Below are 72,089 nucleotides of genomic sequence, written 5' to 3' on the forward strand. Positions count from 1 at the left end.
CTGTATTATTGTGGGGTTACATTTATATACTGTCATGCAGTCCACGCATTATGAGTAGTAGGGATTCTATCTGGAGGAAAGGTGAAGGGGCAGATCTGGCATAGAAGACTCTGGAACATTCTCTAAAGTTCCTAGTGGGGCGTGGCCAGAGGCGGGGCTTAGCCTCGGAGACGAGAATATAAGCCGGGAGTACAGCAACGTTAGGGGTCGATGTTTGAAGATCAAAAAGAGGCTCCGCCTCGCTGCTGCCCCGCCATCTCCACCTGCCACGTGGCGGTTCGACCTCCAGCCGCTCAGCTGCTCCATAGCGCGCCGCCAGCAGCGGCGCGCTAGCGAGCGGGGTGAGCGCCACGTGGTGCGGGGCAGCGCAGCCACGAAAGCGGGTAGGAATCTGCGAGAACGAGAGGAGTGACTGTACTGGAAACTTAATAAATATACCGAAGTTACTTACCATGTCGGAACCACTTATTACACATGTATCTTGAAAATCTGTTTTTTTTCAATCTCTAGAAAGAACGTTATGTTTTTCTGTCTCTCTGTATACGTCATGTCAAGGTATATAAATATGATTGTGTAAGCTATTGCACATGTGCACGGTTTGAAAAAAAATGCTCCATTAGCTCACATCTAAGACACAATAGATCAAGACACCTCATATTAAGCGTGGACAGGGGGGATGTTTTCAAACTTTTCTGGGGCAGGGTTACGAGTGGAGGAGGAGTGTTTTTTTTTCCAATTGCTCTACTTCTTGAAAGACTTTTAGTTTAGCAACGGTCTTGTGCGCAGGGCTTAAGTTCGGTTTAAATTTGCAAGCAAATGACACCGCCGGCTATAACGGAAAATGTTCAACAACGTACCACTTTTCAAGTACAGTCGTTGTCCGAATTACAAGAATCTTTCTAACCCAGAAGCCGTAATTCCGCTGTAAGTGCATGGTGAAATATTTAACAGTTTGTTCACGGTGCCAAATAATTGTGGTTTTGAGACAAAATGACTCATAACGCATGCAATTCTTAAAGCCGAGTGCTGTGTGTTGTACACGTCTGCTCTTGTGTTGTTTGAAACTGATGGTTTTGCGGCCTGCACTATGTCTCTGCTGTGATGGTTTTTTTCTCATCATGTACAGATTTGATGAAATCACACAGTGGGTGCCGGTATACGGCGGTATGTCACACACCGGCACCTCCCAAGCACGCCCAACACGTGTCCTGTATTTCCCAGAACATCTCAGAACGGTTCCTAACCCTATACGACGATGCACCTATAGATAACGGCGCACACATGGTCGCGTTTCGGACCACCCCCAAAGACAAAGCTCTCCCGTATAGCTTTAACAGACTTTTTGGGCATGTGATGGGAGCGAGCATGTATGAAGGCGGGCACGTCACACGAGGTGGTGGGTGGCCTCGGCACCTCCTCGCCCGGCCACCTTTGTCCCCCTTCGCGGCGATATTTACACAACGCACCAGGTACTCCTTTGAGGTCGAGTCGACCTAGGAGATGTCCAGGGAACGGGTCAGATTAATCAACGCTGGTGTTTGGTGGCCGTGAGCGAGAGCCGAACTCGGGTCGCCGGGTTCGTAAGCGCAGCGCGCTAAACCGCTGCGCCACCGCTCGCTCTCCTTTGCCGTCACGCACTCTTCACACTCGGGGCGCACGGCGGCGGAGGAGTGTCGTCATAACGCCCACGTGTGCGGGGCGTCCAGACCGCGGCGGAGCAAAGCGAATGGAAGTTATGGAGCAGCTGTCTCGTCTCCCACATTTTCCACCCAGGCATCACCTCCCTGCCTGGCAGTGAGCAGTGCAGGGGAACACAGGGAGCCGGATGGAGAAACAGTGGAGAGATGGGGGAAGGGGCAGACGTGGGGAGGGGGAACATTACGAGACTATGACAACAAGAATGCAATTTCAACACTTTCCGTAAATGATGAGAAACCCATGAAAACTGAAAAGTGCATTGCATGCTTTGAATAACGCAGGGTTATGAATCACATCTACTGCTCCATACATGGCGGACCTTGGACAAACCACACTTTGTGGGCCCCCCGATTCCGAGTATTACATCTAACGTCGAAGTGCGCCCCCCCCAAAGCGCGGGGCACGGGGCGGTCACCCCGATTTTCCGTACCCTATGAACAGCTATGGCTCCATCTGTCGCACGGGTGGACGACGACGCGGAATCCAGTGGCGTTAGTGATCACGAGTGGATCGCGTGTGCCGGCGCCCATGGGCCAAGTTTTGAAATTAAGAATATCAAAATTACCCACACATTTCTCACGTGGGAAACCAAAGTGAGACATCGCCCCCGCCCCCCGAACTGCGAACCTAGTGGCAGGGTGTCTTTGAAACGTAGCGCCTTCGCGGAAGTCTTGCTCTATCGGAATAGGCAGAGTAGCAAATGTATTAGGTAGCGATGATTTGAAGTAGGAACGCCTGCATATAACCACCTGGCCACTGATTTATGGACAGCAAATGCGAATCTATGGCCACAGTCGCGCTTTCTGCCATTCAGAAATCACTCTGTGCGTCTAATGAGTAAAAGTCTGTGACATCTGAGCGAGGCTCTTTCCTCATCGGGATTCTAGCAATTCATCCTCACCCCCGTCCCACACCGAATTATCAATAAACTAGCAGAAGTACCCGGCGTTGCCCAGGTGAAAAATATATTTCTTAATAACCTTACATATATACACAGATGGGCCCCCCCTCCAGCCACGATCTCCTCAGCCGCTGTGCAGTAATATGTACGGCCTATAGTGTGGTGGGGTGTCGAGGCCTAGTAGCGTGCAGAGCCTCCGGCCTCGCCTAAATTGCCCACCCGGCTGAGGCTGGGTACCGGGGCCGTTACCCCCCCCCCCCCGCGCTACAACAATACTGTGTAATCGCTATAATTTTATTATCTACCGACCCTATAATAGTAATTGCACACATTGGGGTGGCGGGGGAGTGAAGAGGACGTGAAACTTTGATGAATTTACCTCAGAGTCGCGTGGTGGGTGTCGAGGCCTAGTACCGTGCAGAGCCTCCGGCCTCGCCTAAATTGCCCACCCGGCTGAGGCTGGGTACGGGTGCCGTTCTCCCCCCCCCCCGCGCTACAATAATACTGTCTAATCGCTATAATTTTATAATCTACCTACCCTATAATAGTAATTGCACACATTGTGGTGGGGGGGAGTGAAGAGGACGTGAAACTTTGATGAATTTACCTCAGAGTCGCGTGTTAATGCATGCGCCTATTTTTAACGGGAATTAAAAATGGCGTCCACCCCGCGGCGAATGCGTCGCTACCCGTTGCCAGGGGCAACCGCCGTCCAATGAAACTGCATATGGTCCAGCGACACACAGACAGACAGATTTTGCGATTTTATATATATAGATGATGTTCACGTTTTACCCTCTCGTTTGTATTGTCTCCCATCGTATTTCTCTTTAGTTTGCGTAGTTAGTTGGACATATCGCTCATCGGTTTTCTCCAGGATAAATATTCGGATTCTGAGGGTTTTTTTCTCCTCAGTCCATTTTGCTGAATGTAACATTAGCGCACCGTTCGCATGCACAATAGTTGTGCAAACATCCTCCCGGGCCCTGCAATCGTTCTCTGCAATTTTGACATTCTCGTTTTGTTGTGGCTGTCACCTATCTCTCTTGTAGAAGAACCGGGCATCTAGTTAAACGGAATCATCATCATCATCATCACTATCATCCGTGTAGTAAATCAAAATAAACGTTACATTAACCCGCGATGTGTTGCATGCATGCATCACGTGCTTTTGGAAAAAAGATCACAATAGTTATTCGAACAAAAAATTCGACACTAAAATGTAAAAAGGCGCGATCATCGCATAACGAATCCTCCTGTTCCACACCACATCCGAATAGCCTGAACAGACTGTTGGGGCAAGTGCTGTTAGCGAGCACCTATGAAGGCCAGCACGGCACACGACGGGGTGGGTGGCCAGCACTACGCCCGGCAGCCTTTGTATCCCCAGTGGCGATGTTTACACACTGCACCAGGTACTCATTTGAGGCTGAGTCGACCTAGGGGAGGCCCAGGAATGGTTAAAACAATCGTCACTGGTGATGGTCGTGAGCGGAAATTAAACCCGGGTCGTTAGGTTCGTAGCGCAGCGCGCTAACCGCTACACCACCGCTCCCCATCCATATCCCCACACACTCACACACACGCAACCACTCCATCCCCACCGCGCCCCCCCGCCTCCTGCTATAGGAGAAAGTCTCGGCTAGAAGCAATGCGTGTAAGTGGCACTTTCCCTACTCGAGGATCTAATTTCCTCTTTTCAGACTAAAAGCATTAGACAAGCTGCACTCATTACCGCCCCGCTGAGTACCCCCCCCCATCTCACCCCCTCCCCTCCATCTCCCACTCGCTTGCGCCCACCTGCAGGCCACGCTTCAGGATGCCAGCTGTGCACCGTGCTGGGTTTGCAGGGGGGGGGGGGGGGAACGTGCTCTCTGTGTGCCCTGACCCGAAATGCACGTGCGCGCACGTAAACTTTATTTATAACCAGGCGAAGAAGGCCCGTGAGACGAAAGTAAAGTACCCCGCAAAATAGTAGCGTAGAGAAAGTATGAATATATTTAAAATCTATCAAGATGACAAAATAACAAAGCAGAGCAACCAAGATAAAAAAGAAATTCAATAAAATGTGAATATGTACATAGCGACACATTCACCGTAAACAAATATTATACATCAATCTCCTGTCAGACGTAGCTGACTATGGGGCTGGATGGAATACTTCCTCTCCTTCCTTCCTCTGGTCACAGCGATCGCCTCCCGAAGGCCAACATTTCTCTCTTTAAAGTTTCTCCGTTACGCCGTCAATCCGCTACTTGCGCCTGCCCGGCCACCACTAGAACTTCCCGTTACATCCACGTGGCAGTGCTCAAGGCCACCACGGACGGTCATTTTGTTGGCGTCCCATTCTATTGGCAAGTCCAAACCGAAGACTTCTCTGTGTGCGCGCGCGTGTTGCGTTGCATCTCTTGGACCAACGTGTCCTGCTGGCCCCAGGGTTTTTTTGTTCTATCTTCTCAGTATCAAGACTCACAGGATTACTTACGAAGGGCCATCTCGGATTTGAATTCGCAAAACTTTAGATTAATCACCGCTACCCGGCGACACAGGGCGTCGGTGTATCGAGGGTGGACGACGACTATGTATGCATGTGCAAGTATACCCTCGTTATTCGCGAGGGATACATTTCGGAGATGCTCGTGAATAGAACATTTCGCGGATAATGTTATTGGCCTACGAAAACCGATCTTGTTAATGAATGACCATAAATAGTTAACCAAGCTAATACATTAAAATCACGTATCCCTCTCATCTCTTTAATCTCATCGCTTTCTCGATGCAGTTGTGTCGCGCTCAAGATGCGATTCGCGGATTGCTAAAATTGCGGACAGCAAGTTCGCGAATAACGAGGGAAATGCTTTCACAGCCCGTGGTTATTGTAGAGCCCCTTTGTCACAGCGCAGTTCCTGTGCAGCCCGGTGTCCCTCCTCACCACGATCCTGTCTGGTCCACTCAATCGGTTAGCCCCAAAATATTTGCAGGAACCGGTACATTTTTACGCTCCAACGAGGTCCCTGAGATGTTCGGATTGCCTTCTTCTAAGTACTCCCAAGGTGAAGGCTCTGTTCTTGGGGTGATCGGGCTTTTGGCGGTGCAGCTGCCAGGCTTTCCAATGATTTACATTTGCTAACAAGGCAATCAAGTTCTGGCCATTTACCCTGGTTCTGTTAATTTCCTGCTTTCCATTTAAGGTGGGGCATTGAGATCTAAGGACGAAAAAAACCACCCTAACGAATGTAAATTAGGATTATGTCCAAACTATTGTATCGTTTCCACCCGCTGATTTATCTTCCAGTATTATTTCTCTCCGCTGCTCGATCTTTGGAAAATCGATACACTCAGGATTCTACTCGGCCAGCTCAAAACTTCTACGGTAACCGTCTTCCTCCTCTCGTCAGCCTCTCTCGTGGTCCAACACCCTCTGACCGGACAGCACCACTGGCACGACCCTCTCAACATGAAATGAGTGAAAGGGCCATACAGTAATTTGCCAATTGAGAGAGGGTGGGGGCACCGGCACGGTGAATGTTAAACCTCTAAAATAACGTTCAACGCTCAACAGAACGAGTATGGATGTGACCTGCTTGTGTTTAACATGAATTGTGTGCGAGCTCGAACCTCACATTTTAGAGTTTACAGAATTAAGTTTTAGAAGGGGGGGGGGCGAGTCTTCAGCAGGGGAGGGGGCTCAACCCACCCTCCATGTTCAGGTGTGACGCACAACAGCAAACCAAACACGAGTCCTGCCATAACCAACCAGCACCACAGCGTCAACCTTAACCCTAACTCACCAACCAGCACCTAGCGTTAGCCCTAACCCCAGCCTCGCCTCTATATACTTAATTTTGCCCTTTTTGGAATAAGATATTTGCTTTAAAATGTTGGCATTGACGATATTTTTGAGTCTAGATACATAATATTCTACAGAAACATGGTGCAATGTTTATTTTGGAATACCGGGCGGAATATTTTATGTGTACAACACAAATTTGACATTTCTAACAAAGCGGAAAATTTTTATGTTTTTGTTTCAGGTCCCAGGTTATTTTCGAGCCAATCTAGACATCCCAAACCCATTCAATGACCTTTTTACGACGTTACACGGACCTCAAGTTACGGACCACCCCGACTTCGCTGCACCCGTCCACAGACTCCGCCGTAAAATACCTCTCTGTGAACGCTCTGGCTGGAGAGTTCAGTAGCCTCCTTCACCGAATACAGCTGCAAGTTGCCTCGTTACAATGCAACACGATGGCCAACATTCAACCTATACCGCGCTGAGATAAAAGCTCCCCGCAACTCTCAAATCAAGTGATGACATCGTTATGAAATCGGCTGAAGGGGCTCAACAGTGCTCTGGTGGAACCGATCTACATCGGGAGGAAGAATTCCAATAACCGAGTGACACTTCCTCTTACCCCCCAAAATCGACCATGACTTTGCAGCGAGCCACCCGCAAGCACTCAAGACACTTTGTTACTGGACATATTTGAAAAAAGAGCTTCACAGCTCAACAGATTCCTCCAGCCTAAATAAAGATTCTGATTCACTTGTGAGTCAAGGTGCCCTATCCGAGACTGCCAATAACCTCATCATTCAAATTCCTTGGACATCAACCATCTATTTTATACCGAAAGTAAACAAAGCAAAGAACCCAGGCCGCTCGACTGTATCAGCATGAAGTTGTCCTGCTGGGCTAATATCTAGCTATTTGGACAATTATTCCGTTTGTACGTACATTACAACCTACGTTAAAGAAACCAACCATGAAACCTACAGCTCTTCAAGCAACCTTAGATTCACAGGTCCTCAACGTTTGGTTTTCACAATGGACTTAAGTTCGCTGTACACCGTCATTCCAAATCATGACGGCTTAAAGGCAACGTACACAATCCTTCAACACCTGGGCTGAACAGACCCCGGGTCAACGACACCACTGTTGCGGTTGGCCAAACTCGTGCTCACACAATCATTTCACCGCCAGTGGCCGACACTACACCCACGTTGTGGCCACGGGCACACGCATGGGCCCTAGCTATTCAAACCAGTTGTGGGGCATTTGGAACAATACATCTGTAGGGGTTATTACGGGAGAAACGGCGGACAACAAACACAGGACTGTCGGCACTCACATACACGGGTGGTCACACCGACGTCCGCATCAGTTATTGCCCACGCCCCCAGCCCTCGGAGGCGATCCCTATAAAAGGTGGAGACCCAAAGAGCTCGAGTTCAGTTCGACACGAAGCTGACCAGTGAAGATCCAAGACTCGGAGATTAGGCCCTGGGACTCCCCGGTCTCGCCGTCCTTATAAGGGCCGAGCCGGGTAAGCCAGTGGCGCGGCCCAAGAGCTTCCAGACCGCTGCCCTTATCAGGGCAAGGCTGGTTAGCTGGTGCCGAGATCTGTGCTTGCCAGGGCCAGATCAGTCAGCCTCCCGTAGCCCAGTAGAGGAGGACTGGGGGACAGGACAGAGGGCTTAGGACTAGGGTGGGTTTCCCATAGTACGGGTGAAGGGGCCGATACCCCTTCAACTATTGTGCCTGTCCCGGAGTTAATAAACAGAGTGTGCCTCAACTTCGACATCGTCTCCTCGAACTTACTACACATCTTTCAATAGTATAAGGCACGGACGCCGACTTCTTCGTAAGAAACATCGATGACGTGCGCGGGCGTTGCCTCTTGCTCCAAAGAGGAACGGCATGCCTTCATTTCAACTCGTTCACAATTGTCACCCAACGATAACATTGACTTTGGTTAATAACAAAAGACAGCCTCTCCTTTCTGAACATCAGACTGCCTATTCCTGAGGACAAACTAACCACAAATGTGTCATGCAAACCAACACTCACAAACCTGTGTGGAGGAACGCACACTCCGAGATGTACGTAAATCGAGCTGAGCAACACCAATTAAAACGAGTCGACTTTCCAAAGTACATGCGCACCGAGCCATTCATACTTCGACGAGAAATTTGCAATACGCCAACTTGTTTCGGCGTTCAGTGCAGCAGCAGGACCTCGAGTGGCGGACAAAACAAAACCTTTATTGAGGTGTCATGCAAACGATGCAAAAACAAGGATTCAAGTGAGAAACGTACAGTAGGAACAGACGTCCACGCGGCGTGCAACATGGCTCCAATTCAGCGCGAGGCGCTCACCGTTGCAAGTTGGCCAAGTTAACCAGCGGTGCCTTTGCACGCAAGTCGCTTTTGCACGCGTGCGCGTCAGTAGTGTATATGCAACGACTCTGAATCAACACCCACTGATAGCAATGTACCTCCTACGCCAGTCAAGCCATGTTGACAGCCAGATTTTGTTGTCAAGTCACGGGCCGTTTTGTATTCCTGAGTGCCCACTTCATCACAGACGGCTCCCAGTTTCTTTTTCACCCCCGAGCGCAAATCCACTGCGCTTCCGTATGGCAGAGGCAAGACGCGGTCATTCACATGCATTCCCCACCGACGTGGATGTTCCGCATCATTGGACACATTTTATGCACAAGTGTGAACGATTTTCTAGCTGCCCGTACCCCACCTCCACAAACCCTCGCTTTAATCTCGTGCAGAGTATGCATAATAGGCATATAACCATTGACACCAACCACTCAAAACCACCCCCATGTTTCCCTCGTGATTGATCGTCATAATTCGATTCAAGGATAAATGTCCCCTTGTACAATTTGTACCATCTCGTTTGCATTGTTTTGGTGTCTCGCTTGTGCATTCGTTTAAAACAAAGCAGCCGGAGTAAGCGATTGGCTATACATGTATTATTCATAATTTGCATAAATCGCTATAAGCGAACGATGTTTGTATTCGTGTCGTTACACACGTGCCACGTGTCAACTGATACCCTGGACACACTTGCAAATGAGATGTTCCATATAAAATATGTTATCCAGGTGATTTTATATATTGATAAAACATCGATTCTTGCATGAGCATATGGTGAGCGTGGAAATCGACGCTAAACGACTAATCGAAGCATCGCCACATGCCTAATACACAATGCACCAAATTGAACCCTGTTAAGTGTCATTAAAAAAAAACCTCAACACACAACTCTACCATTTACCAACAGAGGACATATCAAGGCGTACCATTCAAAGTCGGGTCTATTGGCATATACAACAATTTTAAGTAGTGCATCATCATAGTAGTAGTAGTAATACCATGATGATATAAAATAGACGGAAACAGTACCACATATGCCTTGGTGCTCAACCGTCCGGCACATTGTGAAACTCTCAGTGCTGAGCTTTGAGCAATGGAGCCAACGGCAGTCTGACACACACAGAGTGGAGGGTGGGGGGGGGCACTTGCGGCCGTTGAAAGCCAACTTTTGAAAACATTGGACAATGCCAAACGAAAGTCAGTCGCTGTAAATCTCTCTCTGCGGTGGAAGACAGAGATTTACAGTAGTGGAAGGGGCGCTGGAAGCCGGGGGGGGGGGGGGGGGGGCTAGCTACTCCTGCTTGGATCGGTGTTGGTGCATTGCGGAGATGCCGAAGAAGATCTGCCAGATGGGGAGATAACGTCGCTGGAGGAATTGTGAAACGGGGAGAGATGGCGACCCTGCTTGACTTTCAAAGTGAACGATTACGTCAGTGACTGTGACTTTCCACCGTATATATATAAAGATAGAATTACTTGCTGTTCAGCCCCAAGGTAATGTAGTGTACCAGTGTGCACAGCTATTTAAAAATGTATAGTAGTCACTAAATTGAATATTCTTTTCAAATGTAAAAAACTTTCACTTAGTGCCCAGTCTGTGGTAAAATGGTGTAAAACGTCAGCAGAGGGCTTTCCTGGAACTTGACAACCCCCATTTATATTGTTACGACTGTAAAATACATTCCTCATATTCTTGGTTCTTTCGGTAAGTCACGTAGAAGGGAAATAATAAAATAATACAAATATAAAACAATAAAAATATTTTTTGTTTAATATTTGTAAAAAAAAAAAAAATTCCCTTCTACGTGACTTTACCGAAAGAACCAAGACTATGAATCCCTGCAGTCACGAAAGCTTTAAATCAAAACATTCCTCATAGTTGCTATTGCCATTAACCACTTGTTTCCGTCCACTTAATCTTACTTTCGTGACAATGAGTTGTTGTGCGTTATCAAGTTTTTTTCTCAGATGCCCCTCAAACACTTGGTTATTCTCAATGAAGTCACTTCAGTGAACGTGACTTAACCACAATGCAACAACAAAAAAACCCCAACTCACTAAGCACATGGTCCCCATGGTGAAATAGTTTAATACTGCCGATGGCCTTGAGAATCCTCAACTGTGAACAAGCAGGAAGGCATTCCGCTGCACACCAATCCATGGGCCAAAAAAATAAAATAATTTAAAGACTCATGGAGATGATGTTGAGGTGTTTGGCGGTGGAGGTGCAAAGGGGCTGGGAAGCTATCGCAGGGACGCAGGTGTGTTAGGCATGCAGCAATTAACCACTTAAAACATGATCGTCACGCTCACAACACGCAAAACCGACCGTGTTGTTGTTTCCCATTTGTGCGCGTCGCATGTTGTGAACGTTTCACGTAAATCCTGCGACCGCTAGAGACGCTAAAAGTCCCTACAATACAAATGCAGTTAATGTGATTCTCGAATCGAATCGTCGTCGGAAGTCAATGTTATGATGTCGGGTGGCTAAGGGGGGCCATGAAGCATATCTATGTCGGGGGGGTGGGGGGGACAGAGCATGTGGCAACCCTCATCAAAAGTTTATGGGGGGCAGCTTTCCCCTAGACTGGCTCCCGAGTTCCCATTCCCATGATACTAAGCACAGACACTGATTGGTTTTGCATTTACTCATTGAAGGAATAACATGGATTTACATTTATAGGGCATTTAAATTCCTCAAAAATGTGCCTTGCCTCACTGGTCATCTCGACCAGTCCATTTCACAAAAAGGCTGTCTAACCAGCCTAGGGAATACCCAGTGGCAAGTGTCCCTTCCTGGCACAAGGTGTTCGCAGCACCGGCTTGCAAGTATCATTTGTGAAACAGTGGGATGCTAATGTTTTTATTCTGTCCGTGACTCCTGTGGTCTTGCAGTCTTTGCTCCAGTGTCCCGCGTTCCCGCAGTGTCCTGACCCCGCTGTCCCCGCGCAAGCGACGGTCTCTCTCTCCGCTCCTCACACCACCAGGACCTGTCCGGCGAGGGCTGCACTCCGATCCCTCAGTAGAGACATCACGATGTCGGCACCTTGGCGTGCCGCACTTGACGGATCAGAACCATCCTGCTGGCGAGCACACAACAGCACGGAGTGTACACAACGCACCGCAGCGTGTACATTGTACACCACAACACACAGCACGGAGCGCGCAGTACGCACCGCAGGACAAATACCACACACTACAGCACACACAATCGAGAATGTACACAATACAGCACATGGCATATACCGCACAGCACACGATACAGACTATAGACCAGAGGATGTATACCACACACGATAGAACATTCGGTAGACAACACAGAAAATATACCGCACAGTGCAGGACATATACAACACAGTTCAAGATGTACCACACACCGCAACACATAAATACCACTCGCGAGAGCGCATACGGCGCAGCACATAACACACAACACACAAACCACGTACAAAGTTGCACTACTTAAGTTTCCATTCAACACAGTACATACACACCCATATGGTATATATGCATAACCTTATGTAGGACCTAACACAAACAACACATACACACCACGTGAACACCACTTCCATTGACACGCTCATGTCCACCAGTTACATGTCACACAACACACTGCGGACACATCTCCCACACCACTTACTCGATGAAACGCCGCAAGGCACTGCCAATGCCAAGCCAATAAAATTACACAAAAAAAGTTACAATGCCTTAGTTTGGTTCGGCGAGCGATAGGCCGAGGTTCACAAACTCACATCATTACGGTTCAATTTTTTTTTACCAACCTCCTATTCACAAGGCATGCAACTCCTCTAACTGAAACACTCGTTTAATGGCGTAAACAATATATCTAGTGATGATGCTGTGACTGCTGCTTTGGCAGTGGTGCACAGGCACAATTAACGACAAACTCAACACATTCGCCAATAGCACTGTGGCCTTAAAAAGAAAAAGTATATCAAAGGTGACATTTCTGTCACTGGCCTTTCTTTACAGCACAGGAAAGGCCATGGTGCTGTGAATAAGTGATATCACCCCAAATGTCAATGTTTCACTTTGTTCTATTTAAGGCAAAGTTACGTGTTTGCTCAAGGGAGGATAGGTTGGGGTGGATGCAGAAACTGGAGTCGTGAGATTAACTGCGGTGCTCAATGTGAGAAACCCAGGAAGTTACCACAAACACCCCTTCGTCTTCTTCTTTCATACGGCTTATGTAGATGCAGAGCAACAACTACAATTTCACATTCAGGTGGTCAAGCCGGATGACCGGGTCAAGAGCAGCGTAGTGTATGGCCGTGATGTGTCTCCTTCGTAATTGTGGATCGGGAATTGCGTCGTTATATGCTGTACAGTCTGTTCTGGATGACCACAGTCGCACACTGGAGAGTTTTTCATTGATTGTGCATCAGGTATCCGCATCCACTGCCATGGTTTAGTGCGGTTTTGGGTGGACCACGAGCACCAACTCTACTGCAGCACCACAAGTAAGTCAACACCGCCATCTGCTGGGAGAAGGTCTACACATTACATCTGCTACTAAAACTATTGGAGAGAAAACCGGTGGCACCCAGAGCTCGCTGGACCAAGGGGAAGTCCCAAAGTCACGTGATGTTGGTGCTGGTGGTGATGATGGGTGATCTTGTGAGTGGACCTTGGACTTTAGGGGTCGAGTGTCAACATCAACGACATTTATCAGAAGTACCAATGGTATTACGCGGTGGTATCGAGTGACATTGTCTTAGCCTCTTCTTTGTTTTACTTGACCTTGATTGTCAATTAAATTTTCACTGAAATTATCTCCGTTCAAGTACAAATTAAGTGGTTGCAAACTTCACACGCCTGATGATTGCCAAGCACGTCCTAGGTGATGTGGTGAATTTTAATCGGCCTGGCCATGTTACGTGGGGACGGACACACACACAGAGGCCCACAGACTCACATAGATGAACATAGACTCACATATATGGACATACACTCGCAAAGAGGACAAAAGACTTACACAGAGGATCGCTGATTCATGGAGGGCAATCGATTCACATAGAGGGCCATAGACTCACATAGAGGACCATAGACTCACATAGAGACCCATAGACTCACATAGAGACCCATAGACTCACATAGAGACCCATAGACTCACATAGAGACCCATAGACTCACATAGAGACCCATAGACTCACATAGAGACCCATAGACTCACATAGAGACCCATAGACTCACATAGAGACCCATAGACTCACATAGAGAACCATAGACTCACGTAGAAGACCATAAACTCACGTCGAAGACCATAGACTCACATACAGGACCATAGACTCACATAGAGGATCATAGACTCATACAAAGGGCCATAGACTCACAAAGTGTTCGACTGCTTGTTGCGGTTTGTCGCAATCACATTTGGGCGATTCGTTTAGTTTCCATATTTCTCATCCGTGATGGCACCTGCCTTAGCTAGTTTTGATACTCATGGCTGGAAGGTGGGAAGCTCGACGAGGTGCTGATTTGGGACAATGTTTGCGTTCTCCCAATTGTGCCCCCACCAGCAGGGGTGGTGGTGGTGATGGGCACGGTTGTGGTGGTGATGGGCACGGTTGTGGTGGTGGTTGTGGTGAAGGGCACGGTTGTGGTGGTGGTGATGATGGGCACGGTTGTTGTGGTGGTGGTGATAGGCACAGTTGTGCTGGAGGTGAAGGGAACGGTTGTGGTGGTGGTGGTGATGGGCACGGTTGTTGTGGTGGTGGTGATAGGCACAGTTGTGCTGGAGGTGAAGGGAACGGTTGTGGTGGTTGTGGTGAAGGGCACGGTTGTGGTGGTGGTGGTGATGATGGGCCCGGTTGTGGTGGTGGTGATGATAGGCACGGTTGTTGTGATGGTGGTGATAGGCACAGTTGTGCTGGAGGTGAAGGGAACGGTTGTTGTGGTGGTGGGCACGGTTGTGATGGGGGTGACGGGCACGGTTGTTGTAGTGGTGGTGGTGATAGGCACAGTTGTGCTGGAGGTGAAGGGAACGGTTGTTGTGGTGATGGGCACGGTTGTGATGGGGGTGACGGGCATGGTTGTTGTGGTGATGGGCACGGTTGTGATGGGGGTGACGGGCACGGTTGTTGTGGTGATGGGCACGGTTGTGATGAGGGTGGAGGTGAATGCTCTACCAGCAGGGGTCACTGAAGGCTCGTGATAGAGTGGAGTCACCAGTCATGATGAGTTTGAGCTCCTTAGATTTGCTACACAGACGATCCCGTTAAGCCAGCTGCCCCGCTAAAAGAAAAAAATCGCTTAGTTTAGTCAGTTTAACACGTAAGCTTTCGCGATCAATATCATCCATAATATAGTTTTTTTTGGGTTAGATCGCGTAAATATATACAAGTGTCTCGATTTAAAGCTTTCGTGACTGCAGGGATTCATCGTCTTGGTTCTTTCGATGAAGTCACGTAGAATGGAAATAATAAAATAATAAAAAGAAAACATAATACAATAATAAAAATAAAACATAATATGCTTTATTTTTATTATTTTATTATTTCCATTCTACGTGACTTTACCGAAAGAACCAAGAAGATATAAAAGTGTCGTTAAACCCGCCAACACCCGACACAGCCAATTAATAGGGATTACCAACGTTAATCAATAGGGATCACCGTTGGTACGGCTATTTTTAGCACACCATCGAGAGGAGGTAAAAGAATAATGGGCTTACATAACGCGCGTGCATAATGTTGGTCGATTACCATATAAATAACCCAAACGGCAATGGATACCCATAGTCATTCATATGCATTCATTAATCCCCCCCCCCCCACACGAGTGACGTCATCACACCTCTCCCTCTATTTAAGGATTTATCCACAAATCTGGCTGTTGCCTGATGAAGCTAGTTGTAATTACTGGTGAAACGTCGTACTCAGATTGTAAATGGCGTGGCTTTGCTCTCCAACACACTGCTGTACTAGTAATGGATTTACGCACGTTCTGTTTACGTGATAAACCTTAATAATTGGCTGTGTCGGGTAGTGGCGGGTTTAACGACACTCTTCTATATTTACGCGATCTAACCCCAACAAACCTGTATTGTGGAGTTTAGTTTAGCTCCGCCGTCAGTCTCAACCATGGCCATCATCCCCGTTTAGCGGCGAGTCCTGTCCAAGACCACTTCACTCGGTGGATATATCGTCCCAACTTGTGCCTCTCCCGTGATCTGTGTGCGTTTCTCAGTCTGTCTCTCTCAAACGAAACGTTCTGATTGCTATGCCCTCCCCCATAACTCACAGCATGTTCAAGTGATGCGTACAACGCACATTTGTCGGGCCACCTGATGGTTTTGTTGAATTGCATCCCATAACTTAGGTTCATACTCCTTTTCCTGATGACGACCGCTTGTGTTGCGATCGAAACGTCGTAGTTTTTGTTATTTTCTTTGAACCTATCTACGTGACTTTACCGAAAGAACCAAAGAATCCAATATTCATGGTCCTCATTAATGGCTTGTTTTGAACGCGCGAGCGTCATGACCAGATTCGTGTAACGTTTATGTCCAAGTTGTTGTAGCAAGTACGGCACAGGTCCTTTAGCTCTCTTTGGTGCTGTTTACATAATTTTTACGAGTTACTACAAACTCCATAAATTTAGCCGGGGGTGTATTTATTATTTTCTTGCGACACTCCCAGGGCAATTTCCCATCAAAGGTTCGTTTTTACGCAAATGTCGCTTTTGACGCAATACGCTGCCCAACCCCATCTGCCAATTACAAAAAGGAAAATTGGTGCTCGACCCTAAATAAACATAGTTATGGTCACTTGCAAACCATACGGCCTTGAGAGAAGGAGTCACTCTCCAAACGAGCGGAGAAAACTCCGGTCAAGTTGCGTTCGTGTCTCTTTTACCACGGCCGGGCACGCTGTTCATCAGGCAGTGCTGTTTCAAGCTCTTCGCTTCGCTCTCGGCTTTGCTCGCCATTATATTTGGCGTCTTGGGAGCTTGTAAAGGCTGTCGCCTGATGAAGCTAGTTGTCCATAATCAACGTTTTTGGGTTTAGATCGCGTTATTTATAAATGTGTCGTAACCCTCTACCACCCGACATGGCCAATCAATAAAAAAGTGTCACGTTGACAAAAGACAAATAGTTCACTGCTTTAGCCCACCGGTGTTGATGGGCCGTGTCGGGTGGTGGAGGGTTACGAAACATTTATAAATAACGCGATCTAAACCCAAAAACGTTGATTATGAATAATATTGGTCGCGAAAGCCTACGTGTTAAACGAAGCTAGTTGTGATTACTGGCGAAATGTCATACTCAGATTTTAAATGTTGTGACTTGGCTCTCCAACACACCAGTGTGCTGTACGAATTGGCCACGTTCTGTTTACGTGAAAACCCTTACTAGTTGGCTGTGTAGGGTGGTGGTGGGTTTAATGACGCATTTATATATTTACACGATCTAACCCAAAAGACCTCTATTATGAACCTAAACAATTGATTTGTTTTTTTCTCAGCATGTCAAACAACACGCAGAAACACCCAAAAATGAATCGGACCGAGCGCTTGCACCGAACCAACTGTGAAAATCTACGCGGTACAAGTGCTGTGTTACGACGATGTGAACTCACAATGGAGCAATCTACAATCAGCACTGTGTGATCTGGCATTGGCAGCTGGAAGGGTTCGTAGTGCGGTGGGCTAACCACTGTGCTACCACCCCACCCAGGGTAAAAAAGGATGCAAGCCATGTACAAACAGAATTGTGAGGTGGCCAGGTGGCACAGGAAACAACTAGTAAAATGTCACAAAAATATATACCACTGAGGCCCTGGGTTCGAATCCGGATTTCAGTCACCCGTGATGAAAACCGCGGTCTGAAGTGTAAATGGTGAGACCAACTCGGCCTGCACACACAAAAACAGAAATCTTGCTTTTCACTTAATTTGGATACATTCCAGCTCGGTATTTAAACACATCAGTTTGGCTACCATATGACGAGCAATAACCGTCACGGGATCGTGAGGGAAATGGCAACGTCCCTGTTATATGGATGAAAGTGGTCACTGGAAGGGATCTCTAAGAGATAGCTCTGTGATTTGGATTGTTCACGAACGTGGGGTGTTGCACTGCTCTGAGAGAGTTCCGCTTGGATATTTAATCTCATGACATGTTGTCGACAACACAGGAGAATACACTGGGAGAATAAAATATCCGTGGCAATCGTTTATACTTTGGAACAATTCCTTGTCGTGGACCGTTCCATGTGTGTGTATTTTCTACATGCACTCTGGTTTCCTTCTATGTGCAAAGACAAAGTTCACCCGTGTAGCCTTACCAGACTGTTGGGGTGGATAGCCAGCACTACACCCGGCCAACTTTGTTTCCCCGGTGGCGATGTTTTTACGCACCGCACCAGGTACTAATTTCAGGCTCAGTCGACCTAGGGGAGACCCAGAACCGGTTCAAATGATCGTCACCGGTGTTGGTCGTGAACGGGAATCGAACTTGGGTCGCCGGGTTCGCAGCGCAGCACGCTAAACGTTACGCTACCGCTCCAACTTTCCACACACGACCAGCAGTACCCTCCTGAAAACGGGTCTTGAGTCTCACAGCGTCTTTCCTGGATAATGGACTACAGTTATAATTGATTATGGCGGGATACATTCCACATGTGCGGGTTGTGGTAGAGGAAGAAAGATCATGCACACGCGTGGATTCTCTAACGCTTTCCAACATGCACTTGTCCTCAGAAGTATCTAATCAGTGACAACTAGCAACATCTTCTCGGTTCTTTCGGTAAAGTCACGTAGAAGGGAAGTAATAAAATAATAAAAATAAAACATAATAAAATAATTCTCACGACGTTTCGGCCACAACACAAGCAGCCGTCCTCAGGTGAAAACCAGGTCTGTCGAGGCGACAGCGTCTGACATGCACATTCTTTGGACACGACCGTCTGTCCCTCCCTCCCTCCCACCGCCCATCCAGCCGGCCAAACTTTTTTTTATAATGATAATGGTAGCGCTTGCAACAGGAGCGGATGGAAGCAGTATGCCCATAGGCAGCGATGACAAAGTGGGGCTTGGATAGTAGCTCTGCTGGGGACGGCGCGCCGTGGCCTGTAGGTCCAGGACACCGAGGCGAGACCTCTTAGCGCGAGTTTGTGTCTTCAGGTTTTGGGCATAGCTCTTACCGCTTTGGCCGGCTTACTTTATAGCAAGTCTCTAATAGCATCGCAATTCTGTACTAACGTTTTGTTCAAATTGAATCATCTTAACAATAATTATTCTGCGCCCTGTTTTGGGCAGACAGACAGGAGGACAGAACAACAGACGCACAGAGGGCATGGGCCGAACTAGTGGACAAATGCTTACAACCTTAGCTGGCAGGCGTTAATAGTAAAACACCCAACATGTTATGTCGCGCGGTTTCAAGATTCACAATGAAAACGGCACCAGACTCGAAAACGGTGTTTGCTTTAGTGGCTGCCTCCGCCCTCCTTGCACCCCCATGCCTGTGTTTACGCAATTATGCTTTATGGGCCTCACTGCTTAGCGAACAGTCGCCGAGAGTCTGGGTGTCTGCTCTGGTTACAATCAGACACGTTTACAAACAGTGCACCGGGCCATTTAGTACCGCCGACACCGACCATCAGACCTGCGCTGTGTCCGGAGCGTGCCGACGGCCCCAGCGAAACAAGAGGCCGGCCGTCTCACGGCGGCGGCGCCGTGATGGGCGGGCCCTGCTGCTCAGAATCTGAATATTTATTTATGCTGGAGGAATCCGATGAGCTATAAAGCTCTTTTTCATATATGTCCAGTAGTTTCACAGGCGCTCGTCGGCACATGGGGCAGATCTCGATGCTTTCGCTGCCCGCCCCCTCCCCGCGAATCCCCGCACTGGCGCTATGATTTGTGGCGGATATTATATTATCGGGGGACGATTCCCCGGGCCCTGATAAATTCCCAGCAAGCCTCGTGCCGGGAAATTCAGCCGTATAACGGAAGACGCCTGATTCATCGTCCGAAAAAAATACGAGAGCATTTAGGACCACCGAGACAAGCGTCATCAGCACCAATGATTTCCAGAAGTGTTTGTTTAAAGAGGGTGGTGGTGGTGGGGTAGTGGGGGGTCGCGGAGGGGCTGTGGGTTACGGAATGCACTATGAAACTCGCAGAGCTGAGTTTGATTCCCGAACACAGCTAACATCAGTGGCGAGTGATATCTGAACCAATCCTGCACCCCCCCCCCCCATAACCCCTGCTCCCCCGTCCCCTTACCAACTCACACTGACCAGCATGGTACAATATGGTCAAACAGTCTCCATAACTGACATGGCGTGGGAAGGCCTTCAGTTAGCGGTGGGTTGAACAAGGGCTGTAACTATAACAATATTACTGTTTAGGCAAGACAGGGCCTAGACTGGATTTGACTTCTCTGAATTTCATCAGCAACAGTGGACACAGTAAACAGGGAGGAACCAACGGAGGGGAGGGGGGGCACTGCCAAATACAGGTGGGAAAGACGTCCACACCCTCCTCCGTGTAAACCTCCACAAGTTGAGAGCAGATCATGATGATCGGGCATCACCTGGGCCACTGCTGTCAGATCTGGCACAAGGAAGGTAAGCAAACGAGGTGTGGTGGTGACATTAACAGTGCCAGTGCCGGCCAAGACGACCTTTTAAACTTGACCTCAAGGGCTTCCAGTCAGCCCGAGGGAGCTGCCTCCGATTGGGTGGTGGTGATGATGAGGCGGGGGGGGGGGGACACACATAATGAACTGCTGTTCATTAAGGGGGAACACATGCCCCCCCTTAAATTATCCTACAGAAAGAAAAAACCCCAACACTGAACGGTGTCCCGCTAAACAAATACTGCTGGGTGGTCTGGGGTTAAGGCAAGAGAAATCCACGGACCACATGAGGCTGCAGGTCACGCTCTCAAAGGCCGGTAAAACATTGTCCAGCATCGTTGTGCACCGTGCCCACACAGTGCGGATAGTGAATGAGTAAAACCGGGAATGTGATTGAATAACACGACGATTAAAGGCGCTGAGTGACGGGGCCGCCCGGATTGAGTGAGCGCACGTGAATTTCCCGTGTTTACTGTCAATATGAATTCAGATCGGTCCTCAAATCTTGTTTTTTGGAAATTAAGTTTCAGGTTTGTACTCTGACCTACAAGACCATCCCATGAAAGCTGACTCTTACGGGCGCTTTTACAGGGTCTTTAACAGGGTCCTTAATGTCCACAGAAAACGGCACACTATTACCGACACCCTGCACACAAAATACTCTCTTGGAGCGTGAGTGGAACTGTCGACAACTTGCAATGTGGCCAAGCGTTGGGGACGTCCAAGACTCGCCTACACTGACGCTATAGTACTGTTGACCCTTAAATGACGAATAAAAAAAAAAATCTTATTGCAATAATTGTACAGCTAATAAAATAAATGTTCCAGGGGTTTGAGCATGAAAATTTTAAATGAGACTAATGTTCACGCTTTGGTTGGAGCGTCAATGCAGTGGCTTGCACATTGCGCTACGAATCCGGCCATCCAAGTTAGAATTCCGGCCACGGCAAACGTCGGTGGCGAGTGATATCTGAAGCTGTCCTTGGCCTCCCAGCACCTCCTTCACCGATTCCGCTGCGGTGAAGTATGGTCAAAAACAACCATGACCAACACAATATAGGGAGGTGGGGGGGGAACTCATAAACCCAATGCTATTGGCTGAAAATGCCAAATTACGTAGATGTTCACCCTTCACCCGTGCAATGACTTTGCGTGGATTCATTTATGGTGTGCTGGAACATTTATCCTTGAATAGCAGGAGGGAACATGATCGCTAGCGTCCCTTCCGACGGATGGCGCGCACGGAAGATGCTGCGTCTGCCCGCAGGGACGGGAAACGTGACTGCAACGGTTACAACTCGGCAGCCCTTCAACAACAGCGGCGAGCGCTCTGCCCTGCTCACTGACCCGAACCGGCCAATTCGTTATCACACTACTAGCGCGAGACATCGATTCGTTGATTAAAGCTGAAGAGTCATCTCTTCAGTCTGACACAAATCCCTGTTGGTTGATCTATCTGTCAGCTTGACACCACTATATTTGCTGGTTGGTTTATGGGGCCTGTTTATTTGCACGGGGGAGTGAGCTGATGATCTGTTTTTTTTTAAGTTGAACTTATGTGTACAACTTTCATTGCGTTGCGTCATTTAAATGTTGATTAATGTTATGTTACATACATTTTAATGTGTCCATCTTTGAAGCTGCTCTGTGACAACTTTATTGTGAAGGGGACTATACTGAAAATAAAGTTTGAGATCTTGCACTCACTGATACGTGCTCACGAGTCAACCAACCCTTTACAATCGGTGCGAATGTTAACAACACCAAAAAAGAAAAAAACTGAGAAAAAGAATGCTCAAAACTGAGAAAAAGAACGCTCAAAACAAGACCAAATAATACCAAGAGATGCTTAAACCGATTACACAATCGCACAGTGAGTGAACCCATCGATTCACTGGGGAGGGCAAATCGTTACACGCCTACGATCTTGCTTTCAGTAGATTACTAAGAGGCGCTTTGTGGAGGTGTGGAATGACCGACGTGGGTTTCTGGAATCTTAACCGTGTGGCCCAGAATCAGGACAATTCAAGGCATTGCACTCATTACACACAAAGTGCTTCCCACAAATAAACCACAATACCTTGCTGATCTCGTCAAGGAGCACAAACCAATCACGCGATCTTGGGTCATTCTCGCAGCAGCTTTTGGCTAAGCCATCAAACAAAGACGGTCACTGCAATGCGCGCTTTCAAAGGCGCTTCTACAGCTGTCTGGAACGCTCTTAATTCCAATATTAGGAAGCCACTGGAGCTATGCCCTTTGAAATTTAGATTGAAATCCCATTTCTTTAGAACTGCTTTCTGTGTTAAGTTTGCTGTCCTTCCCCTGCACCTCCAATAAGCATGGTTGGCTACGTACGGCACGAAAGAAGTTCAACGCACGCACATCACTGGGGGCGCGCGACTCGTTACAACGCCTATGCACGAACCACGAACACACGGCCACTCGAGTTCTTTTTTACATCCGATAGTCGCACGCAGACGCTGCCCGCTTGCCTGCCTCCATCTCCCCTACGAGACGTTCTCGCCCGTCGGCTGCGGCATTGCTCACTGCCGCTTTACCAGTTCGGCGCCCGAGACCGGGGGGCCCCAGCCCATGCCGCGGCCCTGCAGAGCTCGTAAACGCCTCCTCCGCCAAGCATGGAGCCATAACAAGCAGCGGGCCCGGCAGGAAGTCTGGGCTCGTCGCGGCGCGACACGCGAAATGGGAGAATCCCAGCGCGGGATGGGTGGTGGTGGTGTGCAGCGGGGGCTCCCACGTACCCTTTACGCCCCCTCGTTTCCAGAACCCCCCCCCCCCCGGAGTCCCAGACCCCTCATTAAAGCCGCGCCGTATGCGCCACAGGGGGCAGGTGGGGGCGTGCGGCTGTGAGCTCGCGATGACAGACTTCTCTCGTCTGGGGCGGGGGGAATGAAGGGGAAAAAATGCTTCAATCTCGCATCCGTATTTTGGAAAGCAATCCCATGAAATTGTGGAAATTCAACATTCCTATGGAGGGGGCCAGTATCTCCATAAGACGGCCAACTATTGGCTTTGACGTGCAAAATTCCGGACAAATGATGGTTGGGAATGGGACCTGACCATGTAGGGTTTTCACGGTTGTGCCACTCCGACACCTTTGCAGGTTGTACCGCGATGTCCGACGTTTCACTCCGCATGTTTCTTCCTCAATTCAATATCCAATTCACTTTCCAATACACACAACGCGGAGCAAAACGAAAACGTCGGGACGAAATCGCATTGGAAGGGATTCATCTTCTTGGTTCTTTCGGTAAAGTCACGTAGAAGGGAAATAATAAAAAAATATAAATAAAACATAATAAAATACAATTCTCACGACGTTTCGGCCACAACGCAAGCAGCCGTCCTCAGGTGAAGAAACAGAGCTGTCACCGCCAAGCTTGGCAGCGTATATTTAAGCTGTGTCGGAGGACGGCTGCTTGTGTTGTGGCCGAAACGTCGTGAGAACTTTTGATTTTATTATGATTTATTTTTATTATTTTATTATTTCCCTTCTACGTGACTTTACTGAAAGAACCAAGAAAATGAATCCCTGCAGTCACGAAAGCTTGAAACGCTTGTAATTGATTATTGCATTGGAAGGGAATCGTAAGGACGCGTTCGCGAGCGCTGGCGTCCTCGTGTGCAGCTTAGCGAGGAGGTAAACATAGGACGGTGGCGTGGTTAGCGTTTTCACTGCGCGAGAAACGCGGCACGGCGTACCTCCGGACAGTTTACCAGCAGCCCGTAAATCAAAACATTTCTCTGCCGGCTCTCAGAGACGATCCTTCGCAGCTCCAGGAATTCATCGTCCGCGGTCCCGGGAGGAGAGAGCACCTCGCCGTCCCTGAAGCTCACCTGGGCCAGGGAACATGGCGGCGAAAAAGCGCAGGCGTCGTTCAGCGCGCACTCACACACCCAACCCGCGGAACAAGGTCACGCGCGGCTCACTTGTGAGGTGGCCGTCGAGGTCAATGCATATGCTGGATGTCAGTTTAAATCTCCCTGCTGCATTGTAAATGATGCGGATTGGCTATTTTGTTAAAATTTTCAACAACAAAAGGAAACTCCTTTGAAGCGCTGCGCTACAAGTTGGCCATGAACGCGATGTTATCAAGACGAACTGTAATAATACACCACCGCCACCAAAGGCAGTCGCAAAGTCAGCTAAATAATAAATAAAAACATTGAAAAAAGATCAGACCTGGTCCATTCCCCCCTGTCAAACATGAAAAAAAAATAGAACCACCATAACATGGCGATACCTCGCCAAAGGTTCCTGTGCAAATTTGTCGAAAGAGGGACAAAAGGGTTTGTCGTAAGTTTTCGAAAGTGGTGATCTCATGACATCCGCTGCCCCTACCCTGCCCTCCTCCCCCCCTCCCCCACCCCGTCGGCTCTTATTCTCCATCGCTCGTCAGGCCTTGAGCCCGTGCTGAAAGGCGGGCGTGAGGCCCTCAGTAAACACGGCCAAGGGACAATCATCGCGGCCCGGTGCGGAGACTGACGTGTTGTGATGAGCCCCTCAGAGTTGAACATTTACGGCTGATGAACTTGGGACAGCCTCATTGAGCAGCTGCCGGACATGGCCCGCGCGCCGCCTGTTAACGGCTCTTCTTTTAAAGCGTTATTTTTTTTGTAGGTCGTTTGTTAGTGTCGCAGGGCCTCATCTCCCGGAGCCTCTTCATGCGGCACGCAAAAAAAAGCACGCTCGCTGCCGTTTTTGGCGAAAGCGAGAAAAATGACAAAACTTGTTTTCTGTTCATGCGCCGTGTTTTGACTCCTCGCTAAACGGTCACTGATTGCACGAGTCGGAGCCAGCACTTCTCAAAAGGGAAGAAACTACAAAACAAAAATGAGCCAAAAAAAAAACCCAACCTTTAGCATTTCTTAAATAAGTAGATTAATAATTACGTGAACATAAAAAAGACGACAATAGACCAAAAGCATGCGTGAGCGATAGCGAGACATACTCGCGCTAGGGAGACACACTGGCGCTACCAAGACAAACTCAGCGCAAGCGAGATAAACTAGCACGAGCAAGACACACTGGCGCTAGCGAGGTGGACTCGCACTAGCGGTGAGGTGGGCGAGGGCCAGCCAGACGGTCCTCGCCGTGCGTCTCACCGCGACGATCGCCACGGGCTCTCGGAGGCGCATGCTCCGCGCCTCCACTTCCTGCAGCAGGCGGCGCAGCAGAACTGGCCAGCGAGGCGCTCCCTGGGCACTGACAGCAGAAAACAAAACCAGCGGGCACCAAACGCCCACCGTAACGACGCAAGGCAAGTATTGATTTTAATGAACAAAACATTCGTACAAAATTCCCGACGTGAAAATCTATCCCATTCACACCATCTCACGCAATACAAAAACAATCCCACCCGTATAGCCTTCACAGCCTGTTGGGGCAAGTGCTGTTAGCGAGTAGCACCTATGAAGGCCGGAACAGCACACGAAGGGGGTGGGTGGCCAGCATCACAGTCGGCCGCCTTTGTCTCCCCAGCGGCGATGTTTACACACCGCACCAGGTACTCATTTGAGGCTGAGTCGACATAAGGTGGAGGCCTAGGAACAGGTTCAGATAATCGTCACCGATATTGGCCGAGAGCGGGAATCGAACTCGGGTCGCCAGGTTTGTAGTGCAGCGGCACTAACCCCTGCACCACCGCTTACAGCGCACACCCATACAGGCGCATGCACCCACACACGCACGCTCAGAGCAGTGCATAGTTTCAGCTTAACGATTTACCAAAAAAATCGAGCTACAGACAAATCGGCTGGAGACAGCCCCCGCACTAGCCCCCACGTTAGCCCGTCCGGCCATCCGTTGTGGGACGTTGATGAAGACGACAACGACGATGATGATGAGAGGAAAGCGGTTCTCCGGGGGGTGATGTGTTCTCGCTTGCTGGCTCTCAAAGTATCCGATGGCGGCGCGCGCTCGGAGGAGGAGAGAAGTGGCGCCCCTCTGTGCAGGTGCCTGGGCCTCGTGTGCCTCCAATCAGCGCTCGCACATTCCTGCAATTACCTCACTCCCGGGGCCACTCCTAAACACCCGGGCTCATCGCCCTCCAGCTTGCCCGTCTTGCCGGCGGTGCAAATTGCCTGCAGCCAAATGCACTGCTTGTATTTGCCCGGCGGCCGTATTATTAAACGACAGGAATCGTTTTAAGCATAGTTCTGCAAAACATCTCATGATGCCGAAGGAAAACAGGCAATTCGTTTGTCCAAAGCCAAGTACGTGACATTCAATTTCCAGTCGGATTGCTTGGAATATAGGTGCAATAATTTGAGTGAATATATTGTTCAGAGAAATTTCAAGTTGAAATTCTTTAAGATCAACACATTATGCCAAGCATTCGAGAAAGTTATGCAGAAGGTGCCATCCCAGAACCACTTCTGAGATAACCTTTAAGTGATCTTTCACCCACACCAGAAGTGCTACAATTTCCCACATTGCTCGTGATAGGGGATATTCATCACATGGCAACCAAACCAATATGCGTTATTTTGAGATCAAGGAAAATCTTGCCAAATTAAGTGAAAACCCCAATTTTTATTATATTTCCCCCCCGTATAATTCATCGCTGACTGGGCTGGGACCATCGGCTCACAACACTTGAGAACCCATTTTAATCACAGGTGGTGGAAACCCGGTGTAACAGGCCGTAGTATACCCCCAGGCCGTAGTATACCCGGGGTTAATACGGCCTAGGCTAGATTATACCCGGGTATATTATGGCCTAGGCCAATTTATACCCCTCTAGGCCAAATCATACCCCCATGATAATAATAGTATTGAGCGATATACACGTGAATTACTACATTTTTCCAACATTTTATTTAAAACTGTAAACACATAGACTTTGATTGCTTCAACCAGAAAACCCTTAATAATAACCCTAACCCTATCCCTAACCCTATCCCTAACCCTATCCCTAACCCTAACCATAACCATATCCCTAACCCTAACCCTATCCCTAACCCTATCCCTAACCCTAAAAATGCTTCAATTGATCAAATTGAGATTCTTACTTCCATTTATACGCTTTGTAGATATCGATTGAAGTTCGTTTGAACTTTCACATGGGGCATGTTCTGGCCTGTAGGGGCATGGTCTGGCCCAGTCGAGTTTAAATCCCCGGGAGGTATAGTTTAGCTTAGGACACTTTATCCCCCCGGGTATATTCTGGCCTGGGCCAAACTATACCCGGGTTTAATCGGGGCAGGGGTTATTTTAGCCTCTTACACCGGATTCAAACCCAGGATTTCTTATCCCTGAGCCACCCAGCCACCTTGATACAACTTGGACTTTCACCACCATGAGAACATGACAGTCGAACTCCCCCCCCCCACCGCCCACCACCCGCCGTCAACTTTGGCTCAGCGGAAGGTCACTCATGCTCCTCTGCTGTCCCCACGGTCTGGAACTCCCTTCACCCAACGATCCATACCATGGACCTCCCTGGCCAAGTCCAGCCTCATGACCTTCCTTTTCTTTCTCTCCGACTAAGACTGACCGCGTCGCTCGACAAAATAACTATACACCGCCTGTTTCTTTCCAGCGTCTTGAGATGCGATTACATTTAGACCCCATGTAAAATCCAAACGTTATTGCATTGTTCTTCTTGGTTCTTTCGGTAAAGTCACTTAGAAGGGAGCGCTGTCTTTCCAATAGCTCCGTTTCTTCACCTGAGGACGGCTGCTTGTGTTGTGGCCGAAACGTCGTGAAAATGTAATTACGTTTCATTTTTATTATTTCCCTTCTACGTGACTTTACCGAAAGAACCAAGAAGATGAATCCCTGCAGTCACGAAAGCTTTAAATCGAAAGTTATTGGATTGCATATGAGGGTTTTGCACAGCGCAAGATGAGCACGGCTGGCTACGTACGCTGCGAAAGAAGCTCAGGATAATATCCAATCCCCTGTCAGGTGTGGAGGTGCTCGGTGTGCGGCGAGCGCGCGCTGTGCTTGCTCACCTGCACACAGATGTAGCTGTGGAGGGCCTCCTCCTCCTGTAGTAGCGACGTCCCCTGGCCGTTGTGCGTCGCCCCGGCAATGTCCCGTTTCACCTGACGACAGAGAGGGGGGAGGGGGGGGGCAAACAAAAATTTACTCAAGGAAAAAAGTTCCACAAACGACTTTTAAATCAATCGTGATTACGTTACTACCCGTTTATTTTTTTTATATATATAGAATGTTTTATTCAAGTTACAATTATCAGTTAGGTTTTTCTGGTTGGGTGGGGGGGGGGGCTTTCTGAAGTGACCCCTTGGGAGGCAACGGGGTTAAGCCTGACGTAACCGCACAGCTATTTTTCTTCTGTTCCACGTTGACCAAAACACGACACCTTCACCCCTTTCTCCGGCTGAAACACAAGCTTCAGATAGCACAGATACGCGTGTGAGAAAGTGACCGTAATCATTTAAATTTACATTCTCGTTAAGGCATCAATCACTGTCACGTACTCGGGTGTAACGGGATGCGCCTAAAATCGGCAATTACCTGCGCCGCGAGACGTGAAAACCAAGTGCGGAGTTCCGCGCGCTGAAATCCTGCACGGCATGCGCACTTAAACACACGTCTCCTTTACACAATCACAAAGCCGGGTGAAAACGAAGGCCCTGATGTAAACACACGCAGCAGTGACCGCTCATCTCCCACCCTCCCATCGTCTCTGAACCCCTCGCTTTTCTTTTTTTCTCCCTGTCTCCGGGAGGTAAGCCGATCCGCCGGTGTGTTCAGTCCCCACGTGCTGCCGGCAGTTGCCGTGGCCTAGATCCCTATCGGACAGGAAGCCGGGGGTCGCAAACAGCGGCGCGACACAATAGGGGGGGTCCGTGCGAGTCGGTAGGGGGGAGGTTGTGGGGGGGCCGTGCCGGTGGTGGTGTAAGCGAGAAGGACAGGGACGCTGGAACCCGCAGGTACCCGCACGGCGCCACATGAAAGGGGAGATCGCGCTTCAACGCCAACCCCTTCCGGAGACGCTAGCCCGCTCGGGGTTACAAGTTCGCTCCGGGTGACTTCAAAACACAGGCACACAAATCCCCTATTCCACGACCGAGCTTTTATCAAACTGTGTCTTAGTCTCTCTTTTCCCTTGCTTCGTAATGATTTGTTTTGATTTTGCGTGCACGCTCACGTGACCGAACGGCGTGGGTCTGTGCGTGCTCGTGTGCGTTTGTTAAAGTTGTTTATTGTTGCGTGCGCATGCACACCCGCGCGCGTGCGGCCTGCCTTTGCGAAGAAGATGCTTTACGAACGCGATGAGAACGCGACACGAACGCGGTGTCAAGTGAGACGGGTGACCGGACTAAACGTTGGCGAGCGGCAATTAGGGAAGCCAAGCTGCCCCGGCTTGAAGCGCGCCCCTGTTTGGTCAACACGAGTTGGAATGCAGCAGGCAAAAGGAGCTGAGCTGCCAGAACGACGGCGTCACGTTTCGCCCGGGCTCGGGATGCTCGCGTGCGCGCGAGTACGGAGGCTCCCACGTGCCCGCCTGCCCGCCCGCCCAACTCCTTCTCACAAAACGCACAGTGGCTTCGTGGCTCCTAAAGAAAAGGCACGTCCATTGTGAGTCTGTCAATGCGCCCCGATCCTACGGGCGGCACCCCGTCGTAGGTAGAGAGGTTTCTCGAGGGCCGTCCCTGCCGCCGCTCCCGCCGCGCCTTTCATCTACGTCACGATCGGCCATTCGCGGAAAAACACGACGCTCGACGGAGCACCCGACGGAGCCTTAGACGTGTCGGACGAAGGCGTCGCTTCCGTCCCCCCCCCCCCACTAGCCGTCGTCGCGGTATTCTTCGCACCCACAGAATTGCCGCCGAGAGTTCGCAAGGCGGTTCTTAGGAGTCGTCGTTTTATACATGGCGAGGAGGCGAGCGAGTCGGTTGGTAAGTAGGCATGCAAGTGGGTGCGGTGATAAGGAGGTAGGTAGCTGGGAGGCGGTTGGGTAGGTGGGCAGGCAGGCAGGCAGTTACGCAAATACGTAGACAGGTCCGTTGGTGGGTGATCGGCAGGATAGGCGGATAGGGAGATTAGTGAAAATGTGTGTAGGTAGGCAGGTATAGAAGTAGGTATGCAACTAAGCAGGCAGGTAGAAGAAACCACAGGCAGGCGAGCGGACAGGTGATTCCCAATGAAACACGTGACCCATGTAATATATTCTTCTCTTAAACTGTATCACAACAAATGACATTTACTACTCTAATAACCACACTGGGTAGACACTGATCAACTGCTAAGTCGTCTATGCATCATCCCGCCTGGAGGCAGCATGCCAGGGTAAGCCTGTCACCCCAGGAATCAGGCATTCAGGGTCGTGACCCCCCCCATCACCCTGCCCCCATCCCCTCCCCGACCGTACCAGCACCACAGAGTCGTCCAGGGCAGAGTGAAACTGCAGGGCGGCGTCAGAGAGCGGCACAGTCCCCTGCGGACACCCAGCCGGCACGACGGTGCAGAGACTCTGCACGGAGAGGCGACGGGCACAGAGCACACAGCATCATCGTCGCCATCAGCACCACTCTGTTATCAGCATCGCTTCCATAACCATCAGCATCATTACCATCAGCATCAACAACAGCAGCCATCATTCGCCACTAAACTCAACACATTCGTCAATAACACCATGGCCTTTAAAGAAGGATGACATTTTAGTCATTCTTCAAAGCATACATTTGCGTGCTATGAAGAAGGGCCTTTGACCCGAACGTCACCTATTATGTAGTTTTCCCTTTAAGGCCAGAGTGTTATTGACGAATGTGTTGAGGTTTTTTGTTTGATAATTGTGCTTCTGCACCACTGTGAATGCAGCAGCAGCAGCAGCGTCACCACCAAATAATATGCTTCATTTCATACGGCGCCACCGCTTGTGCGAAGTGCATCTCGCAATGGCTAGGCGATCGCAGATAAACGATATTTTATGGGCACATTGCATGACGGGATCATAGAGTAATTGGAGCCATTGCACTCTGTGTTTCCTCCGAGTGTGAACACCGTTTAACATGTGTAAGCCTTACATATACCAGTGCGAGAGCAACATAAGTGTGTGCTTTGCAGTCGTGTAGATTTCTTAGGATTACGATCGTAGGCCACGTCTTGAGTTCATGCAGGTTTTTTATTTAAAAAGCACTCGATTTACCGGGCATGTAACAACGTGTCAATTAGAGGATTAATTCGGCCCTGACGCTCGCGCGGGTACGGATTGACTGTTTCCCATTCATGCATTTAGTATTGGAATATGTTTCACATCACTTCGGCAGCCCACTCGAGGTTTGTATGTATGTTGAACTTCTTTCGCAGCGTATGTAGCCAACCGCGCTAAACGGAGGTTGGGGGGAAGGACAACAAATGAAACACAAAAAGCAGTTCTAAAGAAATAAGTTTTTAATTTACATTTAAAAGTGCATAGCTCCATACTCTTAGGTTGTTTAGGTAAAGTCACGTAGGAAATTTTTTATAATAAAAATAAAATAATAGAAATAATATAATAGAAATAAAATTATTATTATTTCTATTATTTTATTTGTATTATTTATTTTTACCTACGTTGCTTTACCGAAAAAACCTAAGAGTATGAATCCTTGCCGTCACGAAAGCTTCAAATCTAGAATGCATAGCTCCAGTGGCTTCCTATATCAGAAGGAAGAGCGTTCCAGATGGCCGCAGAAGCGCATCTGAAAGCGCGCGATGCGGTGACCATCTTTGTTCGATGGCCAGCCAAAAGCAGCCGCTGCTGGAGAGGCTGATCGGAGTTCGCGTGATGGTTTGTGCTCCTTGACGAGATCAGCAGGGTATCGTGGTTCATTCGTGACGAGTGCACAGGAGGTGCTACGTTCACCAACCTGTACGGTAACAACAACAAATCATGACCCCAACATCTCGTAGGATGCATGGGGCAGAAACCCTTGACATAAATAATAATCACACTGCACACGTAGTTTTGTGTTGAGCAACTGCACACATTTAAATGCTTATTGTTGTTAGATTCTACAAGAATGGGAGTTTTTCACCCACCCTCCCGCTCGTTTGCACCTTGACCCCTGTGCAAGACAACCGAGCCCTAATTGGTCACGAATATTTTCCCTTTGACTACAAGTACGAAAAATTCCCCCCTCGCCCACGACTCATCTGGGGTAATGAACGCAACGTCTGCGTCAGAGGCCTGCCAGCATCGTCTTAACACGTTGAGTGTTACCACAAGTGGCGAAACATCGCAGCAGCAGCGTGTTAAATTATAACTTACCGCCCTCCGGTGATCCACTGCTGGATTAGCGAAGCCGCAATTACCCGTAGATTGCACAATTACATAACTGATATATTCAGTGTTTCTCTTTTAATAGGTGAAGGGTAATTGAATGAATGAACGCCAAAACCAAACCTTTTTTTTTCAACCAGGTAAAGCTCACTGACATATTAGCTCTTTTTCAAAGGCGACTGGCCTACACATGACAGCTCACTCGTACATGCGCATTTATAGTAGCGGCGAAATGTTTATAAATGTGGAAAAAATCCACTCTGTCCACCACGATGAGAGGCTTAAACCTACACCCTCCTGCATGCCAAGAAGCAAGGGAAACACCATCTCGCCACTGATACAATGTTACACGAATATTATTCAAATGTAGCACTGCCTCAGTGGTTTTTGCACTGCGCTATGACCTGAGTTGGATTCCCGGCCACTGCTAACCTTAAGTAGTGAGTGATATCTGAAACCGTCCTGGGTCTCCCCCCCCCCTCCCTCCCACCGCGTTCGTCATAAAAAAAAACCTATGGAGGTTCTTAATTTTTCTGCCGTGTCACTGTTGCCACGAAAACTTAATGAGAGAAAAAGCCCACGTCGAAATGAGTTTAATTACACGAGTGCTTCCAACACAGGAAGGGCAATTGAGGGGTGTCGCATGGGTTAAGCAACAAAACACTTCCTGTTATTGTATTTTGTTTAGGAGTGACCTGCGAGTAAACAAACGCCGGCTCATTCGCTCGTGCCTGCTCCGGTCGCGGTTACTCGTGCCCAGAGGAACAGCGATAACCGCGGAAGCGAGGACGACGGGTGGTGGCGCGAGTCGCAGGAAGTAACCTCCGCTCGGAGCAAGGCTAATCCGAGTCGCACATCAAAGGGCAATTTGGCCAGATTGAGGGGGTACGCACGCACGCACGCGCCGACACGCGACCACGGGAAATCGTTCGTCTCCATGGGAGGAACTGGGCGGGTGGCGCAGCGGTCGCAGCGAGCGACTCACACAATTGGAATGCCGAGAGGTCAAATCGCGGTTGAAAATCGACTTCATTCAGAATCCCTCCTCTGAGGCTCGGTGAAACGAGTACACAAGCTATCGCTCGGCAGGAAGGCAGAAGTGGCGACCCGATGCAGAGAAGTGGCTTTCACCAACTGGAGTTGAGCCAAAATGAGACCCTTAACTTTTGCTTGAGAGATTAAAAATATTCGCCTCCTCTCGAACACTTCCCACATACCCGTCCGTGGCTTTACCCCTATTCGTAGAGCATCTTGCAAAGCGCTCGCATTAAGATTCTACCATCATCATCATCAGCCATGATTTATCCGCTGCTGGATGAAGGCCTCCTCCAACCATCATAATACCTTTTAACAACCTGCACCGACAAGTGCAGCAGTCACGCATCGGCTGCCAACCGTCAAACGCTTTGCGAGTCCAAACACTCGGCCGAGTGTTTTCCTGCTCCCATCTGCCTATGACCGTCTCCCTCTCTACGAAGCGTCTTCATTCGCACTTCGCCAACAATGTTGACTTCACTCCCTCGGCGGCCTATAAGCATTGTACGCCTCATCTTTCCCTGCACAAAAAAAAAACACCCATTACGTCCGCCAATTGCACCGTGGGCCTTAACAGGAAAACATGTACAAGAGATGACGTTTCGGACAATAGCCCTTCTTCAGCACATAAACACCTCATGAAAGCTCATTAAAAACACAACCCACGTACGAAAACCTGCTCTAAAAAGAACACTTAAAAATCCCCTCTTCTCTCCAGCTGTGCATGTTCTACTTGTAATTTGTACAGCACCATAATGCGCAGCTGGATTTTTATCGCCTCTAACTCCGAACTGTATTCTCTTTTACGATGAACGGGTGTGCTGTGACGCAGTGGTGTGCCCACCGGTGCCATAAACCTCAGTCTTATTCCTAGCCATACACGGCTAACATCAGTGGCGGGTGATATCTGAACAGGCCCTGCTGCCTCCCGCCCCCAACCCCCAGGCCCACGATCATCTCATCAACCCACACTAACCAAACAAATCCCATTACTGACACGGCGTGGGGAGGCCTTCATCCAACAGTAATCTGACAAGTTTGTCTGTTGTCCTTCCCCCGCACCTTTGATTAGCACGGTTGGCTATGCACGGTGCAAAATAAGTTGCACATACATACATACAAAGGGCTGTACATTATCATTGTTATCATTACTTTACCATATTACATCGCAGCGTATGAGCGACAGTATGGCCACACTGACCAAGCAACATTTGAACAAACCTCGTCATTGCCTATTCCTGAGCGCATGCTCGTCCTGTTACAAGACATCGTTTCTTCGAAGCGTGCGGCCAAACGCTGATGTGCGGGATTGTTTGACGAATAGGCAAGAACGGCGATGAAGCGATTGCAGTCTCACCGTGGGGAGACTGAAGCCCCCTCTCTCAGCCACAGCTGCAGCAATACCCACAAGGGGTGTCTTCTAGACGGCAGAAGGCGCGATTGTGACTGAGACTCGTGTATCCATAATTCAGGTTGTTTTGGGTTAGATCGCGTAAATATATATATGTGTCGTTAAAACCTGCCACTACCCGACACCGCCAATTATTAAGGTTTGTCACGTAAACAGAACGTGACAATTCGTCGCTAGTACAGCACACTGATGTGTTGGAGAGCCAAACCACAACATTAAAATGTGAGTACGACGTTTCGCCAGTAGTTACAACTAGCTTCATCTCGTATGTCGCACGAAGCCTTTCGCATGCATCGCTAGTCGAATGTGTTCTCAAGCCTGCATGCAGTTGGCCCTCGGATGAGTTTACCATTGCGTTTCATGAAATTGCTGGGATGGATTTAGCCTCACGATTGTTCACAAACGAAACCAACCAAACCAAAGCGCCAATGTCGCACCTCGCGTGACATGCGACCATCTCTCTCTCTCTGCCGAGTCTTTATGTTTGTGCTTTTGTTTCCTCCTTCACGGCACACGCACGCACTCACTCCTGTCACCCACCCCCGCATATCGCATCGGCGCGCATCCGACCAGCGCCTCGTCCTCTCCGCGATGTCTCCGCCATCCCCCAAACGGGCACGGCTGTCGCCTCTCCCGACAAACGAAGCCCCCCCGGTGCACCCCCTAAGACTTCCCCTCCCCAACGCCTCCGCCCCCCCCCCCCCAACTGCGCAGCCAACCCGCCCACCCCCTTCAAACTTCGTTGCCGTGCCTCGCTCCGCTGCACGACATAACAGCGGCAAAAACAGAAAACTAAAATCGGCCGACGATAGGATCTGCGTCCCGCGAGATGATGGCGCGTGCGAGGAGGGCATCGGCGGCGATGTGCCTGGAAATGCCAGCGGAGGGCCACGTCTGCCTGCAGCCTCGGCTTGCTTTCAAGCGGCGAGCGCGACTCCAACGTCCGAACGGTTGAATAAACGCCTCTTTCCTTCCCCAATGCTTTCTCTCCCCGTTTCCTTCCCCATCCCTTGGTGTTTTTTTTTGGTTTTGCAAGGACCTTAAATGGGCGCGCAGATGTTGGAACTGCGGTGGTAGAGAAGGCTGCTTGCCTATCCTGTGGACAGTGAGAGACGAATGGTCGGGGTGACTCACGCCCGCTTCGAGGGAATGGTGAACAAGCGGGACAATGAAGCAAGATATTTGCAGGAAACCTGTGAAAAAGAGCTTCATAGCTCATCGGATTCCTCCAGTCTAAACAAAGATTCTGATTCTTTAGTGGCGAGAGGAAACCACCGAAGAGTCCAGGAGGAAACGCCATGCAGGACAGGGGGAAAACCTACAATCTGCCCGCAGAAGGCACACGAGTCGGGAATCGAACCCAGGACTTTCTTGCTGTGAGGCTCAAGAGTCAACAGTGCATCATCCTGCTGCCCATCGTGAGCATCACGTGGCAAAGGACGTATGCAGTGAAACCCAAATATTCCAAATTCTTTTGAAGTCACATTTCCGCTACGCATGTTGACAAAACAGGGCGACTTGAATGGTGTTGATAAATAACTGAATTAGACTGTTAACAAGTTTTGGGATGTGGATATCACGGCAAATGGAAAAAAATGCCGTCGATAAAAGCCAACGGTAAATGTGCAGAGTGCCAGAGCAGGTTCAGGGCACCAGAGGGGCGAGATATTATCTACCTCGCCTGGTACACAGGAGGTCGTGGGTTCGATGTCGACCCTGAAGCCTGTATATTTGGAGTTTGCATGTGTCTCTCTCTCTCTCCCCGTGGTCGTGTTGATTTTTCTGTGGGTCCTCTGTTTTTTCCCCTCCACATTTAGAAACATGTGTTTCGAATACTTGGCTGCAATGCATCTTCACATGATAAGCCACTTCGTCGAGCTATCATTTGTGGCCAGGTCGCTTCTGAAAAAGAGCAATATAGCTCAGTGGGCCTTAAATGGTAAAACAATAGTTTATTTTATATTTTTGGTTCAGAAGCGCTGACGTCTAGAAAAGGTCACGTGGCTCAGAGGACAGAGCACTGAGCTGCCACTGCAGAGACCCTGGGTTCAAATCCAGATTTCAGTCATCTGTGACAAATTAAATCGGGTTCTCAAGTGTAGCGAGTTGATGGTCTGCGCACAACAACAAAAACCCCATCACGTCAAATTTTATTCTGCACTTAATTTGGCTGAATTTCAAGCTCTGCTCGGGATGTTGGGGAACAGGCCAGGAGGTAGAAAGAGGCAGATGCCGCTCGGTGACTTGTGCACAGGCGGTGCCTATGCCGAATAAAAAGGAGAGCGCTCGATCAAATAGTGGGGGAGTGAACGTGACACAAAGAACCTGCCCTTCGGCAGAGAATTCAAGAAGAAGAAGATAAATATAACATAGGCTGGTGTTTCTATTGTATCATTTTCCTACGTAGCACATTACTGTAATGCACCGGCAATATAATACTTCTTGACGCTGCGCCAAACGCTAAGTACTCTCTTACTCCATCAGTCACGGCTTGAGCCCTAAGAATACCCATGAGTGACATTAAAGTAAAGCGTGGCACCTCGACTTCGTGCCCCTTCACCGCAGAACAATGCAAGCCCCTATTTAACGTTCTCGTGACGGGAAACAAAAAAACGGGTTGCTCCATATGAAACCACTGGGGTTTGGTTTGATTGACTACGCGTACAGCCCCTTGTCAATCCACTGCTGGATGAGGGCCGTTCGACAACGCTTAAGTCGTGGGAGGGGGGGTTATCGTGCCCATGCTTTATCAAGCTGGTCAGTATGGGTTGGTATAGGCAGACAGCGTAGACGTCGGAGCATAGTACAGTACAACACTGTCGAGGGCAGCGACATGGCCCAGTGGTAGCACGTTCGGCCCAGTGGTAGCACGTTCGTCGCTTGTCGCAGATGTTCATAGTTCGAATCCAGTGGCCACTCCAATCAGTACTGCGGGTGAAGCAACCGTGAAAATACACGTGGTCTGCTTCACAGCAAACGTTAAAGATCCCGGGACGCCAGTGACAAGAGGAGGCCATCGAGCGCTGGAGTCACCGTCCAAATTTTTCCAAATTTGAAAAGTTACCTGCAAATCACTCAATAAAAGTCTCCATAGCAAGGGTCCTGCAAAATACTTGGCAGTAGAACCTCCTGAAAAAGAGTCGTGAGCCTTTCCTGGGTGTAAACGGGCAGCAGAGTAATAATGCCACTGGATTTTGCTGGACTCCCTTCTGCTGACAACCGAGCCCATCAGCAGCTTCCAGTGGCTGCTTCATGTACGGTGGTCGCCCATCCAAGCGCTGTCCAGGTTCAAACCACCTGAGCTTATAAGATACAACCAGACCGGGTTAATTCCGAACGATTTTGGTCATAGGCAACTGACTGGTTGACCCTAACCCCGATAAATGTGTCGTGACCCAGAATGAACTCAGCTGGCACCCCTCCGCACCGCCCCCCCCCCCCCCAGGCAAATGTTACAGATTGCCGCTTTCAAAGTGTGCTATTTCCTGTGTCACGCTCTTCCAAAGCAGCAACACATCCTACATATGAACCACTAATCCAATCTGCGCTGGAATGCAATTCCGCAGAGCCGCCAATTATAGCGGGGATTCTTTTCACCAGTACTCGGGCGTTTTCATGACGTTAAATAAACCGAGGAAAATTGATAAATCGCCTCTGTGTGTGTTTTTTTTGAGCATGTGTGCATTGTACATACAAAGTGTGCACGGTGTGTGTGTGTGTGTACGACATTGGGGGACCGGTAGTGTAGCAGTTAGTGTGCTGCACTATGAACCCGGTGATCCGAGTTTGATTACCACTCACAGCCATCAACACCTGTGACAATTATCTGAATCGGTGCTGGGCCTCCTCTAGGTCGACTCAGACTCAAATAACTACCATGTGCGGTGGCTAAACATTACCACTCAGGAGACAAAGGTGGCCGGACATGGTTCTGACAACCCAGCCCATTGTGTGCCGTGCCGGCCTTCATAGATGCTCTCTGTGAAGGCTTTACGGGGGATCTTTGTCTCTGTACAGCATTGATCACCACGGCACACGACACAAAGTCTGGAACGCGCGTGTCGCTGCATACCTTTCATGATGGCTTCCGCAGCGTACAGATCCTTTTTATAAGTCACCTGGACAGAAAACAGAGATCAACATTCTACACCGACTTTCACCACAAGTTCCTTTTTAAAACAAACGGTTATTTAATAAAGGACCGGAAAAATACCTCACTAAAGCATGCCGGTTAGTCCAGGGTAATAAGCAACCCAAAGACGAAATTAAACAGCACAAGAGGTCCTTTGCAGACGTCTCGTAAAGATGAGCCTCATAAAATATGCTCTGTGCTGCCGAGTGACATTGAGAGTGGGCCTTTAAGTGAGAACGGCTGCTGAAAAGTCAAATACAAGCACAGCATTAGCCTCGGGCGTTCCTAAAAGTCTCGTCGCGTTTACCCAACTTGCACCGCGCATCGTCTTCTTGCGTACGGCACGTCGCAGAGATAAGCCAGCGACTTTTCGAATGGAAACGAAAGCTATAGAAGCGATGTCTCGAATCCCCTTAGCCTTTTGACGGCGCTGGATTGCCACCGCTAAATGCTCTTGATGGGCGCGCGGTAGGTGACCACGTGAGCCCCTTCTTCTTGGTTCTTTCGGTAAAGTCACGTAGAAGGGAAGTAATAAAATAATACAAATAAAACATAATAAAATAGAATAATTCTCACGACGTTTCGGCCACAACGCAAGCAGCCGTCTTCAGGTGAAGAATGAGACACTACCAAACTAGGAGCTTATATATAAGCTGCGTTGGAGGTGGAAGAGCGCCTTAACAAAAAGAATGTGCATATGAAGAGGAATTTAGCATATTCATGGAAAATGCGTAGGCGTTGGGCGGGGGGGTTTCAAAGTCATATTATGCCCATGCATAATGCAGGATTAGCAGCACCAAGGGGGGGTGCAGGGATTAGCAGTAACAAAGGAAAGGAATGTTAATGATATGTAGCTGCAGTTACTCAACAACCACGTAGAAAACTAAAGTATAAACTACATAAAAAACTAAAGTATAAACTGCTTAGCACCATCAGTATACTTACTATACTCTACAATAAGCTGAGTTACTAACAGCAAGTAATACATTACAATTCTACGTCGTAAAAATTCTATAATATGCTTCCATCTAAACTTTATTCTCTTACATCACACGAGCATATACCGTACTATATACTGCCATACTGCCATAGATAAACCCAACATTAGGTTGGTTTACAGCAATACAGTATATAATTTAATGTTGGGTTTATCTATGGCAGTATATAGTACGGTATATGCTCGTTTGATGTAAGAGAATAAAGTTTGATGGAAGCATATTATAGAATTTTTACGACGTAGAATTGTAATGTATTACTTGCTGTTAGTAACTCAGCTTATTGTAGAGTATAGTAAGTATACTGATGGTGCTAAGCAGTTTATACTTTAGTTTTTTATGTAGTTTATACTTTAGTTTTCTACGTGGTTGTTGAGTAACTGCAGATACATATCATTAACATTCCTTTCCTTTGTTACTGCTAATCCCTGCACCCCCCCTTGGTGCTGCTAATCCTGCATTATGCATGGGCATAATATGACTTTGAAACCCCCCCGCCCAACGCCTACGCATTTTCCATGAATATGCTAAATTCCTCTTCATATGCACATTATTTTTGTTAAGGCGCTCTTCCACCTCCAACGCAGCTTATATATAAGCTCCTAGTTTGGTAGTGTCTCATTCTTCACCTGAAGACGGCTGCTTGCGTTGTGGCCGAAACGTCGTGAGAATTATTTTATTATGTTTTATTTTTATTATTTTATTACTTCCCTTCTACGTGACTTTACCGAAAGAACCAAGAAGATGAATCCCTGCAGTCACGAAAGCTTTAAATTGAAATTTCACGTGAGCCCCGTTGTTTCTTCTGCTCTGCGGTCGCAGGTGGAGCTGTCTTGCGCGGAAGACGGGCGAGCACGTCGGGGGATGCGATGCCCGAAAGCGATCGATGATTCGCTGTTTTCCAGGTTTTATGGGGAAGCGAGAAACCAGGAGCGGGTTCATTGTGCTACACTATGGAGCCTTTACGCAGTCGAGAGGGGTGGAGGCAAGCATTGGGGGGGGGGATTGCCGAGCAAAAGGGTCAAGAGGTCAAAAGGAGCCTTATAAGCTCGGCTAAAGGAGACGAGACAAAACTGTCCGTCAGCCGTGCCAGGCTGGCTCGGGGCAGAAGCCCCGTTTCGTGGTGGCATGGGAGGGAGAAGTGGTCGAGCGAGGAGAGGATGACTGGCCAGGAGGGGTAGAGGAGGGGGTAGAGAGGGCTTATGTACCTTCCACAGGTTGTCGGGGCCATCCAGCAGGCGAGCGCGTGTGCCCCCGTAGTGCAGAGCCACGTGCAGACACTCCGTGCCAACGTCCAGCTCCTCTTCCGAGCACTGCCAGGACACATGGCACGGGAGACAATTAACTCACCATCATCATCATAATTATTCTTTTAATGTAGGTGGGACAGTAGTTTGCACACTGAACTCTGAAACCAGCGGCCTGGGTTAGATTTCTGGGCGCAGCTAACATACCAATCAACGGGAAGTGAAGCTTACACAACACCCACGACTGACATGGCATAGGGAGGATGCCTTCGGCCCACAGCAGATTGATAAAAGTATATATAATTTTATCATAAATTATAATTACTTTATTTGCACAGGAACACCTGATCGAGTCTCAAAAATGTTTTTTTTTTATATATATAAAGGTCCTTCCTGCATTGAGATGTTTCGCTAACATTTTTTTTAGGAGTGTTTGGCTTGTGGGAAAAAATTGGAGCACTCGGAGAACACCCATGCATGCTGGGAGGTGAAACTCTGCACAAAGAGATTACAGCATCTATTCATCAACTTCCATTGCCAGCACATTCCGCATCCCCGAGACTACGATACTTGCAATCCCCTGGCAGTCTCCTCCATTCACGATCCAGGCCTATATTCCAGAGTACGAACAGGTCCAATCTTCCACAGTACAAACTGGGCTAAAGCTTCAGAAAATACAAACCAGACTAACCTTCCAGAGTACTAACCGGCCTTGACTTCTGAGACCTGATGAGACTTGGAGCATTCAGGCTAATTTAATCGCAGCTGCAGAAACTTGGCTAACAAATATGAAGAGCCTGAACTTTTTTTTTAATGGACATTTCATTTCGTGCGAAAAGGTGCTACAGCACTGAGAGCTGTCACACAAATTAGCGTGACACTAATTCGATTATGATTAGTACTTTCAAAAGGTAACGTATATGTGGCATCTTCCCTGAAAGTTGTGGAGATGATTCAAATCCTCAAATCCAACTCAAAAGTGAAAGTGTCTCCCAGCTCAAAACGACTTTAGGCCGGTGCTCATTTGAACTAGTGGTCACGAGATCCGGCAGTGGAAATTCCACATTCCTATGGTCCATATGTTACACACAATGGGGGACGACGGACCAGGCTGAACTGTGACCATGATGTTTACTCGTAACCTTCCGGGTGCGAGTTGAGTCCTCTGCTACAGCACCACCTGGCCGGATACAGGACTCAAATAGAGGAATCAAACAGCAGCTGGATACAATCAATTTGTCTTGAAGACTTCCGCAAAGTGGTGGAGTGAAAGGCAAATACATTTGGCAGGGTGCACCGGAGCTAGGAAAGCAAGAGTGGTAAACCTACCGAACGAAATAGTCGCGTTGGGCAAAAGCATGTTTTTCCATGGGCCGTACATTGATTTCGTTCCTATTCATAATTACTAAATGATAATTGGCAGTCTGTTATTCAATCCCCTGCTAGATGATGGGCCTCCCCACCTCATGTCAGTTACGGAGGTTGTTTGATCATACTTCGCCATGCTGGTCAGTGCGGGTTGGTAAAGGAGGCTGCACTGGACCAGCTACGATATCACTCGCTACTGACGTTATCCATGACTGGTAATCAGACTGAAGTTACTGGCTTCGTAGTGCAGTGCGCTAATCACTGCGCCACTGCTCCACCACTCTTTATTTTTATTCCTTGCATTGTATTTGCACACTCTTGACTAACAATTGCGAGGGTGCACATTATATAAGTGCCTTGTATTCACAAGAAGAAGTGGTTTATGTGAAGAAAAAAAACTGTCATTAAGATTTAACACAGCAGATATCCTGGCCCGTATACGGTGAAACGTCAATTATGTACAGCGGACCAGCAAAATTCAGTGTTAGACTTGGAGGAAATGGTAAATCAGGGAATGTAGTAAGTCATTATCATCGGCGATGGTCGATCCACTGCTGGATGAAGTCCTCGCCAAGCTGCGGCCGTCTCTCAGTCTTGCGATGCAATGATTCATCTAGCATCTGCACAAGAACCATTATCTTCACTTCATCTCCGCGGTGGATGTAATCTCGCATGTCATTTCCTCCTTTGAATGTCATTCCATCGTTAGACGCGGCCAACGGCCACCGTTTCGTTAAGCGACATGTCCTGCCCAAGCCCAGTTACAGTTCTTAACGGTCAACATTGATGTCTCTAACTTGTGTATGATCGTTAATCCACGTGTTCCTCTTTCTGTCTCAGTAGTATGGAGAAGTGCATTCTTGTACTTATGTAGTGACTGGGAATGTCACTGTGTGGTGCCGGGCCTGCGAGACCACGGCGGGATGTATACTGTTGTGTGTACACCCCGGACACGGGGTGCAGTACCAGCCCCAGTGGGGGCTTGGGTGAGCGCTGGTTAAGCGCGGTGGCACCACGCACAGCGTGCGGTGCGGGCTGCCATCGAGACCGAGAGAGTGTCAGCCAGCTAGGGTTACGGGGCATGATACTCTGGCTGACCTGGGGACATGTGACCGGATGATACTGGAGGGGATCCACCGGTGGCGGGGGCCAATGGGTGGTCACGTGGTCTGGGAAGAACTCTCCAGAGCCTTCGGGCAAGGGTGAGAGAGATCGAGAAGGTGGGCGGGGCGAGAGGCGGAGCCAGCCCCAGCCCGATATAAGGGGGGCCCATGAGAGGCACGGGGTTCTTACTGTTGGAGGCAGGAGATACACGTTAAGCTTGAAGAAGCCTCTAGCCACGCGGTCCAGAACCCAGCTTGTGGTCCGGACCGGGATAGTGGAACCGTGTCTAGTTCCGCCGTAGCGTGGTTAGTTGGGTGGTCACCACCCACGGGTATGTTGTGTTAATAGCCCTGGAGTATGTTGTGCAAATAGTTAATAAACGTGTTGCTCCTCAGACAACGTCTGCGACTCAGTTGGACTCACTACACTTATACTGATCGGGGACTTAACGTTGACGTTAGATACAGGATAATGATCGAAGTGGGAGCATTGTAACACAGATCAGTATACCGCAAAATACAATAACTACGGGGATGCTTTTGCTTTAATCTTGTAAAAATTACTGAGCAAGCAAGGGAAGTGTGGGAAGAGGGATGGGTCATTTCACTGTTTATCTCTCAATTCGCTGGCCCTTATTCAACAAAGTCCAATCCAAACCATGTTTGCTGAAACACAAATTAATAGCCCCCACACCCCAAACAATTTCTCAAATTAAAACAATTCTTTATCTTTGCAATCGCGTTGGCCGTGAAATCTATGGATATTTTTTTCACTTTTCCCACCTACACAATACACAGAATGTGAGCACGGCGGCCAGATGGCTCGCTGATTTTCTGACATTAACAAGAATGCCCTTTATCTGGCCCCACGTGGGTGGTGAGCTCTCCCCAGAAGCCCCCATTATGTTGCACTATCTTGCCCCTCGAGCTGACATGTGACAATCAGCACGTCACACGAACGTGTCTCTGTGCTTGCGTCACGCATTTAAGTGGAGGGCCCCATTTGCGCGACCTTGGCATCAAACGATGAAAATGTATTTTTTTGGGGTTTTTTCCACGCCTCTGAGACATCAGGAGAGCAAACGCTTATTTATTCACCGATCGCCAATCTCGTCATAACCGATCGGCCGAACGCACTGACAGGAGTGCAGCTGCACTAACAGCGCGTCGTCACCGTGCACCGGAGTAAGCTACAAAGGATTTGGGTAAATGTGGAAAAAATTGCCTCTTTCATTAATTCACAGCCGTCCGTGCGAAGCTATTGGGGTTGTTTGAACATACGTCACCACTCTGGTCATGAAGGGGTTGGGGGATGGACCCAGGACTGGTTCACTGATGTTATAGCCATGAGCAGGAAACAAACTCAGGTCGCTGGGATTGTACAGCAGTGCGTGAACCACTACACAAGCGCCCCCCCCTTGTGGATTTTTCACCAATGGCTCAAGTTCTACAGTGGAGATGGACATTTGCGAATGGCACTATTGGCATAGGTCTGAGTGTGGCGCTGCTGCTGCTGCTGCTTTCATCAGGGTTGACGAGTTGATGCAATCGATGATGCACGGCTTGCGCGGAGAGGAACTGCAACGCAGGCCGTCGGGGCCCGTATGCATCTTGAAACCGTTTTTTTTTTTTCCCGAAGGAAGACGTCTGCGCGTTTCACTCCAGAATAATATTGTCACAGTCGCGGAGCTTCGTAATTACCTTCCATTGAGCAATTGAAAGACAGCTTTATCTGAAAACAAACCCACGGCGGCGTTCTCACTCGAACTGCAATTAGAGATGTCGACGCTTCCTCTACCACTCAGAAATGGCGAGCAAACGATATTTATTCATCACCGGCAAGCATCTTTGCTGCACTAATCGGGTACTAGAGGGAACCATATTGAGACACTGTGTTTTTTTACATTTGCAGTCTGAATACAAAGGTAAGCCTTAATTATCTTTGTGATGTTTTTTTTTTGTCACGCCAAGTTATTTAAGCCAATGCGTGTTTGCCTGCCAAATATATATACATCTCAATCACCCCACCATGGCCAGAAACTATAACTCAGCTAGTGAGTTTAAATCGCAGCCATCTAACTACTGTGCCAATGCTCCATCCTGTATACATGATATATGGTATCTTAAACTGCTGTTCTATAAGGATATGCAAGAAAGTTGTAGATGCAGCCTGAAGCTTTTATATCATCGTAATTATTTATTTAAAGAAAACTTTGATAAATAAGCAATAAACATTGTATTTTGTTGATCCTGAATGAGATTTTGAAAACACGTAAAGAGCACGCCAAAAAATAAATATCTTATATCACCGTTAGAACGATCGTATTTTGTTTTTGTTTTAACTACTGCATGACCTGCAATTGGAGCCTGCCTTGATGGCTGACAAGTCCCTTATTCTTGAGGGCAGACACTCTGTGAGAAATGTAGGGTACTATCAGAACTAAAATAAAGATAACTTTGATAATGCAAACAAAAAAAATTAAAATTACGAACACAAAAAAAGACGGCTAAAAATACACCGTATTTCACGCCACACGTACGCACGCATGCACACACACCCACGCACACAAGGGGCTACTGTTGTCGCTCAATGGCAAGCCATATTCACGAGGCGACACAAAGGAGCGGCTGTGATTGCGTGGCCGCTAGACAAATGATTTGAAATGCACCACAAAGCAGGCCAGCGATAGGGGGTCATGAACGTCGGCAGTGATATCGGCGAGGCGAATCGTTGCGGAATTATTGGTGGCAAACACCCAAGGAACTTTCCACCTGCTTGATTCGATGCTCAGATCTCTGCGTCAAAACAAACACACGGGGCCGTATCGCCACGAACAGGAAGTTATTTTAGACTTTTTTTTGGTTGTTCTTTAAAAAAATTCCTGTGTTACATCACAAAACAAAAACTTGAGACTGTGTCCAAGCTGCGAAAGGGCTCCGTTTGGTATTGTAACAAAGCCAAATGTGCTGCTTTCCTGGCCACGTAGTCAAGATATTTTCTCGGGTTTATCTTTACGGCATAAAAGCTTTGCAAACATATGATACGGAGTATTTAAGCTCTGTTCCTTTAACATTTCGAAGCAGTTGTGAAATCTCAAAGGAACGTAAGCTGAACTATCGGGCATCAAGATTGATTGATTGGCAGTTTAGGAACATTACAAAAGTCTGTTTTTTGCGTTTTAACAAGTTACGTTTGGGACAAAAGCCTTTGTAAACAGCAGTCTATTGTTAAACATGAATACACAAACGCACAAAGAGAAACATTCCACTCAGGTGCCTTCATATCCCCTTGTAAAACGTATGATGCTGTATTTAACTGCGAAATGCATTCCTCATCCACTGCTGTCATTTAAATGACCAAAACCAACGGTCACATTAACCTAACGTTCAAAATGACCGCCAGTGCCTGTCATATTCAACACAAACACCGTTGACCAGACAACACATTGATAAACAGACGACTTGTTATGAAGTTGTCTGTATGAATCACATGGCGACACTTTGGGGTAGCTACAAACCCCACGTAAAGTGATCAGCCTCGGCTGATAAAGCGTGCAGGAGGAATAACTGATGGATAGAACACAAAGGTAACATGGGATGACGATGCACCACCATCGCTGGGCTCCACCAGACCAGTTCTCCTGGGAGCTACATGGGCTGCATGCGCCCGCCTGCTGCAGTAAGCGCTGATAATGATGGTGATGAAGCCACTGCCAGTGCATTATAGTTTCTCAGTAGGTGTTTGTGTAAGTCTATAGGTCTCTGTGCGAGTCTATAGGTCTCTGTGTGAGTCTATTTGTGTCTGTGTGAGTATATGGGTCTCTGTGTGAGTGTATGTGTCTCTAGCGCTCATGATGAAGCCACTGACACTGCTAACAACAGACGAATTTAACCAAATAAAGGTCCCGAAGAAGGAAAATTGAATCTGATCATGAAAAGTGACGTGCTAAAGAGCACCATGTCGGTGCGTACTATCTGCTGTGCCATGGATCAGAAACATGGACGGTGGTAGAGAAAACGGAACGAAAGTTGAACAGTGCACAAAGAAATATGGACAGAGGCATTACTGGAATTACATTGACAGATAGAACGAGGAACACGCGGATTAGAGAGCACAGTGTTATAAAGAAATCATGTTGACTGTTGAGAAAGTAAGTGCCCTTGGACAGAGCACGTCATGGCTATAAGGCACAATGGCCGGTGGTCGGAACTAACGACAATATGGCAGCCAAGGGTGGGAATGCGTTCAAGAGGACGTCCATCACAGAGATGGAGCGATAATATTATCTCACGTGGAGGTACCGAGTGAATTGTTACGTCAAAGGACTGCGAGAAATGGCGAAGCCTCCCATCCACAGGAGACAGGTCATGGCTGATGAAGATGATGATGACGATGATGATGATGTTCGGCAGTTATTTCTTTACTGAGCGCCACGTGGCCCGGACACCCCACCTTCTCGTAGGCGTCGTAGATGACGTCGAAGCGGAACGCCTGGGGCATCTCGCTGGCGCGGTAGTGTGACCTCTTGAGCACGTGGTCCAGCGTGCCATCCGTCGAGACGCTCAACACCGTGGACACAAGCGGTCGCACCATGCCGGCCGCCTGTGCGCACAAAGACAAAGATCCCCTGTATAGCCTAAACAGACTGTCGGGCCAAGTGCTATTCGCGAGCACCTATTAAGGCCAGTATGGCGCATGAGCGGGTGGGCGGCCAGAACGCCTGGCCGCCTTTGTCTCCCTAGCAGCGATGTTTACACACCGCAACAGGTACCCATTTATGGCTGAGTCGACTTGGAGGAGGCCCAGGACCAGTTTAGACAATTGTCACTAGTGATGGCTGGGTCGCTGGGTTAGTAGCGCAGCAGGCTAACCACAACACTACCACTCCCCACACACACAGACCCACTTACACACAGGAATACAATGCAACCTTCGGTCACGCTCATAAAGCATTGCGCTAACCACTGCGCCATCACTCCCCAAAGACACGCGAAAAAAGTGCGCGGAAACTGAATGCACGTCCGCTATCGTACATGCACAAAGAAAAAATAAGTATGTGCACAGAAACATCCCGTGTATACGCATAAATCACAAAATAAATAAATACACACACATTTACCGTCAAGTATACCACATCAAAATATGCATCATTGCACTTCGTTACATCGCTGATGGCAGAACTCTGCCTGCCAGAATTCAGTTTTGTGCTGTGTGCGTTTGTGACCGTACGTGTGGCATGTGTGGCATGCATGTGTGTGTGCGTATGCGTGTGCGTCATCACACCAAGACTCAATGCCAGTCCTTGATACACAAAGAGACAAAGATTCACTGTGTAGTTTTACCCACTGCTGGGTCAAGTGCCATGAGCAAGGATCTATTAAGGCAGGTACAGCACACATGGACGTGGTGTGGTCAGAGACACACCTTTGTATTTCAAATTATAATTTACAGCTATGTGTCGATCCACTGCTGGATGACAACCTCCCTGTACTGCGTTGTTCGTTGCTTCTTATTTGTTCGGCCTCGTTTGTGCAGTTTAATCTCCACCATTAGCCTTAATATAAAAATGTACACGTGATAATTTCCATACACCTTAAACAATCAAGTCTTACTTACATGAACAGACCTATGCACATATGGTGACAGTGAACATTGCGCTTAATCGATGAGCTGACACATCGATAAGGTGTCGATTATGAGGGTTGTTTGATCAACCTTGACCAGGCCAGTCTGGTCAATGTGTATTAGTGAATGGGGCGGGGGGGGGGGGTTGTTTGACCATACTTCACCACGCCGGTCAGTTTAGATTGGTTGGGTTGGGGCAGGCACGATTCAGATATCACTTACCACTGATGTCAGCCGTGGTCAGGAATCAAACTAATCTCGCCGGATTCATAGCGCAGTGCGCTAACTGCCGCACCACTACTATCGTTTGCTTTCATTCACGGATTTAAATGACAGTACATAATTTATTCTCTTAAAATACACTATACTGATAATAGTCAAAGTTTAAATAGAGAGATTAATTCCTTGATTGAAACGCACGGTTACACCTCCCTGCCCTCTTAACTCGTGCTCCAGAAATTAAACTGCCTGGTTTCCATCTGCAAGGAATGTGCTACACTTTCTGGAGGAGGTGATTTAAAAAAAACAAGCCACAAGAAGCCATTCTATTGCTGAAAGAAATCCAAATTGCTTGCAGCTGATGCAGAACCAACACAGCTACATTAACTAGCTGTCTCCCACCACTGCAAACCTCTTACAGACAGGATATAGAGATGCAATTCTTCACATTGTGGTCACAGAATCGCGATTAACATATTTTGTAATGCAATAACTTAAACAAATGGGGTGAGGCAGCGATAGCACAGTGGTTGGCACACGTCGCTATGAAATCCCCAAAACCGAGTCCGAAACATCGCTGGCGAGTCATCTCTGAACTGCTCCTGCGTGCCCCCCCACCCCTCTTTTCCGCCCACTCCCCTAAACATCTTCACCAAACCATACTGACCAGCGTGGCAAAGTATGGTTAAACATTCCCCACGACTAATCTAGCATCGGAAGGCCCCCATCCATCAGCGGATTGACAGAAGTCTCTAGAAAAAAAACAACTATCATCTATTGATGAAGGCACACGTTCAGATGCACTTCTGTGGCCGTCTGGAATGATCTTCCTTCCGATATTAGGAAGCCACTGGAGCTATGCACTTTTAAATCTAAATTGAAAACTTATTTCCTTAGAACTGTTTTTTTTATGTTCAGTTTGTTGCCCTTCACCCACACCTCCAATTAGCACGGTTGGCTAAGTACGGTGCAAAGGAAGTTCAACATATATACAAGGCATCCCAATGCTGATAACACCACCCATCTCAATGCTGCATGCTATGATGTCACCTCTCCAAGAAATCTCAGTGCTTCCCTTGCGCGCTCTCTCTTACAGCAATTAATCTCCTGATGCGTCAATCCAATTGCCAATTAAATTACGTAAGCCACGCATCCTGACCAAGTCTACCAGTTTTCATTGTTGACGATGACTGCAAGAGATGACGGATTAGTCTCTAATCTACTTGATTCCCTTTTCCGCTCCTTCGAGATAACATTGGCTTGCTTATGTCCGTGTGTCTGTGTGGATTCCTCCATGCAATGTGAGCATCTATAATAAGCGGACGATAAACTTAAATCCAAAGTTTTTACTTAAGACTATATCATGCACGTATTCATATTCTCCCAAAACCTTTAGTCGCGGAAATCAAATATTATTTGAAAACGTGAATAGATAAGTTAAATTTTTCTTACAAAGATTGCGATGCATCGAGAAGGCGACTGAAAATTCTGCTCTGGTGTCGTTAATATTCAGCCAGGACCAAGTGGATTTGCACAATATTTCCTTTAAACTTTGCCTCAAAACATACAACAAACGGCCATAATTATAAAGCAAGTGCAAAAAAACCTGAAGACAAATGAACCCCGGCCCAGAAAACAAACAGCCGTCAAAATGGAATAAACACCAATAAACCAAGGCTTGTGCCAGGTCAACTTAACCTCGCTGTTCGGTGGATTAAGGCTTTCAACGATATAAACATGCGATCACTCAAGTGGCTACGGAATGTACAGACCTTTTTCTCATGGGCACTCCCAATGTCTGACAAAATTGTTTACTGCAACGTGCAGTTGTTTTCCCGCGACTTATGATGGCGTGGGAGGTATGGTAACGAACGTGTCCGTAAAGCAGCGTGTAACTTTTAAAAAAACACCCTATGCTGGGTAAATATGAACCCCTCCAGTGAATTACCACAGTCGTATCGCACCTGTCAACAAACGCAATTAGGGCTGCATTATTTGCAGACAATACGATCTCCAAATCACAATTTATTCACCCATGTCAGACTGCGTCATCTGCGGAGCAACGCGGGAGCAGATAACACAGTCCCATGAAAGCATTTCTGGATTCACGGAGGCCTGCAATTAAAGGATGTGCATTGCCCTGTGCCCGATTCGTCAAGATTAAATTCACAAACTCCACGGTCTGACCTTTTACATAATCGCCGTGATGCTTGTGGTGCGACGGCAGTGGCAGAAAAAAAGCCACAAAAAACCCCACAGAGAATCAATGGTGCCCAAGGTAATCTCTCTCCATTCCTTTTGTATGCACGCAGACTGCATGTGTGTGGGCGTATCAGTCAGTTCTGCGTCGCCAGAAAGACGGCTCTCTCGACGTGTTAATGAATACGCCTGCACCGCTTATCGCCGCATCTTATCTCGGCAGGTGCGCTGGAGCTGTGGCTTGATTATGGCTTGTCACGTCTGTTATTTGATGTCTGTGAAAAATTGGGAGCAGTTTGTTGCTAGCAAATTGGGACAATGTTTCTGCTTTTCTCCCCAGTGAGAGCAATTGCACATCAGGGGTGTGCATCTTTTACGACTGATAAGTCTCCTCTGCTCCCCGGTTTCATGAACACCATAAACCGTGGGGTTCATTGTTGTTTGTCAGAATCTTTTTGGACGTTTTGTTTTATTATTGAGTCACTGTCCTGGTTTTTAGTTAATGAAAAGCTGTTTTGGTAGATTTTGCATTTTGTTAAGTGTGTATAGCCTTGGATTGAAAGGAATAATGCCCGGGTAATCAGATTTTTGTACATTAAGTAAATGTATCCAATTGCACCACTTGCATTGAACATCATGGCCTCTCATACAATTGGACCATAAGCTCTCCAAACCATGTTATTCATGGGCAATATTTGACCACATTTCACCATGCTGGTCAGTGCAAATGAGCGCAGGGGTAGCTGCGAAGACTGGTTGATGTATAACCTGCCACTAGCCTTGGCTGAGAATCAAACTCAGAATGCTGAGCTCATAGCGCAGCAACATTCTAACCACTGTGCCAACACCCACCACCCTAGGGCATTTATCATGGCTTATCCAAATATTTACAAACTGATAATAAAACAAATGTTTTTTTTTGCTACTTTAGTGATCTCACACTGCCTCAATTACACAGCTTGAGGATTTAAAACCCTCAAACGTTTTGGCTCGCCAGCTAAATACAGCAAACCTATATGTTAGTCTGTCTTTTCCGCAACCAAAATAAACATAATCCGCTATTATCCTTTAACATGTACTTTAACATGTTGAAGTGCTTTAGTCTGGCGGCGAGAATCCAATGGCAGTAATTTTAAAGTATTTCAATGCTCAATCAAGCATTAAGCTGCCTCAAGTTCCATGGTAGTCCTCAGCCAGTGGTATAACTTCCATATTCCAATAACAGACATGTTTGTCCAAAGGCCATACAATTGACTTTCCAGAACACCACGGTGGCAAGATGTTAACTACCTCGCCTGGTATACAGGAGGTCGTGGGTTAAATACTGAGCCTGATGCCTGTATATTTGGAGTTTGCATGTTCTCCCCGTGGTCGCGTTTATTTTTCTCTGGGTCCTCTGGTTTTTCCTTCCACATTTAGAAACGTGTGTTTAGAGTATTTGGCTGGTATACATTTTCACATAAGCCACTTTTGGTTCAGATAACATTTGTGGCCAGGTCGCTTTTGAAAAAGAGCTATGTAGCTCAGTGGGCCTTACTGGATAAAACATTTTTTTTATATCTTCTTGGTTCTTTCGGTAAAGTCACGTAGAAGGAATTTTTTTTTATAGTTTTAAAATAGTTTATATTTGAATCACCCTGGAGGGATGAGAAGCCGAGTTTATGAATACGATTTGAACTCACCACATTTCAAGTGAGTTGATTGCTTTGCTACAGGATCATTGGGTCACAGTGAGATTCGTCGCACCACGACACGGCGCACCGCACCACTCCGGAGACTAGTGCCACCCACCCCGACATCCCGCCCGGCCTGCGCCACTGACAGCAGCGTTTCCACGTCCACGAAGGGCCTCACGGCGTCGTGCAAGATCACCACGTGCGGCCGCGTGCCGGGCCGGCGGGCCAGCGCGTGCAGGCCGGCCCTGATGGAGCGGTGGCGCGTGGTGCCTCCCTGCGTGAGCGTCACGCGGCCCTCGCACGTCAGGCCATCACGCTCCAGGAACGAACTCAAGGTCTCCATGTGGTCTGCTGCGACCACGACCACCACGTGCTCGATCCACGGCGTGCTGCGGCGGCGGGTTTGGGGGGGATTGGGGAGATGTTGGGGAGGGGGGTTGGGGGGGGCCCCGCAAGAAGACATACACAGACACCGCAAGCACATCGATCGTCATCAGCCACCACAACAAATTCACGCATACACAAACACACGGATTTGCACACACACACAATTTGGTATATATGCACACGGTCAACCGTGTGTATACACCATCGTTAGCTATGATTAATACACGTTTGGATGCATGCCTAACCAATCCATAGCAATCTCTCACAATAACCAACATCATTATCATTATCCATCATTTTCAATTCACCGCTGGATGAAGACCTCTTCATTAATTTGCTTATTTTTGCTCACCCTGGATAGGCCCTTTGAGCTAAAAAGCTTTTTTTCAAGGGTGACCTGCAGGTCAGTGCCATCTCTCATAACCACAAACAGCATTATCAGCCATGAACCCATGATCAATCCACTGCTGGATGATGGCTTCCACAAGCCGTCACCATCTCTCAAGCCGTCGCCATTTAGTTAGTTAGTCTCGCAATGGCCAAAAAGTGCACGCAAAATGAATCCACCGAATGCAAAGCAATACGGATTCACATTGAGAATTAAATGCTACCGCATCTCCAGTCTACACAGATCGATGAGCATATTTATTTTGAAGAGTGAAAGCAGCAGTCAGTCATTGACAAGGGAGAATGTTTTTAGTATTGATTTTGTTTATGTGGGAAAGAATATTTCGGCCTTAAGCTGTTTTACAAGAAATGAACGAAGAACATTTCACTAAGGGCTTCGACAAAGAGCCTTCGTTACTACAGCGGAGTGCACGGGTCCATGTGCTCGACAACTGTTCTCATTCTTGATCTGAAGCTTTCGAGGTTACAGGAATCCATACTCTTTGGTTCTTTCGGTAAAGTCACGTAGGTAGAAAATAAAATAAATACCTACGTGACTTTACCGAAAGAACTAAAGAATAACTGTTCTCATATTTATTTGGTATCAATCAGTCTATTTGTTTCAAAACGGATGTATGATTTCGATTTCAATTGAGGTCTTGCTTTATAAGTGTTGATGACTAAATTAATTTCCTCAGAGTCAAAATTTTTTAGACAGACAACAAAAGCTAAACTAATTATTGTGATTCTGCGTTGGCAGCAATGCAAAAGCACAATTGTGTTTTGGAGAAGAGCCACTGCTTGAAACGTCGCCGATATATATTTTAATTTTCAGGCCAGTGTTATTTAGTTTAACACGTAGGCTTTCGCGACCAATATAATCCATAAGATAGGTTTTTTGGGTTAGATCGCGTAAATATACATTTTATATAAATTAACACTGCCATAATATAGGTTTTTTTTGGGTTAGATGGCATCAATTTATATAAAATGTATATTTACCCGATCGAACCCAAAAAAAACTATATTATGGCATTGTTATTTAAGAATGTGTTGTTTTTTTACCTACGTACGTGACTTTACCGAAAAAACCTAAGAGTATAAATCCTTGCAGTCACGAAAGCTTCAAATCTAGAGCTAAGCGCAGTGGTAAATGAAATTCACGAGTGTTTTCCGGAATCTGGTTGATAACGTTGCCGATGGTAGAGAAACCTTTCCGTAACCCCGCTTTTTAATTTGGTCGTCGATTGGTTTGGCCTCATAACGGAAATCTTAGGCGCCATACACCAATCTATGACGTAACGCAAAAGGGAATTGTGACGTCACGCATAAAGCAGACCACAAAATCTATGACGTCATCTTAAATCTCGCAACAAAATCCTGACTACGGTGACGTCACCCGACACGGCGAAAGACCCTACGCAATGGAGTGACGTCATTTCCCGAGGAATTTTTTTTTTATATACACAAAATCAAAGCGCTAAAAAAGCAAGCTCAGACCTGAGGAAGGCGATAAGCGTGTGCGCGATGAGGGGCCGGCCGAGAGCGGCGCGGTACTGCTTGGGGGCGCCGCCACCCAGGCGCTCACCGCTCCCCGCCGCCGGAAGCACAGCCCAGGCGCGCAAGGCCGCAGGCTCCGGCCCGCTCTCGCCCATCGCTTCTGTCTGCGGCCACGGGGTCGCTGTCTTGTCTGGTTCAGCTGGCAGTGGACCGCGGCTTCTGCGCGTAGTTAGTAGGCGTGGAACACAGCAACAGTGCTCGTATTTTTGATTCTTTCGGTAGTCACGTAGAAGGGAAATAATAAAATAATAAAAATAGAAATGTTTTATTTTATTATTTCCCTTCTACGTGACTTTACCGAAAAATCACGTAGAAGGGAAATAAAGTAATGAAAATATAAAGCAATAAAATAATAAAAATAGAAAACAATAAAATTATTTTATGATTTCCCTTCTACGTGACTTTACCGAAAGAACCAGGAATATGAATCCCTGCAGTCACGAAAGCTTTAAATCAAAACGGTGCTCGTGTCAGCAGCTGCTGTCTGCGGCTAGCGCGGCTACACGAGTTCGAATCCCGCAACATCTGTGACCGATTATTTTAACTGGTCCCGGGCCTCCTCCCCTAGGTCAACTCGGCCTCAAATGAGTACCCGGCGCGGTGTGCAAACATCGCCACTTGGGGAGACAAAGGCGGTCGGGTGTGGTGCTGGCCACCCACCTCCCTCGTGTACCGTTTCGGCCTTCATATGTGCTCGCTAACAGCACTTGCCCCTACAGTTATTTCTGTTAAGGCGACACGGGGGATCTTTGCGGGCAGTGGTCGGTGTGAAATGTGCGATCCAGCCCCCGATACTTTGACACATCAGTTTAACACAGTACTTGGGTTGTTACAGACTTTACTGTGGGGGGCCTCTCGGGACCCCCCCCCCGCGCAAGCCACCCCCCCGCTCAGCCCCCCCCCCACCCCTCGCTCAGCCCCCTCCCCCCGCTCAGCCCCTCCCCCCCGCTCGCCCTCCCCCCCACATGCACCCCCCGCTCGCCCCCCCCCCGCCCGCCACCCCCGCTCGCCCCCCCCCCGCCCGCCACCCCCGCTCGCCTCCCCCCACCCCTCGCTCAGCCCTCCCCCCCGCTCAGCCCCCTCCCCCCCCGCCTATCCCCCTTCCCCGCTCGCCCTCCCCCCACCCCGCTCGCCCTCCCCCCCACATGCACCCCCCGCTCGCCCCCCCCCTTCCCCGCCCTCCCCCCCCCACCGGGGTCCCCAAGGTCCCGTGAAGGGGCGTGACATTGGCACCCCCGCCCCCCCCACACACTTTAGGCCAAGTGGGGGATGGGGGGGGGCCGCGTGTGGCCACGCCGGGCTTGGAAGCGACCCCGGGGGAATGGATTGGTTGACGTTCCGGACACTCACTTCTCGCCAGGCGCAAAGGCGCCTCGAGATTCCCGGGCAAGAAAAGGCAAGAGGAGGCGGTGCAAGCGAAGGGGGCGATTCCTGCCGAGAGCCGACCGAGAAGAAGAAGAAGCGATGGTGACTTTCGCCGAGGCCGTGGCGCGGCCGCTGAAGTTGTCGGCTTTGTTCGCCGAGCGGCTCATTCGGAGTCGCGGGCTCTCACGGGTGGCGGCTCATTCGCCGTCGTGATTCCGTGTTCCACGCCCGCTGTTCGCAGCGAACGGAAGTCGACAGCTGCACTCCGCAATGATCAAATTCTGCATTCATTGCAAGGTGGCCTTTAGTGCGGACCCCCGACAGTACACAAATGTGAAACACTCCCCCCCCCCACCAATCATCATGCTGTCAAACCCACAATGTTTTCAAATGTGTGTTAGAACCTCACACTGAAGATGCCGTATCGGAGAAAATTATTGAAGAACACTGAAAGAAACTATGTTCGCCACGACGCCGTTATTCCAGAGTAAATTAGATCCAAAGGGGACACAGTGCCGGCTAAAATAAGGGCGTTTTCGCGGCCTCCATCGGTACCTGGGAACCACTCCATCACTCGAAACTGAATTGGGCCTGAATCATGGCTTGATTGATGTGTCTTTATTCGGGATCGACCGTATCGTGCAGATCTGCCACCTTAGTGAAGTACAAGCAGAGAAGCCCCTTTGTCAATGCCACTGCTGAATGAGCTGCTCCCCGTGCGGGGTCGTGGTTGTTATTTGACCGTACTTGACTTTGCCCAGCGCTGGATACACATGTTCTGTATATGCTCTTTAAGGGATCATGAGTGCAATATCGCTCTGCCACACGATCTCTCGTATTACCCATTACGTTACGAATCCGTTTCATAACCGTTGTGAATCGTCAGTGCTGGACGACCATGCATGACAACCTTAAATAAGCCGGGTCATAAGTAACACAACAGAATAATTAGCATCGCTGTGAAAAATAATAACAAAATGGATAGATTAATCTATCATGTCTCTCCACGTAATGAAAAAAAAATGTTTCCCCAAAACCGATTGTTACATTCAGTGTCTCATACGCAGTCAGGCTTGCTTGAATTAATACCGGTCAATTGCAGGATGTTATACCTTAAAGATATGAGTCCTTAAAGATATGAGTCCTTGATCAACGCAACACATGATAAAGACACGGCACAAAATAATTATTAGCGTCATCATATATGTCTCTGCCACGTTGTCCTTTCCATCAAAATACAGTTTAGCCATCTGTAAGAATCATCAGTGCTACGTATCCCTAATACCATACCTTGATGATGATGATTACAATATTCATTACAAACGTATATAAGCCAGGTCACATACTTACACAATTGATCTTGAGGTATGCATTCCCCTAGTACCACAATGTGACTGGCATTGGCCAAACACCTCAATGCTGAACAATTACCTGCAAATTATTCAATTGGGATAACAAAAGAACATCACCGGCAACTGCAATAATTTGGCAAACCCCCCCCCCCTCAAAAAGAGTCTTGAGACCCAGTGAAACTTTCCTGGGTAAGCAAGCGCAATCATAAGTTTCGCCTTCCATTAGGAATGATCAGTGTAATACAGCCTCCCCCCATAGTCTTGCTGGCAATAAGCTTTGTCGGGGTCGTTGCCGAAGGAAAGATGGTTCCCGCAGACAGGCAGGGCGGACGTCCGTTCAGACAGAGACCATGAAGACTCGGGCATTCGGCCGCGGGCGAGTAAATTAAGCCGACGCATTTTCGAGTCAATTTCCACTCTGTCAAGCAGACTGGCTTCTCGCAATAGAAACCTGTTAGCCCCGGGGGTCTAGCAGACTTGGAGTGAGTGATGGGGAAAGTATTTTATAATACGGCATTGTGTGTATGTATTAGGAGCAAGGCAATGGGCAATTTAGTGGATGGTCGTTGCTTATTTAACAAAGGATCTCCCACCAGTATGGGCCCTCTACGTAGCCCAGAGCCCATGGGGCCACTGTGGCCCATGGGCTCTGGTGCAGTTACACCGCCTGCACACTACACAGCTACGCCAGCCACTGCCTCCGCAACATCAAGCAGAGCGCTGTAATATGCGCACTAGTAACATCTGTGCCCACGACAAATAAAGAGTCTGATGGTTAGTTTGTGTACGATACAGGGTACAATGTGGACTGAATTCGTATTGGTCATTAATGGCATAATTAATGAATGACCAGCGTGGTGGAGAACGGTCACATTAATCCGAATCTATGACGTAACGGCCCTCCTCCAGCAGTGCATTGACGAAATGGGTGTACTAATATTAAAACCTGGAATAAAACAAACTGAAAATTCGCCCAAGGAAGATAACCATGCCTACCCACCACGGATTATGTAACGCTTTCCAACACGCGTCTGTGTGCTCTGAAGCATTGCATGATCGGCAGTAACGGCATAGCGCTTACGCCAGGCGCACATACAACAGCTCCTTAGTTTAACACGTAGGCTTTCCAAACACACGTTCATTATGAAGCCCCTTCGTCCACGATGAGAGAGAGAGAGGCTCTGCCGGGTTAACCCCTACTAGCCCCTACTAGCCATTCCCGGCGGGGCCGGGTCGCCAAAGTAACATCAACAATAATAACAATAACGATGCAATGTATATGGCCGACAATATTTTACAGACGTAAATAACCATTACTCTGAGTCCCTTGAATACTGGATTGCGTCTCCAAGCTTCGCGTAGCACCTTTGAGCGATTTGACCAGTCTTCTGCAGTGATTCGTCGTCGTCGTATGGGCTGATGTCTATGATGTAGAGCAATAACTTCAATTTTACATCGAAGATGATTGCGTCAGGAGTAGCGTAGTGCTGCATCGTTCTCCATGTCTCGTGTCAGTCCCCTGCAACAGCACACGTGTACACACAAGTTTAATTCATTATTGACAATTCTTACAAGAGTTATTGTGCCCTCTCCCATTACAGCCGGGCATGCAGACGGGTGGACAGAGCGAATGCACAGACGCTTTGAACATTATTTGGAAAGCGTTAACAACAACAATAAACCCAATGTGTTCACAGAGCCTTCACGGCCAATGTATTTTTCCACTGGACATTGGGGGGTGGTGGTTTTTTTTTTTGGGGGGGGGGGGGGGGTGCAACAGAGCAAGGCTTTCACACAACGTGCCGTGTCGTCATCACCATCGCGCCCGGAGCACATCAGTAGCCGCGATCAGTAAACGTGCACGTCAGTGCTCGCTTGTCAATGGCTTTGCTCTGAGCGAGGGGCTCTAACAAAAGTCGCTTCACAACACAACGGCAGCGCGGCGTGGCACGGCACGGCACGCACCGTGAACCCGACACGCTCCTAGCCCATCGCTTGATGTATCTCTCTGCCAATTCATCCACCGACTGAATGAAGCGTTCGTCGTTTATGACCGCTCCACAAAGGCGGCGCCAGACAGGAGCCTGGGCTGTGGAGGTGTTGTGGAATTACAGGGAGGGAGTGAAGAGGGTGAACGGAAGAGACACGGGGTCATCCCTACCCCCACCGCCCACCTTCATTTACAGGGGTATTGCAGACGACCCCCTAGGGGATGTTTTACACGCGGATCAAATTCGCGTTCATCACGCTATCCCTTCCTGATAGAAGGAAATCGTTTGTGTTCTATGCCGTCTTACCTATACATGCCATTTTTTGTCTGTCTGTGTGTGTGTGGCCGACACTTGCGAAGGATTATGCTCGCAAACCGGGGGGGTAATGTTGAAAAAAAGTACCCAGGTTGCACGCCATAAGCCCCATGCTGAGCCAGCGCTATTCCGATTTCGCGTCCGTCACCTTTAAAGTATTCTGGTGAATTACCAGCGAAACGTCGTACTCAAAAAATGTAAATGTTGTGGATTCACTCTTCAACACAGCGTTACACTTTATTACTAATTGGCCGTGTCGAGTGGTGGAGGGTTACATTTATAAATAACGCGATCTAACCCAAAAACGTTTACTATGAATAATATTGGTCGCGAAAGCCTACGTGTTAAACTGACCTTTAAAGTAGTTCAATTAGCGATTTAGTGCTGTTTTCGGTTACTTATTTATTACATAGCACATGCTCGACCCTACCAACTCACACGCGTTCGGTAGGGGTGAGAAGGGAATTATCTTTCGTGTGGACACTGCTCAAAGTAACACACATATTACTGGTAGGAACATCCTGGTTACACCAGCCCACAGGGAATTATTGTGTCCGTCCGTCCGTCGTGCAGGGGGGGGGGGCTGGGTGGGGAGGGAGGGGCTGGGTGGGGAGGGGCTGGGTGAGGAGGGTGCTGCTGGGGTGGGGAGGGGAGGGTGTGGAGGGGCTGGGTGGGGAGGGTGGGGCTGGGTGGGGGTTGGGAGGGGTGGGGCTGGGTGGGGAGGGGCTGGTCACCCCGTGGTGCCCTTATAAAACTCAACGTTTAACCTACTCACGCCGGCTTGTGCCCGCCCTCACAGTCGGGCATATTTGCGGAATACACTACACCGCCGTTGACCCTGGCCATTGACTGAGCAACCCAACGTTCCTACCAGCTCCCTCCGCAGGGATGTGTTTACATCTCCCTTCAAACATTTGTTACCATGACTGTTTACTCATTACAAATTGCCTTTTATCGGTTAGATTTTATGACAGGGATCAACAAATGTTTTCGGACAGTTACCCTAAGTAACATGATTTTTCTCCCCGACTACTCAGCGCTACTTTTAAATTGTTATATACAAAATGCCTATTATTCTCCACTATCTTTGCTTTTCCGACCACGTCTTTCTGTCAGGGCATGACACTTATGCACACATTTTCTCTTTGAAAATAGGTACATTTCTAAATATCACTGTCCTGCTCACAAAAACAAGTTTGAGGGGAATAATAACCTTTTTCTGTACTCTTGAGGCATAAACACATTCCTGCGGAGGGAGCTGGAAGGAACGTTGGGTTGCTCGGTCAATGGCCAGGGTCAACGGCGGCGTGGTGTATTCCGCAAATATGGCCGACTGTGAGGGCGGGCACAAGCCGGCGTGAGTAGGTTAAACGTTGAGTTTTATAAGGGCACCACGGGGTGACCAGCCCCTCCCCACCCAGCCCCTCCCCACCCTCCCCACCCAGTCCCTCCCCATCCAGCCCCACCCTCCCCTCTCCACCCAGCCCCACCCCTCCCATTTTTGGATGCACGACGGACGGACGGATACAATAATCCCCTGTGAGCTGGTGGAACCAGGAGGTTCTTACCATTATCAGCCACGGAATATCACTTACTGCGCAGGGGCAAACCAATAAATATTCTCATTGCTATTACATCTTAATTCTATCATATTTAAACTTGCCCCCTCAGTAGAGGGGGTTGAGCAGTGACGTTATGGCAATTACGCTTGATTGGTGCGCATCTGCTCAGAGTTACAGGTAGGTTAGGTTCATTTTGGATTAGTTGACTTTCATTTATTTTCCGCTCTTGCTCGCGGCAAATGTTTGCACCAAAATGGCGGAACACCTTCGTAGTCGCTCCGAATTACTTACTTATTATACACGCGTGCATTTCCCCTCTCCCTTGCTTCTCTCGCTAAAGTCACGTACATATAAAACAATTATTTACAAACTTATTTAGTCTATATCAAAGTTAGAGTGTGTGTGTACGTCCATGTGTGTGTGTGAGTAGCTGTTTGTCTCTGTGTGTGTAAGTCGATGTGTGTGTGTACGTCCATGTGTGTTTGTATGAGTCCATGTGTGTGTGTGTTAGTCCATATGTGTGTGTCTGTCCATATGTTTGTGTGTGTGTAGTTCCATGTGTGTGTGAGTCTGTGTGCATCGATATGTGAGTGTGTAAGTCGATGTGTGTGCGTGTGAGTCGATAAGTCAGTGTGTCTGTGTACGTCTATGTGTATGTGCGTAAGTCGATGTGTGTGTGTGCATCGATATGTGTGTGTATGAGTCGATGTGTGAGTGGCAGTCGATGTGTGTATGTGAGTCGATATGTGTGTGTTAGTCGATATGTTTGTGTGTATAAGTACATATGTGTGTGTTTGTGTAGGTCAATGCGTGTGTGAGTCTATGTATGTGTGTGAGTCGATGTGTGTGTGTAAGTCGATGTGTGTGCGTGGCTCCATGTGTGTGTGTAAGTCCATGTGTGTGTGTTTTAGTCGATATGTGTGTGTGTAAGTCCATATGTGTGTGTATAGGACGATGTGTGTGTGAGTCTATGTATTTGTGTGTGTGAGTCGATGTGTGTGTGCATGTAAGTCTATGTGTGTGTGTGTGAGTCGATGTGTGTGTGTAACTCCATGTGTGTTTGTGTGTGGGTCGATGTCTGTGTGTGTGTAAGTCGATGTGTGTGTGTGTCTTTTTCGCCCGGTCAACGCCGGGTACTTCCCGCTAGTCGGTTATAAAACACAAGGGACTGTAGGGATCCTACCGCAGTGTAATGGTGAGCGCAATGGACTTGTAATCCAGAGGTCGCCGTGTTCGATTCCATCTCCCCGTGCGGCGGTATAAGTGGGCACACACCCCGGTGGGTAGATTTGCGGGTCCAGTGTGGTGTGGTAAAGTGTGGGACTCTCATGTCATCCAATAAGCCTGATAAACGTGTAATCGTGGATCAAATATCCCCTAAGATGTCCTCTCTACAGCTCCCTCAAGTGGAGGCCCTTCTCCCAGCATGGATGTAAGCAAGAAATTGAAGGACTAATCCTTTGCCTCGTTGAAAAAGAGATTGTGCTTTCTGCGTTTGCTTTCACAAATTCCCTTTCACAAATTCCCTGTCACAAAATGCATATTACTTGGTTATCATGTGTCGGCAGTGGTGCAAAAGCAAAAACACAAATAAAAAAAATCTCAACACGTTCGTCAATAACACTGCCTTAAAGTTCCAGTCTGTTTTATAATCCCACGTTGTGTGATGCGTAGCAATCGCGTTATATCCAATTCGCATCTGCGTTCTAAAAAAAAGTGTTCCCAAATACATTTATCGCATTGTATCCAATTCGTGTTACGAAAACACGCGTGATCAGAGAATAGACTGTGAAAAATACAGTATATAATAGGCGACGTTTCGGTGGATGTTCCTTGTATCTGTGAAGGGCAATTGCCCAAAACGTTACCTATTGTTATTATATTCTTATTGTTTCAAACATCAATCGGATAAAGGAATTGGGGAAAGAGACAGGCGAACCGTGACACCCAATAAGCCTCCCGAAGACAGCAACTTTCGGAAAATGCCTAATGCTCTAATCAAGTGGGACACAAACACCCCAAGGTTGTGTATACGCATGAATAAATAATGCAATCAACACACCAATTCCAAAACTACTGTTTCAATAATATTCATAGTCAGTAATTTCAGCCGGAACAGTCCGGAACGCTGTTCCATGAATTATTTTGACAGGCCACACCTATCCCACTTAATTTTGTCCTCATTCATTTTCTAAACTTGTTCATAGCTGGGTTATAGTAATAGTTAAATAACATAGGATGGTTATTATATAAATAGGCGTACCTTGTGCTGGTCGTGCCTTAACACGATAACCTCTTCCTCCAAGTCAAGCCTAGCAACGTTCCGGAAAATATCGAGGAATGAAAACTTTTCCCCCGAGAGTAACCCCCGAGACACAGACCGCGTTTGTTTGCATGTTTGTTTGCATGTTTTTGCCACAAGTACGTGTGGTCAATGCAGATTTGATGCCTTGCAAATGGTATCTATTCGGTGTGTGGACATCTTAACACCTCGTGTTTTATTGCCATAAAGTGTAAAATCTATTCTTATTTTTCGTCGTCGGTGATTTGGTCGACACCATTAACTTGCTATGATAGAAAACCCGATGCAATCCCGGCGACTAAAACTTGGATTCAAACCCACGTGCTGGCCAGTGCGGCTCAGTGGCGTAGCTGTGTGAGTGTGCGCCCAGACCCACGGTCCAGAAGCGCCCAGACCCCGAGCTACGAAGAGGACATTTTACAGGGGGCCCCATTTAATAGGCCCTCGTGCAAGGAATTACATGGGGTGCCCTTGTCCAAAAACTCTCCCCCTTCCCTCACGCCCACTACCGTTCTCCATAGCCCACCACCTGAGCCCAGTTGCACTGCCTGCACACTTGATGTTAGGGCAGTGGCGTAGTTGTGGTTGTGTGCAAGCTTCGGGTATGCACCGCTTGTTGTTTGCTATGACATCAACAGACGTTTCGCTGCACGTGCCGTTGGAAGAGAAAAAACAAGGTTCCCACCCACCACGTGGAGCGAAACGTCGGACTTCACGCCGAACAACACGCGGTACAACCCAGAGACGCATCGGGGAGAGCTGCGCCACTGATTACTGAGTGGGGAGACAGCGCAGGGGGATGTGGGGTGGTAAGGGGTCGAGTTGGGTGGTGGTGGTGGTGGAGGTGATCTACGGTCGTTAATTATTTGGCGTGGACATTGGGGGGATGTCATGAGGCCACGGAAGAGTGGATGAAGAAAGAAAAAAAAATTGGTTGAGCTGAACATAAAAAACACAACAAAACACAAACCCCCATCCAGCCGCGAGCCTCGTCCCCCCCCCCCCTCCCGCCGCTTTCAGCCGGACAGTCGGAAGGTTTGCGTTTCCATAATCGCTTTCCGCCGGAGCTGGAGCGCTGGGCGACAGATGAGAAAGCGGGGGGTTCCAAGAATGCGCATTGTCCTTTGTGGCTCTGGCCGCTCTGCCTCGATCTCGGGGCGAGGCGCCACGCTCGGCCCTGTCTGTATAAGTTACATCCCCAGTGTCGCCTTTTGTCAAGCACGGCCGGCTCAGGTAACGGGCCCGCAGGTGATCTCATCCCGCACACAAAGCTTCCCGCAGCTCGCTTCCTCTGCCCTCGAGCTCGGCGCGCGGTCGTGCGTGTGTGTGTGAACGTGTGTTGATATCCTTGTGTGTGTGGATGTGTGTGTATGTGAACGTAGGTGCTCCCTAACAGCACTTGTCCCAACAGTCGATTAAGGTTATACGGCACGGCACACGAGGGGGTGGGTGGCCAGCACCACGTCCGACCGCTTTTGTCTCCCCAGTGTCGATGTTTGCACACTGCGCTACAAACCCGGCGATCCGAGTTCGATTCCTGCTCACGGCCAACACCAGTGACGATCAACTTAAACCGGTCCTGGGCCTCCCATAGGTCGACTCAACCTCAAATAAGTACCTCGTGCGGTGTGTAAATATCGCCACAAGGGAGACAAAGGTGGCCAGGCGTGTGGCTGGCCATCTACCCCCTAGCGTGCCGTGCCAGGCTTCATAGGTGCTCGTGAACAGCACTTGCCCCAATCAGTATGTTGAAGGCTTTACAGAGGAAGTTAGTTTTTGTATGTGTCTTTGCCTTTTTGTGTGTCAATGTATCATTGGGGAGCTGTAGTGTATTCGTTAGCGCATTGTACTATGACCTGGGTTCCATTCCCGGCCACGGCTAATATTAGCGACGAATATATGAATCGGTGCTGGGCCACAGACTTTAATTGAGACGTAACATGTATGTATGCATGTTGAATTATTTCACACCGTACTAGCCCTTCGTGCTAATCGGAGGTGCGGGGGAAGGACAGCAAACTAAACGCAAACAGCAGTTCTAAAGAAATTAGTTTTCAATCTACTTGACATAAAAGTGCACAGCTCCAGTGGTTTCCTAAAATCAGAAGAGCGTTCCAGACAGTCGCAGAAGCGCATCTGAAAGCGTGCGATGCAGTGACCGTCTTTGTTCGATGGACACCAAAAGTCGCTGCTGCTGCGAGGATGAACGGGGTTCGAGTGATGGCTTATGCAACTTGACGAGATCAGCAAACTATTGTGGCTCATACTGTACTCTTTGGTTCTTTCGGTAAAGCCACGTAGGTAGAAATAAAATAAAACAAGTCACGACGTTTCGACCGCAACACAAGCGATCTTCATCAGGTGGGACAACCACAGCAAGAAAATGCTTAAGTTGTCGGGAGAGCTGCCATGGTAAGAAGTTATTATAAGAGAGGGGAGAGGAGGCGAGGGGGGAGAGAGAAGGGGGGTGGGACACGGGGTAGGGGGGGGGGCGTGAGCGCTAGGGGTAGAGGACCTGAGGCTGGGAGGGGGGGGAAGTGGGTGGGGCTAGAAGTAAACCGGCAGGTAATGATGGATACAACAAGTTAAGGCATTACCTGGTTGACAACATTATTTCCAATGATTGTTCAATTTGTATACATCTTCTCGGTTGAAGTTTTGTCTATGTTTATATATCTGGATGGCTTCATGAACAAACCTTTGATAGTAGCCCGAAGGTTTTCAGAGTACTTTGGTCTCAGAAAAAAGCAATATCATGCGAGCCCACAGCGTTATAACAATGGTCAGCTACTGCATAGGTATTGGTTCTGCCATGTGTCAGATCTGCTTTGTGTTCACGAACAAGGTCCGAGACATGTCGTTTCGTTTCTCCAATGTAACTGCTACCGCAGGTGCAACACAGTTTGTAGACTCCAGGGTATTGCATGTCAGGAATGACCTCATTCACAGATGGGATTAGATCACAGATTTTGTGTACTGTATTGAATCGGACCTAGATCTTGTGTTTAAGATTTTATAAATATTTTTGGTAACACCTGCTATGTATGGTAAAGTGATGGTTTTGATTGGATTCTCAGGAGATTGTGTCTCCATGGTTGGAGAAACAGCTTTGCGAATAATGCGGTCCGAGTACCCATTCATCTTGAGGCATTGGTGTACATGTTTCAGTTCACTGGCTAGGTGGTGTTGGTCGGAGATGCAGTGGGCCCTATGGTGTAGTGTTTTGATGAGGAAATTCTTCTGTGCCAGATGGTGGTGGGAATCAGGTTTTAGATAGGAATCTGTGTGGGTGGCTTTCCTGTGGACAGAGTGCCCCAATGAGCCGTCAGGCCTCTTCTCAAACAGAACATCCAGGAATGGGAGCTTACCATCCTTCTCCACTTCGATGGTGAATGTGATGGATGGGTGTATGGAATTGATGTGGTTGAGAAATTGGTTCAATGCTGGCAGGCCATGTGGCCAAATGACGAAAGTGTCATCTACATATCTCTTCCACAAGGAAGGACGTAGGGTGGATGTCTGGATGGCATTTGTTTCAAATTTCTCCATGAAAACATTCGCTATCACTGGTGATAAGGGGAAATCCATGGGGGTACCTTCATTTTGTTTGTAGAAAGTACCATTCCAGGTGAAGTAAATGTTGGTAAGGCAGTGCCTAACCAAGATTAACTCATGCAGCGGCACATTGAACAGTTTCTCGTCATTGCCAGTCTACCTGTTTCGGCCTCGCTTTGCGCTGTGTTGCACCACTATCCGAATAGTTAACCTCGCATTCAATAAACCTTCAGAGCCAGGGTGAACATCCAACTCCAACGTATTTTATGAATAAAACGAGGTAAAACTGATGGAAAAACACAACACAAAATACAGCAGCTGTTAATACTTACAATATCAATACAATTAATGAACCCTGCAGCATCATAACATTGTCTTAGATAATATGAATCTCAACAATAGATCCTGAATGGACCAGGCACCTACATTAGCACTGAATGGCTATACAAGAGAATAAGCTACTGTGTTAAATAAGGTCACTTCATGTAATTGCCATACTGCAGCCTAAATGTACAGTGCTGCATATAACACTGACCTGTGGAAGAGATACTTCTTCATCCTTGCTCTCAAGAACGCATTAAAGTTACATGGGGATTAAGTCTGGCTCGACTTATCCAACTACAAATAACATTCACAATAATGCATGTGGCAGGCTTCGTTGTTAACTAAGCCCTATATTCCTCGTAAAAATTTAACCGCATTATAAAGGCATTTACAGCATTATAACAGCATTATAACAGCATTCCCAGTATTATAAGAACATAAACGAACTTACAGACAATGCTTCTTCAAGTTCCGCAATGAACAGATGCACCCGTCTTCACTGAGAGGCTAATTGTGCCTCCATTTTGTACTCTGTGTAATGGCTGACACCCCTGCCTGGCCTCGTGGCTTAGAGACCCTTAACTTGCAACTTCCTGGTCACGTGACCAAACTCAACACCACCATATCAGGAAGTTCCTGTGTAAACACACCCCATATCTGCCGTAGGCCAGAACACTACCAGTTTTCATTGTTGATGATGACTACGAGAGATGACGGATTAGTCTCTAGTCTACTCGATTCCCTTTTCCGCTCCTTGGGTTGGGTGCTCTACATACATACATGACCCAACCCAAGGAGCGGACCCAACATCTCAACCACCACTACCATCACCACTTACTACATCATCATTATCTCTCACCACCACCAACCAACACAATGACTACAAATTACCACCATCATCATCCCTGGCTCCCCACTACCAACATTAGTTGATACTATGTACCTGTCCACCGTCACCACCTCCTACGTCATCACAGGCTCCTACCACCACCACCAAAGCATCCATTACCCACCATCAACGCCAGACCTCGTAAGCCGAGCAGTGTTTGAGCCTGGTTGGTACAAAGGTGGAAGACTTCCTGGGAATAGCCATGCATTGTCGGCATGGAGTTGTTAGGCGTACAGACATGGATTCGTGAATCTATTTGTGCGCAGCTTTAAGCGTGCGCTTCCCCTCGTATGCGTGGAGAACTCCTCCGGTTTCCCCCCAAGTGTCAAACGCCTACAACCCAATGCAGCACCCTACTGAAAATACGTCTGAAAACTAATGGAGGCTAACCTTTTTGATTTTGATGCATGGTTCAAGCGAGCCTGACTGCTGATGAGACACTGGATTTTTAAACCGATCCAGATTATACTTTTGTTGAACTAATGCTGCTGAAATTGTGACTTCTAAAAGCCCGTTAAGCTGAATGGATGTGTTCAAAATATATTAGACTTATGTTTTACGTGGAGGGACAAATATGGAACTGAGGCGTATTGTTTGCTTATACACTGTGTTACTGGTTAAATAAAGTAACTTATTCAAATGCTGTTATTGTGCAATGGCTATCTGTGGATTCATTTGTCTCTAAGAATGGAAGGAATTTGATTGAATAAAGAAAATTCTGAGTTTGATTCTCAGCCACTGCTCACATCATTGACAAGTGATATTTTAATGCATGCCTCTCATTCTACTCTCCCTCTTCTCCAGCCCGCACAAACCAGAGTCGTGAAGTATGACCATACAACCCCCATGACTGACTTACCGTTGAGAGGCCTTCATTCAGCAGTGCATAAACCATGGTCGATAACTTGAACTTCTGAGCATCGAGAGACACGCAAAGGCGGCCGCAGCACGAGTAGGAGGAGATGTAGCACTTGACGGTGAGAAGGAAGATGTTTACTGATCACAGTTGAAACAAAACCCGTGACTTCCAACCAATAGGGAGTTGTCTCTCATCGGCGGTCACGTGTATGTGGAGACAGAATTGAGTTCTGCTTAAACGGGCATACCCTGATTTACGTCATCCCCTTTAACGTGGTTTCTCAAACACGACGTCACTTTATTAACACCGCTACCTGATTTGCGTCACTTCAACCCACATTTACATCGCTAACAGCATCGTCCGTCCTTTCTCGTATTCGTCGCATCGGCTTTCGTCTCCACCTATACCCCGTAAATTGATTTGATTTATGTTGTTTCGATATTCGTTGCATCTTTCAGGAACGCACGTCAGACGTAAACCGGGGTATTAGTGAATATTATTTCACTCTGGTGTATATAGGTGCGCTTCAAGCAGACGCGATCCACTGCTGGATGTAGTTGTTTTTTTGTTTGTTGCGGTTGCACCCGATTCAAGAGCCGAATGGCTCACAGGCTATACCAAATAAATGAAATGAAACTGGGTTTGCCGGTATGGTACTCAATCACGCGTTTAGCCGAATATAAATTCGTGACTATCACTTATTCTCTAGGTTTGCTAAATGCAGAGTGCCATCGACTCGCATATATTTACACACAGAGCCAGATACTCAAACATCGACATATACAATCATTAATTACTGAGCATATAAACCAATGAACTCTCACAGAGACCTCCAAATATAGGATCCTCTTGAAAATGAGTCTCCGGTTAAAGACAGTGTGTTATGAGTCATCGGTATGATCCTTGCTGACCGGATTACTGGTCAACGAGTTACTGGTTTGGGTGACCGGCCCAGTGGTCAGTGGTTTATTGACCCGTTGGTTAGGAATGTGACGAGCCTACTGGTCACCTGATGGCTGACCCATTGGTTCGTGTGCCATGGACTTGCTGATCATTCGGTGGATGTGCGTCAGATCTTGGAGGCAGGTTGCTGTTAGGGGCTCACGCCACGTTTATTTAAGGGCTTACGCCAAGTTGTTCAGGGCTTACGCCAGGTGGATAAGGCTTACGCCGAACCAGCATTCCCCTAGCCAATAACTCCCCCAGGGGACAGGGTACTGGGATCCCTACACCCCGTCTAACTCGCCTCTCCACCCTGCCCCGGCCCGGGACCACCCCCAACCTCGGCCGGTCGGGCGGAGCAGCCACCACTAGCCTCGTGTGAGGATCAACTCCCCGAGTCCCCACTCCTACCCCCGACGACCCCCTGTTCCATCCCGGGTCGCCCTTTAAATACCCCCCTGGGGGCATGACGTCATCGTCCTCCACGGCCCGCCTGGCGTCACGTCCCGCGACGCCACTCTCTTCTCGGGCGCGCGTGACGTGATGTCACCCACTACACCTCTACAAGTGGTTGACTGCGTGATTTGACCAATGAACCATTTGTCAATCCACTGTTGGATGAAAACATCCCTACGCCAATCTCTTCGT

General features: G+C 48.2%; 1 protein-coding gene across 1 annotated transcript; it reads right to left on the reverse strand.

The window, feature by feature from the left end:
* Nucleotides 1–8,623: 8,623 nt before the first annotated feature.
* CRPPA (CDP-L-ribitol pyrophosphorylase A) lies at nt 8,624–57,536 on the reverse strand. Its single transcript, XM_061555733.1, is given in 13 exon segments — nt 8,624–11,856; nt 24,104–24,238; nt 25,508–25,582; nt 25,584–25,607; nt 28,361–28,453; nt 30,748–30,807; nt 30,809–30,849; nt 39,159–39,204; nt 41,422–41,526; nt 48,385–48,534; nt 53,767–54,040; nt 55,926–56,144; nt 57,336–57,536. Coding segments are annotated over 13 exon segments (1,512 nt in total). The 5' UTR covers nt 57,518–57,536; the 3' UTR covers nt 8,624–11,748.
* Between the last annotated feature and the right edge of the window lie 14,553 nt (nt 57,537–72,089).

Source organism: Lethenteron reissneri, chromosome 21, assembly GCF_015708825.2.
Source record: "Lethenteron reissneri isolate LAM-NWPU_2019-01 chromosome 21, ASM1570882v1, whole genome shotgun sequence".
Taxonomy (NCBI): Eukaryota; Metazoa; Chordata; class Hyperoartia; order Petromyzontiformes; family Petromyzontidae; genus Lethenteron; species Lethenteron reissneri.